The sequence below is a fragment of the Prosopis cineraria genome, unplaced genomic scaffold, assembly GCF_029017545.1.
Source record: "Prosopis cineraria cultivar Desert tree isolate PC_DT_omini unplaced genomic scaffold, ASM2901754v1 PC13, whole genome shotgun sequence".
Classification (NCBI taxonomy): Eukaryota; Viridiplantae; Streptophyta; class Magnoliopsida; order Fabales; family Fabaceae; genus Prosopis; species Prosopis cineraria.
This window is the reverse complement of record NW_026555344.1, coordinates 24,878,790-24,946,555: the sequence shown is the minus strand read 5'-3', so window position 1 is coordinate 24,946,555 and position 67,766 is coordinate 24,878,790. Positions and strand designations below refer to the sequence as shown.

Below are 67,766 nucleotides of genomic sequence, written 5' to 3'. Positions count from 1 at the left end.
TACTAGCAATAATAAAGAGGTATAAAGAGGGAGGATCTCCTTGACGCACACCCCTTTCAAGGACAATACTATCCACAATTCTTCTAGAAATTAGAATATTAAATATAGAGCATTTGACACATTTCATGATCTAGCCCACACAAGTATTGTAAGAACCAGTTTTCCTTAAACAACCACTATGACATCCCATTAAAGTTAATCAAAAGCTTTATTCACGTCTATTTTGAAAGCAAATTCATAATTAGCCCTAATTTTCTTAAGCTTTAAATAGTGAAAAATCTCATGCACTAGGATTATGTTATCATGAGTCAATCTCCCAAGGACAAAAGCATGTTGGTGTGAAGAGACACAATCACTTAATAAAGTGCCCTTAAATCTGCTAGCCAGAATCTTGGAAATAATCTTAAAAGCAAATTTTTAAGCTTAATGGGTCTATATTGACTAACCAATTATGGACAATCAACCTTAGGATTTAAGACCAAATTAGTAGTATCCAGGCTATCCGAAATAGTAATGAAAAGTGTAGGAGTTAGGGAGCCCTGCATCAATAGCATCAACATTAGTCCTCAGCCACAACAGTACCAACCATGTAACCGAGCATAACACACATAATATGTATCATTATGTATATATCAATTATGCACAACGTGGGATTGCAAAACTATCAACTTACGCCCCTAACACATGCCGGACCACAATAATAACAATCATGTTAGAGCTAAATACATGATTAATGCCAACCTTATACCCTCATGTTATCTTTGACTTAAAACCGGTGGCTATTAAGTGGCTACATTCATAACATGGACTAACCTAGCCTTTTACTTGTAAGGAGTTATCGGGATAGGGTTAACTCACTCACTTATGTACTGCAATTTCCCTCAATACTTAATAACCATGGGGTGTTGTAACCCTAATCTAGTCTCCTTATGAATTGGTAAAGGCTAATTAGGTTTGAATCCCTTAGAAAACAAGTGGAACAATCTCGAATCAACCATGGGACAAAGGCTACCTTTCAATTCTAATAGTCGGTGCCAGGGCAAGCTTATGATTCTAATGGTAAGTTGCTAGTATTACATGGATTCACCAATCTTCTTCTTTTCCTAAGTGAACTCCCATCAATAATCATGCTATGCATATCTTGACACTTAATGTCATATTAACACAATTATGGACATATTCTCATTCACATATTCATTACATTCCACGCATCAAATATCACATTTTCCTCCATTTCATAATATCATACCATCAATCACGATTATTGACCACAGATATGCAACATACATAAGGTTCTCCATTTTTAAAACCATTTCACATAAACTCATCACATTATCAAAATTGCATCAATATTTTTCACATATCAAACAAATTTCAATTCATTGATTTCAACAAATAACTAATTAACATACAACTATATAAATTAATTTTTTTCAGTTATCTCAAATCTTTGAGAGGTCAAATGTTTACCCCTCACAATACCGACTTCTAACGCTTCTTTCCAAGCTTAAATGGTGTCAAATTAATAGTATTCAATCATTTCAAAAGGTCATTGGTCAATATTCCTTTATGAGTAAATTTCTTAACATTAACTCCATATTCACATTCCATCAACACTCTAAATTCACTATCTATCACACCCAATGGGTTTACTAGGGTCCCTTAACCCGCATTATCATTAATGAGTCATTAAACTATCATTAATGAGTGTCAAACACTCCTAACAACCTTATTTATTTCAAATTTTAGATACTAATGGATCCCAACTACTAACCACTCATAAGCTCAATAATGTAGGGTTTAAATACTCTAAACCACTCTCACTAGATCCATTTTAACTAATGAGTTCAGACCCATAGCTCATATAGACTAAAAATCACTCTCTTAAATTAAACCCTAACTCAACTCTTCACAAAAACTGAAAGTAAAGGGAAGAGAGAAGCACATTACATTTACCTTAGGAGTTAGAAGGCTTCAAGTTAGCACTAATGAGCTCTAATGTCATGCCCTAGAAGAGTAATGGATGTGCCTTTCAATTCTTTTCTCTCTTCTCTTATGGTCTTGGACACAGACACAAGCTGATTTAATTAGAATTTTGGCCATCCACCATGGTGCATGTAGCCTTCCGCCATAGTGCATGGCACATAGACGCCCTTCCTTATGAATATGCCTCTGTGCACCGATATATGGCATAGAGGACTTTTCTTCATATTTTCCCCTTCTTCCCTTACCCAGATAGCCCAAGTGCACTTTAGACCTACATTTAGGGTGGAAGTCAAAGTCAAATATGCTTATTAGACCCTCTAATCACACACCTAATCAATTCACTAATTACCCTCATTAAGATTAATTAATTAGGTTAGATTTCTTAGATGTTACAGCTAAGCCTTTCACACCCCTCTTGTGTATTTTTCTTCTCCTTTACCTTTTAATCCATAGGTTGATTCACATTAGCTTTAAGTAAAATATGTGCCATACACCACGGTGTATACAGCACTTGCTATGATGCATGACACAATGAGATAATTCTCACTAATGCTCGCACGTTACATTTTGATTTGCAATTCTACCACTTGACCTTGTTATTATATCACTCAAACAATAGAAAACATCAATCTGTTATCCAAAACCACAACCAATTCACTAATTACTAATTTACCCCTATTCAGTAACTAGTTTCCTAGATTGAAATTCAAGATGTCACAGTAATAACCTATAGTTTCATTTTAGAGGTATCAGGAGGATATAAGAATGGAATTGCTCATGCATATCATATCATAGTTGTAAGGTCACCCTTACTAATTCACATCTTTATCACAAGCTCCTAAGTAATAATAGGATTAACCTAAACAAAATACCCAACCATGGTTAACCATTTTCAAAATACTTTTAAAATTGAGTTACATTTTCACAAATTGGGATCCTAAATTTTCAACAATTAAAAGGGAATTATAAATCTAATTAAGTATTTGAAACAAATATGGAAGCATGGAATACTTTTTACACTAAAAGCATTACAAGGAAATTGGAAAAAATGAGACAATAAGAAACAGAGGTAGGCATCGTGGCATGGCATGCACATGCCACAACTTGCTCCTCTCTATGTAACGTGCCATAGTATAAGTGACACAAGCCACAGCTTACTACATAGAACTAATGACAAAGCTATTGTCATTTGATAACAATAAGGGCCAATTTCTCATGTCCCTTATCTCTCCGTTCGATATCTGATTGAGGTGAAATAGGTGTTTATAAAAAGCTCAATTTAAAACCTAACTAATGGCACAAGTTTTACTCTCAAATAAGTTCATGTAACATCCTAAAACTTTAAATCTAGAAAAATAGATTAATTAAGGGATAAATTAGTTAAAAATATGATTAATTTATTTAATTATGTTTTTGGGTAGCTAATTAAATTTTTGGGTCATATTTAGCTCTAAATTGAGATAGGATGAAAGTCGGATCAAGTTGGTAGGCATTGGGGGGAGCAAAATCAAGTTTTTTCTCACTGCGCCGTGAGCCACGGCTTGCGTGGCGTGCACTGCAGCGCATGGCACAACAGGTAACTTAAATTTTGGAAATTAGTAGAAAAAATTAGATTTTGGGGTCGAAAACCTAGAGCACAAAAGGGGAAACTTTGGGCATTGCTAGGGCATCAATTTAGAAGTATTTTGAAGATCATTTAAGCCTTCAAACTCTTAGATAAGTTTCATACCCTTCTCCTCTACCTTTTCATCTCATTTTCCATGGGATTTGGAAGAATAAGAATTTAGTTTGATGGGATTAAGCCATGAGTAAATGTCTTAAAGGTTTCCATTGACTCTAAAGGTTTAATTTAGGTTTATTGATCTTGGATATATGGTAATATGAAGCTACTTTGTTGTCTTGGATCAAGCTTTATCTTGATCATAGGGTGTTGAAGTGTGATAAGTTGAGATATTTAGTTTTATGTTGTGATAGAGTTAGAAGGAGACTTAAAGGGATGATAAGAACAAATTCTAATCTTGACAATTCTATTTGTTAAGAATTTAAGTAAGAAGTAGGAGAATTGGGAGGTTATTATTAGCTAATGGTGCTTGTGTTAGTTGAAAATTAACATATAGTACTTGTTGTTGTAGATTGTGGTGTGGGAAGACTTACCTTGACACAAGAAAAAATTTAGTACCATGGGTAACCCTTTTAGTAACAAAAGGGTTGAGGTAACTAGATAATTTTCATTGTTTATTACCTTGTATAAGTTATTCTCAAGTTATTTTCTATGATTTGTTGAGTATATATGTATAAATTCTTTAAAGGTTAACTATTTTAGAAAATGAGTAGAGTATTAGTTTGTAAAATTCTATATTTTTGAAGTAAATGATAAAATTTGTTATATTTTGTTTGGAAATTTGTTTATGCATGGTCAAGTGGAGATATGTAGTCAAATGTGGCATATTAGAGACCCTACTGGAGATAGTGAAGATTAAGTCCATATGGCATTGCTAGCACCTCGGGATGCTAGGTGTAGCATTTACTCTCCTTAGTGCCCGAAAATGGGTGCGGTGTTGGAGACTTACTCTCCTTAGTACCTAAAAGGATATGGAGTTGACTATGCTCCTTAGCATCCGTAGGATACGGTGTTAGAGTAACAACACCCCAATTACTTGTAATAGGGAAAAACAATAGTCCGAAAGTGATTTAGGACACCTTGGCCGGGTAGTCCTACCATAGATGGTGAGCTTGGAGACCATACATGTGGTTTGGTTCTATGAAATAGCCTACTGGTTCGGTCGAAAGTATTGGAAGATCGGATGGTTAGGGATCATACATGTAAATTTGTGGTGATATTATATGATGTGATTATGTTATTTATTTTAATGCTTGTTTATAACTTGGCTTGTTAATCAATAATGTAGATTATCTTAGTTACTGAGATTTTTATCTCACCCCGTGGATTATCATTTTACAAGTGCTACTAGTGAGACTGAGCCAGGGAGGGAATCAAGCAGGGGCTAGCATATCTGCTACACTCTTTGTAAAGCTCGATTTTGGTTTGAGTGGTGTACATAAACTTGTTATATGATATTATATGTTGCCAACAAGGAATGAATATCATTTTGATTGGTTGCACTTGTTTCATACTATGTTGTTTTGTATTTTAGCCCAATATAGTATGTGATGTGAATATGTGGGAATTTTTATGGTGATGGGCTAAAATACTAATACAAGTACAAGGAATGTTTTATCTAAGTGGTGATAATGTATTGGTAGCGTATTATGTGGCAATAGAGGCCAAATAATGCTTGTAGTGCTAATTGTGCATTTTGGCCATATTGGGCAAAATGGCCATTGAGTGGCCAAATTTTGTGTTTGGTATGTTTTTGTGTGTTTGATTGGTCACTCAAGTGTATTTTTGTCAATTGGACTTGGTTCAAGCATCACAATGGGTTAATGGTATAAGTTATGAGTTTTGGGTACTTGGATAGTTGAAAATTTCTTTGAAAAACTGACTTTTACATCCGAGTGTCTAAAATCTCATATAGTGCCAGATCATAACGAAACTTATACCATTAGTTAGCTTATTGAATAAGCTTCACGTGGGTACTTGAATCACTCCAATTAGACATCGTATGTGAAAATGGCACGTGTTTGAAGTTCGTCCAGAAAAGCTATCATAACAGCATTGCTATCATGGACAGGTGCACCGCGGCGCATTTCGCACAAGTTGTGACGTACGGTACAATGAGGAAACTTGTCTTTCTGTGCCACATGCCATGGTGCACGGACCACGAGCCGTGGCGCATGGACCAAAACACTCAAAAATGACATTTTTGGCCCTGTTTTGAAGTGGTTTGCTTCCTAAAACTTTTCCATGCTTCCAATGCCTATTTAAAACTTTAAGTTTGAGCTCAAACTATCAATTTAAAGAGTTTTTATGGGATCTCAAATATTCCTCAATTATTTTTAAAAGAATATTAATTTTAACCCTTTTATATATAATGTGAGATTATGAACAAATTCTTGCTCCTAATTATGATTGGTTGTTGTGATTGTGTGGTGAATTGTGGTAATGTTAAGGTGGACATTACAGTTCACACAATAGAGATGGACACCTAAACATGTTTTCTCTACTTCTCACACTTTTCACATCTCAAGGGTGTCCAAAACTCAACACATGTGCCAAAAGCTACCACAATCACCTAAATCATACTCAATGGATCTAGGACAACTTGTGCAACACATCATATTCATAAAGTAGCACGTAGATGTCATTTTCAACTTTCAATCCTCATTAACATAAAAACAAAAGGAAGAGATCTAGCTTTGCATTTCATGACTATAAAATCATTTACATGCATTAACTTACTCTATTTGTACCAACATTTTGGCCCTATCAATGTTTTTCTCAATTTCCACCAGACCATATCCGAAGCCCAAAATACACATTGAAATATCAAGTACATGGTGCAATTAAATGCATACTTTTGAAATCACAATCCTCATTGATAATATCATCATAACTTACTCCTTATAATATAAAAGGGGAGGGATTGCAATAGGAACAAGATTTATAAACCTCTAGAGCTTTTTCCTTTTTAGCATCTGAGCTAGAGCCTATAAAATATTATGAGAGAGGGGTAAGTATAACCACTTAGCAACTAAGGTTCCTTTACCCTATGCAATTGCGTATTAATTGACATTTTATAAATAATGCATATATGAGGCATAAAATCACATATTTCACAACTTCATCTAACTCATGTTATATTTGTATAAGTCAACATATTATTATCATATCATCACTTTACACAAGTCATATCACAAGATACATTGTTACAATACTTACAATCATATGACAAAAGGTCCCAACACATACAAAAATGCACATTGCCATAATAATAACAACCATGTGACAATGGCACAATCAAATATCACAACTTGCCACAAATTTAACAACTATATGGTGTGTCAGATAATATGCATGATTAAACCAACCTTATATCCTTCTGATACCTTCTAATTGAAACTATGGGCTATCAAACAAATAGGGCTCTGCTTGTGTGAATGAACTTTCTAAGCTCACTATTGTGAAAAGCAACCTAGCCAAGGTCACTATTCGCAATCTCAAACTATGGCTTTCCCTATTCTCGAATCCTTAGAGTGTCATAAATCCTAAACTAGCCTCCTCAAGGAACAAGTGGAGATAGCTAGGTTTGAGTTCCTTGATAAATAGTGAGATAGTTGTAATGCCCTAACTAACATTACCATTCGACTTTCCACACAATCTACCTATTAATTTAAAATCATTTTCTTTAAGGGTTGGGATCCCAACATAAGGTATTTAAAAACCATTTCTTTAAAATGTTAAGCTATAAAATATTGCACAGGAGAAGCACTTCATTTATGCATGTGAAAGTCATCAATGAAAAGATTATAAATAACTAAATTCAAGCATAATAGGGCACATGCATCGTGGCATGCGACACAGAGACACGGGCTCACATTCTGTGCCTTGTGCCATGGTGCACACTTCAAATTCTGCTGTTAAAATAGTAGTTTCTAATGCAAACTTCAAACTTGTGCCTTTTTCACATCCAATGTCCGATTGGGGTGATTCAAGTGCCTATATGAAACTTGTTTCAAAACCTAACCAATGATTCTAGCTTCATTTTAATCTGATATCTTATTTAAACACTAGTCACCCAAGTACATTTTAACTAATTTAAATTAAAATTCACTACTTGAGCATAACCATTTGAAACCACAAGTCATTAGCCACTTTTTAGGCCTTGTCCAAACAAACTACACTGATTGAATAGTTGCATATACAATATCACACATATACACACATTTGGCCTGTAAATTGACCTTTTCACTCACTCTTAAGCATGACCTTATCATTTCATCCACTTGGCCAAACTTTTACATTTCTTCACACATTTATTTTCCACTTATACATATACTCATTTAGTAGCCCATATTTCCATTTTCACTACACATACACATATATATACTTACATTGGGCTAGAATACCAAAATCATACACACATGCATTCACAGGCCAATGTAGAATATTGATCCTATGGCAACTTATATACAAGTACCCAACTTTTATCATACAAATTCATTATACCATCTTACAGTGGGTGTTGGCGAGAAGTTTCTAGTCTCGACCCAAATCCTTCCTTTAGCACCACTAACATCTGAACTTGAAAAATGTAAACAACCACGATTGAGATTAAAATCTCAGTAACTAAAAAAGCTCATTTAATGTTTATTAACACAAATAACCACATATAAGTAAATAGAATCAAATAATAGCTTATACATATCAATATTAAACTTAGTTTTTCTCTTTCTAAACATTTCCACAAAACACAACCATTAACATGATCATCTATCCACCAATCCTCTAAGATCTCAACTCAAAACTATAGGCTCTACTAGATCAATGACATCTCGATCCAAGCATCCATTCAATGGCAAAAACACCCAACTAAAGATATTTTATCCTACTTCTAGGCTACGCTTTCTCCCTTCATACAAATACTCATGATAGGGGTGTCATTGACACCTAACTGCACCTTATACTGGTGTAAAAATCTTTATCTAAACCAATTAAAATTAGTCATTTAAACTAGTTTTACAACCAGTTTAGATAAGTGATGGATATCTAAACTAATTATACAACTAGTTTAGAAATTGCCCATTTTAAACTGGTTCTAAACTGATTTAGATAAGTGTAAATAAAAATATTTTAAATTTTTTTAGATCTAAAAAATCACTTCCAAACTGGGTATGACAATAACCAGTTTAGATACATTTTTTTATCGAAAAAATCATTCAGTTTTTTCACTTAATCATGATAGGATGCAAACCTACAAATTAAAAGCAATATATATAGCTAGCCAACTAGAATACAATCCAATTCAATTAAATTAATGTAAAAATATTTACAATTTCATTTAATATTCAATATATATATCAGCTCAATAATTTTTTCTAATTCAACTACACATATCCTAAACTCACTCATTCAATGGATTGTTGTTATGAAGCTCTAATATAAATAATCTCTAATGTTTTCTAATTTCTTGGATCTCTAATTGTGGAAATGGAGATGAATCATTGAACATTTGAAAAAATCAAGGACAAGGAATTCAAGTTAGCAATTCCAAGTAAACAAAAGATATATTAGACCTCTAAAATTAGATTTACATCTTTAGTAAACTCTGTTAAGTCAGTCATGATGATGTTGTACACATGTCTCAACACATAAAAGCTACACAAGTTAGTAAGGGGTTGGCGGTGGCTCTATAGAATAACACAACATTGTCAAAATTAAATTCAAAAAAAGCTCTGCCAAAAAAATTATGATGACAGATATTAATTACCTTTAGTGTTATCCATATAGGATCCATAACATCACGTGGGGCCTTGCCCAATTGAACTTGCTGGCCAATTCTCATAGCCCTATCATCAACATCACATAGTTAGTAACTTAATCACATAGAATAATGTATTACAGAAATACACTTACTATTCACAAGACTTCTTCGTTCATGGGTTGAGTTTACAATGTAGAGAACATAAAAAGATAATAGAATTGGTCTTCATTGAAAACACTATTAATTGCCAATGTGTACTGCAAAAAAAAAAAGTGATTTAAGCAAATATTCAATACTATTACAAACAAATTCAAACATGATTACTTATAGATGGAGAAACAAGGAAAAGTAACACTCCTTGCCGCCTTCACTTAGCCTCTAATTCACGTATTCCTCCTTTGTCTCTTTAGTGGTCTCCTTATCATTAGTATAATGTGGGCAAAGAAATCTATATTGTTTGTCTTTGCCCGAGGAAACTAACATTTAATGCAAAAACCTATGATAATGCAAACAAGTTAGTTCCAAGAGCTCAATTTTTTAATTTCATTTAAATTTACACTTAGAATAAGATACTTACATCATTTCAGTTTAAATGTTTGTCATAGTTTAGTCACCATCAATGAGAATTTGGCCTAGATCGTCATTCTCAACAAAAACTTGGTAGTTGTTAATGCTAACAAGATTAGTGTAATATCCACCTTGACATTACCAAAATTCACCATTCAATCACAACAAATAATCATAATTAGGAGTAAGGATTGCTCCTAAGCTCACATTATCCATATAAGGGTTAAAACTAATAATTTTTTAAAAATAATTGTAGAATAATTAGGATCCTATAAAAACACTTTAAATTGATAGTTTGAACTCAAACTTAATGATTTATAAAGGTATGGGAAGTATGGAAAAGTTTTGGGAAGCAAAACACTTCAAAACAGGGCCAAAAATGTCATTTTTGAATGTTTTAGTCCATGTGTCGCAGCTCGTAGTCCATGCGCCACAGCATGTGGCACAGAAAGCCAAGTTCGCTCATTGTACCGTGCGTCGCTGCTTGCGCAAAATGTGCCACGGCACATGTGTCCATGACAACAATCATGACAGCTTCTCTGGTCAAACTTTGAATGCGTGCCATTTTCGCATCCGATGTCCGATTGGAGTAATTAAAGTGCCACGCAAAGCTTATTCAATAAGCTAATTAATAGTACAGTTTTGTTATGATCCAATACCGTATAAGAATTTTAGACACCCAGATGCAAAAGTCAGTTTTTTTAAAGAAATTTTTAACCATCCAAGTATCCAAAACTCATAACTTATATCATTAACCCATTGTGAGGCTTAAACCAAGTCCAATGGACCAAAATACACTTGAGTGACCAATCAAACACACAAAAACATATCAAACACAAAATTTGGCCACACAATGGCCATTTCACCCAATATGGCAAAACACACAATCAACACTACATGTACTATTTGGCCGCTATTACCACATAATACACTAAAAATACGTTGTCACAACATAGATAAAATATTCCTTGCACTTGTAATAGTATTTTAGCCCATCACAACAAAAATTGCCACATATTCACCTCATATACAATATTGAGCTAAAATACAAAATAACATAGCATAAAGCAAATGCAACCAATCAAAATGATATGTATTCCTAGTTGGCAACATATAATATCATATAACAAGTTTATGTACACCACTCAAATCAAAATCGAGCATTACTATTCGTGAAGTAATGAATCTACTAGTCCTTTCCTGATTCCTTTCCCTGCTCAGTCTTAAAGGTAGAACCTTTAAAATGATAATCCACGGGGTGAAATAAAAATCTCAGTAACTAAGATAATCTACATTATTGATTAACAAGCCAAGTTATAAACAAGCATTAAAATAAGGAACATAGTCACATCATATAAGATCACTACAAATTGCATGCATGATCCCTAACCATCCGGTCCTCTAATACTCCCTACCGAACTAGTAGGCTATTTCATAGAACCAAATCACATGTATGGTTACCAAGCTCACCATCCATGATAGGACTACCCCACCAAGGCGTCCTAAACCACTTCTGGACTACTGGTTCCCCAATTACAAGTAATTGGGTGTCGTTACTCTAACATCACATCCTACGTATGCTAGGGAGCATAGTCTCCAACTCCACACCCTTTTGGGTACTAAGGAGAGTAAGTCTCCAACACCACACCCATTTTCGGGCACTAAGGAGAGTAAAGGCTGCACCTGGCGTCCCGAGGTGCTAGCAATGCCATATGGACTTAATTTTCACTATCTTCACTAGCGTGACCTCCCACCCTCTAATATGCCACATTTGACTACATATCTCTACTTGACCATGCATAGACAACTTTCCAAACAAATCTTACCATTTACTTCAAAAATATAGAATTTCACAAACCAATACTCCACTCCTTTTCTAAAATAGTTAACCTTTAAAGAATTTATACATATATACTCAAAAAATCATAGAAAAGCAACTTGAGAATAACTTATACAAGGTAATAAACAATGCAAATTATCTAGTTACCTTAACCTTTTGTTACTAAAAGGGTTACCCGTGGTACTAAATTTCTTTTTGTGTTAAGGTAAGTCTTCTTACACCACAATCTACATCAACAAGTACTATATGTTAATTTTCAATTAACACAAGCACTATTAACTGCCAATAACTCCCAATTCTCCCACTTCTCACTCAAATTCTCAACAAATTAGCTTGTCAAGATTACAATTTGTTCACACAATCCCTTAAAGCCTCCTTCTAATCTATCACAACATAAAACTTAATATCTCAATTTATCACACTTCAGCACCCTATGATCAAGTTAGGGCTTGATCCAAAATTCACCAAACAAGAAAGTAGCTTCCTATTACCACATATCCAAGATTAATAAACCTAAATTAAACCTTTAGAGTCAATATAAACCTTCAAAATATTGACTCATAGCTTAATCTAATCAGACCAAATTCTCCCTCTTCCAAATCCCATGGAAAATGAGATGAAAAGGTAGAGGAGAAAGGTAGGAAACTTACTCAAGAGTTTGAAGGCTCAATTTATTTGCAAAATCCTCCCAAAATGATGCCCTAGTAGTGCCCAAAGTTGCCCCATTCGTGCTCTAGGTTTTTCACCCCAAAATTTGTCAATTTCTGATATTTTCAAACTTTTAAGTTGCCTACTGTGCTGTGCGCCACAGCACACGCCACGCAAGCCATGGCTCATGACGCAGCGAGAAAAATGTTGCTTTTGCTACCCCCAATGCCACCCTACTTGATCTGACTTTCATCCTATCTCAATTTAGAGCCAAATATGACCCAAAAATCCAATTAGCAACCTAAAAACATAATTAAATAAATTAATTAAATTTTTAACTAATTTATCCCTTAATTAATTAACTTTTCCAGATTTGAAGTTTTAAGATGTTACAGTTCTCCCCTCCTTTAAAGGAATTTTGCCTCTAAAATTCAAGAACAACCACAACACATACCTAGGGAAATAGATAAGGATATTACTGCTTCATTTTGTCCTCTATCTCCCAGGTAGCATCACCAAGAGCCATTCCTTTACACACCACCTTAACCAGTCGAATAGTCTTGTTCTGCAATTGCTTATCTTTAACATCTACTATTTGTTTTGGCTCTGCTCGATAAGTCATATTCTCTTACATCTTTACCTCTTCGGGTTCAATCACATGAGATGGATCATATTGATATTTCTTCAGTTAAGAAACATGAAAAACATCATGAATCCCAGATAATTATTGTGGCAAGGCGATTTGGTAGGCAACTGGCCTAACTTTCCTGAGGATCTCAAATGGACCCATGAATTAAGGAGATAATTTCTTTGCTCTGATTGACCTCCTGATTCCCGTCATAGGTGAAACTCTTAGAAAAACATGGTCACCAACCACAAACTCTAACGGCCTTCGCCGTTTATCTAAATAACTCTTCTGCTTACTTTAAGTTGTTAGAAGTTTCTGCCTTATCATTTGAATCCTTTTCATCGTTTGATCCACAATATCAGGACCCATAATGCTTATCTCACTCAGTTCAACCCAACAAAGAGGGGATCAACATTTTCTTCCATACAGTGCCTCATAAGGAGCCATCTCTATACTAGAGTGAAAACTATTATCATAGGCAAACTCAGCCACAGAAAGATGGCTATCCCAATTGCCTCTCAGTTCTAAGGCACAAGCTCTCAACATGTCTTCTAGAGTCTGTATAGTCCTTTCTATCTGTCCATCAGTTTGTGGATGATACTCTGTGCTAAATCTTAATTCAGTACCTATTACTCTCTGCAATGCTTTTTTAAAAATTCAAGGTGAACCTTAGATCACGATTAGAGACAATGTCCTTTGGCACCTCAGGTAATCTCACAACTTCTTGAATGTATATCTCTACTAACTTTTCTAGTGAGTCACTTATTCGCACTGCCAAGAAATGGGCTAACTTTGTCAATCTATCTACAATCACCTAGATAGAATCATGACTGGATTGGGTTCTTGGTAATCCCAAAATGAAATCCATAGATATACTATCCCACTTCCATTTCGGTATCTCTAGTGGTTGTAAGGTTCCTGCTGGTCTCTGATGCTCAATTTTAACCTTTTGACAAATTAAACATCAAGACACAAAATCTATAACATCCCTTTTCATTCAAGGCCATTACCAATACCACTTCATATCCTGGTACATCTTAATTGCTCTAGGGTGAATTGTATATCTACTCTTATGTGCCTCATTAAAAATTTTCTTTCTCAAATCACCCTCATCTAGTACACAAACCCAATCTCGATATATAACATATCCATCATCACTAAAACCAAAGACTGTGGTTCGCCTTTCCTCCACATCTTCTTGAATTTTCAACAGATACTCATCCTTAAGCTGTGTTATCCTTAACTCTCTCCAAAACTCATTGGTAATCTCTGTGGAATGTAGGCTACACAAAGTAAATTTCAATGAGCCATGCTTAATATCCAAGTAAGATTCCAGCAATTTGTGCTCTTGTACCATTAGATAAGCGACATGCAATGACTTTCGACTTAAGGCATCTGCAATCACATTTTCTTTCCCCTAATGGTATTTAAATCCAAAGCTATAGTCCTTCAAAAACTTCATCCACCTTATTTGCCTCATATTAAGTTCCTTTTGATCCACTAAATATTTTAGGCTCTTGCGGTCACTGAAAACACTGAACACTGCTCCATACAAATAATGTCGCCAAGTCTTTAGTGCAAACGCAACTGTAGCAAGCTCTAAGTCATGGGTTGGGTAATTCTCTTCATGCGACCAGAGCTGTCTAGAAGCATAAGCCACTACCAGTTCATCTTGCATCAACACACATCCCAGACCTTTTAGAGATACATCTGTATATACTTCATATGGCAATCGTGGATTAGGAATAATCAACACTGGTGCCGTAGTCAATTTCTCCTTCAATTTTTAAAATGCGATCTCGCACTTGTCTTCCTAAATGAACGGCTGATCTTTTTAGGTCAACCTAGTCAATGATGAAGCTATCTGAGAGAAACCCTGGATAAATCTACGATAATATCTAGCCAATCCTAGAAAACTTTGTATTTCAATCACAGAACTAGGTCTTTCCCATTTCAACACCGCATCTACTATATGCAGATCCATCGCAATCCCTTTCATCGACACAATATGTCCTAGAAATTGGACCTCTTGTAGCCAGAACTCACACTTGCTTAGCTTGGCATAGAGCTTGTTGTCCTTTAAAATTTATAGCACAATCCTCAAATGCTTCACATGCTGCTCCTCATTTTTAGAATATATCAAAATGTCATTAATAAATACCACTGCAAACTGATCTACGTAAGGCCTAAATATGCGGTTCATGTAGTCCATGAAAATTGCAGGTGCATTTGTTAACCCAAATGGCATGATTAGGAACTCATAATGCCCATATCTAGTACGAAAAGCCATATTAGGCACATCCTCTAAGCACACTCTGAATTGATGGTATCCTGACCTTAGGTTAATTTTTTAGAACACCGAAGCTCCTACCAAATGGTCTAACAAATCATCAATCCTTAGTAAAGGATATTTGTTCTTCAACATCACCTTATTTAGCTATCTATAATCAATACAGAGTTATAAGCTACTATCCTTCTTCTTAACAAACAGCATAGGTGATCCCCAAGGTGACACACTATGTCTAATAAATTCCTTTTCAAGTAACTCGTCTATCTGCTTCTTCAACTCAGCTAATTCCATTGGTGACATCTAGTATGGTGCCTTTGAGATTGGTTTAGTTCCTGGTACTAGGTCTATGGTGAATTCCACTTTCCTTTCTGGAGGCAAACCAGACATATCATCCTTGAATCTTCAGGGAATTCATTCACTACCTAAATCTTATCAATATTTCCATCATAAACCCCATGCATTGAGAAGAAAATCATATAAGCTATAAACCCTTGTTGCATCACTTTCTTTGCTTGCACCATTGTTAAGAACTTAGACTCGCTAGGAATATTAGCCAGTATAGTATGTACCAGTAAGAAAACTGTCTTCCTAGCACAGTCCAAGGTGACATTATTTGCCATCAACTGATCCATACTGATAATCACGTCCAAACCCTTCATAGGAATTAGGATCAAATTTAGAGTGGTTGAATGATTTTCAAACCTCATTTCTACATTCAAACATGCTTTACTGGTCATATCAGATGACCCAGATAGCGTAAACACTTTAATCATATAAGGCAATTCATGTAAAGGAAGTCCCAACCTCTCTACACATTCATATGAAATAAACGAATATGTAGCACCAGAATCAAACAATGCTTCAATTTTCAACTCGTAGATAGAAATAATACCTTTTATCAAATTCGGCGACGCTCTTGCCTCCGCCTGAGATAGTGTGTAAACTTGTCCTGGAATGGTAGATCTCTGCTCTGCCATCTCCACTCTTCCCTTGGGGTATTGTCTTGCTAGATGGCTAGGTTTTCCACATTTAAAACATGCCCAGCACCTCCCAGGATGTGACCGCCCACACTTAGCACATGGTGGTGGTCGAGCTGTACTCAAGGTCAGGGCAGGCATATTAGAAGCATGTTGGGATGGTTGTGGAATACCAAAATTCTTAAATCCACCCCTCTAAAATGTTCCTCGAGTCTGTGATCCTCTAACAAAATTCTTCTTACCTAGTGCTGCAGAACTACTTGAGCCATAACCCTTCTTAAAGACTCCTTCAGAAGGGCCTAAGGGGGACGAAAACCTCCCATGACTATCTCATCTCTTTTCTGCTTCTACTTCTTGACCCCTTCTTGCTGTAATTCGGAGCCGATTACACATGTCACCATGTGTGGTTACTCTTAGCAAAGTAATTTGTTGTCTATATTTAGGCCTCATCTTTTCCATAAGCCTCTTGGCCTTCCACTCACTATTATTGGTCTCATTCAGATAAGTAAAAAATTTTAATAGTTGATTAAACTTCTGGATAAATGCTTCCTCATCAAGATCTCCCTACCAAAATGCATGAAACTCGGCCTCTTTCTCATCTTTAAATGCTAGAGGAAAATGATGATCAAAGAACATTTCCTTGAATTGTTCCCATATTAGCTGGCACCCATCTACTGGTCTTGTGAAATTCCACTAGTGTTTAGCATCTTCAATAAGATATACTATGGCTATAATCACCTTCTGTTCCGTAGAGCACAATACCACCTCAAACATGGTCTCAACTCTCTCTATCCATTTCTTCGCCTCTCCTTCCTTCATAGTTCCATTAAAGGTTGGAGGGTTAAACTGAGAGAAAGTCTTCCATGCTTGATCAATAGCCATCCCTTGAACATTTCCATTCGCTCTCGTCCCAGATGATCCAGGTCTACTACCAGAACCATGTGATGGTTCCAATCTGCTCTCATGAGCTTCCTCTTATCTCCTTTGTTCCTCCTCACGACCTCTATTATAGAGCAGAGTGTCATGGTCTTGTATAGTTCTCTAAATATTCCTTATCATATCTCACAATTCTTTTAGAATTGCATCATTACCCTAGGGCCTTTGTTGTTGTTCTACTTGTATCTCTGGTTGTACCTTTGGTATAGGCTCATCATTCTCTGATAAATTACTAACATTTTGGATGCTTCTTCTAACTATTTTTCTCCCCTCCTAAGGAAGAAACTAAATAGAAAAAGGAAAGCAAATGAGACAAAGGAAAAGAGTTGTGTGCATAAAGTTGCTAACTAATGAGAATAAATGCAATAGACACATCACCACAACCAGATCTCATAACCTGAGAAACTGATACCAAACTGTAATGTCCACCTTGACATTACCAAATTCACCACACAGTCACAACAAACAATCATAATTAGGAGTAATGATTGCTTCTAAGCTCACATTATCTATATAAAGGTTAAAACTAATAATCTTTTAAAAATAATTATGGAATAATTGGGATCCCATAGAAAACCCTTTAAATTAATAGTTTGAGCTTAAACTTAATGATTTATAAAGGTATGGGAAGCATGGAAAAGTTTTAGAAAGCAAAACACTTTAAAATAAGGCCAAAAATATCATTTTTGAGTTTTTTGGTCTATGCGCCATGGCTTGTGGTCCATGCACCATGGCATGTGGCACAGAAAGCTAAGTTCTCTCACTGTACCATGCATCACGGCTTGCATAAAATGCGCCGCGGCGCATGTGTCTATGACAGCAATGCTGTCATGACAACTTTTCTGGATGAACTTCGAACGCACGCCATTTTTGCATTTGATGTTTGATTAGAGTGATTCAAGTGCCCACGCGAAACTTATTCAATAAGCTAACTAATGGTATAGGTTTCATTATGATCTGATACCGTATGAGAATTTTAGACACCCAGATGTAAAAATTAGTTTTTTTAAAGAAATTTTCAACCATCCAAGTACCCAAAACTCATAACTAAGTCCAATGGATCAAAATACACTTGAGTGACCAATCGAACATACAAAAACATACCAAACACAAAATTTGGCCACACAATGGCCATTTCACCCAATATGGCAAAACACACAATCAATACTACATATACTATTTGGCCGCTATTACCACATAATACACTAAAAATACGTTGTCACAACATAGATAAAATATTCCTTGCACTTGTAATAGTATTTTAGCCCATCACAACAAAAATTGCCACATATTCACCTCATATACAATATTGAGCTAAAATACAAAATAACATAGCATAAAGCAAATGCAACCAATCAAAATGATATGTATTCCTAGTTGGCAACATATAATATCATATAATAAGTTATTGTACCCCACTCAAATCAAAATCGAGCATTACTATTCGTGAAGTAATGAATCTACTAGTCCTTTCCTAATTCCTTTCCCTGCTCAGTCTTAAAGGTAGAACCTCTAAAATGATAATCCACGGGGTGAAATAAAAATCTCAGTAACTAAGATAATCTACATTATTGATTAACAAGCCAAGTTATAAACAAGCATTAAATTAAGTAACATAGTCACATTATCTAAGTTTACCACAAATTGCATGCATGATCCTTAACCATCCGGCCCTCCAATACTCCCAACCGAACTAGTAGGCTATTTCATAGAACCAAACCACATGTATGGTTACCAAGCTCACCATCCATAGTAGGACTACCCGACCATGGTGTCCTAAACTACTTATGGACTACTAATTCCCCTTATTACAAGTAATTGGGGTGTTGTTACTCCAACATCGCATCCTACGGATTCTAAGGAGCATAGTCTCCAACTCCACACCCTTTTAGGTACTAAAGAGAATAAGTCTCCAACACCGCACCCATTTTCAGGCACTAAGGAGAGTAAGTGCTATACCTGGCATCCCGAGGTGCCAGCAATGCCATATGGACTTAATTTTCACTAAGGTGACCTCCCCCCCTCTAATATGCCACATTTGACTACCTATCTCCACTTGACCATGCATAAATAACTTTCTAAATAAATATAACAAATCTTACCATTTACTTCAAAAATATAGAATTTCACAAACCAATACTCCATTCCTTTTCTAAAATAGTTAACCTTTAAAGAATTTATACATATATACTTAAAAAATCATAGAAAAAGCAACTTGAGAATAACTTATACAAGGTAATAAACAATAAAAATTATCTAGTTACCTCAACCTTTTTGTTACTAAAAGGGTTACCCGTGATACTAAATTTCTTCTTGTGTCAAGGTAAGTCTTCCCACACCACAATCTACATCAACAAGTACTATATGTTAATTTTTAATTAACACAAGCACTATTAACTGCCAATAACTCCCAATTCTCCCACTTCTCACTCAAATTCTCAACAAATAGGCTTGTCAAGATTATAATTTGTTCACGCAATCCCTTAAAGCCTCCTTCTACTCTATCCCAATATAAAACTTAATATCTCAATTTATCACACTTCAGCACCCTATGATCAAGTTAGGGCTTGATCCAAAATTCACCAAACAAGAAAGTAGCTTCCCATTACCACATATCCAAGATCAATAACCCTAAATTAAACCTTTAGAGTCAATAGAAACCTTTAAAACATTGACTCATGGCTTAATCCAATCAGACCAAATTCTCCCTTTTCTAAATCCTATGAAAAATGAGATGAAAAAGTAAAGGAGAAGGGTGGGAAACTTACTCAAGAGTTTGAAGGCTTAATTTGTCTTCAAAATCCTCCCAAAATGTTGCCCTAGTAGTGCCCAAAGTTTCCCCCTTCGTGCTATAGGTTTTCCACCCCAAAATCTGTTAATTTCTAATGATTTTTGAACTTTTAAGTTGCCTATTGTGCCATGCGCTGTAGCGCATGCCACACAAGCCGCAGCTCACGATACAGGGAGTAAAATGTTGATTTTGCTACCCCCAATGCCACCCGACTTGATCCGACTTTCATCCAATCTCAATTTAGAGCTAAATATGACCCAAAAATCCAATTAGCAACCCAAAAACATAATTAAATAAATTAATCATATTTTTAACTAATTTATCCCTTAATTAATCAACTTTTTCAGATTTGAAGTTTTAATATGTTACAATTAGGAGCCACTTTAAAAATTCTGGGAGGAAACAATCTGCCATATACCAATAAGACAAATTGGTCCTATGGACTCAGCTCACGCAACTATGTCTTTCGACTCACTTTATTAAATGATTGGGTCTCCTATTAAATTAAAAAAAAATTAGTAAAACTGGTTTAAATTTAAGGAGTGCATGACAATTAGTTTTATTGTCGAATCTTGAGGCATCCTAATAAGTCTCTTTGGCCACAAGGTAAAGGTACCCTTAGCATCTTTTACTGTTTTGATCTCATCAGTGGGGAATGGGATATGAGCATTGTCAATTTGGACCTCTACAATAGTGACCTTGATAACATCTTCTTTGACTTTCTGGAAGTGGCATTTTGATTCCTCATGTATGCGACCACATGCTACTAAGCATTTCTTTAGATCCTCCACATATAAGAAGCATAGCTTAATGTCAGGAGCTGGGTCATCCTCTGAAGGAAGTAGAATAATGTTACTTCCTTTAGTGCTCAGATGACAAGCAAGAGAGTGGGTATATGGGACACTCAACTCCTACTGTGAGCTCATCATCATTAACATTTCCTCCTTTATCTTTTGTAATTTAGCTTCAAGGGTAATATCAGCCTCTGCTCTTACTTGAGCTAACATCATAGTCATCTCCTCCCTTGTCATAGGTCCTGAAGGATGGCATTAATTAGGTGGTCCAAATACATCTCTTATGCTCACCCCTGATCTGACTCCCCTAATACATCCAGGATGCTCTAGTTTCCCTATAGCAACAGTTATAATGTCATTCCTTCCCTCTAGAATGAATGATCCATCAAATTGTTTTTGTTTAAGCTCATTTTGTAACATAAAAGTAACAAAAAAAATAATTAGTAATGTTTTATGTTTAAAAAAATGCATAGAGGGCAATTGCTATACTACAATTTTGGTAGCAACATCATAAGCATATTTATTTGAAAAGGACCTGTCTTTCTTTTAGTGAATGTGAATCCATCTCTCATTGCGACATATTGGAGATGGTGGAGATAGTAGAATAGAAAGAGTAGATCGAGTTTCTTCTTCTCTCTTTATCCTCTTGGCCTTCATCAAGACTTTATTGGCCAAAGCATAACCCCCATGAGACATTGTTTGGGGACAATTATTCATCCTCCCAATCTCTTGTGCCCTTCTCCTTCTTTCTTGTGAATTAAAATTAACAAAACACATATAAATTAAATAAACCAATAGAAAATAAATTAAAATAAACCTACTAACCAAAGCTTCTAGTGTAGCAGTCCAAAGCCTAAAGAATTCTTCAAGAGTAGCTGCATCCAAAAATGTATACTAGGTACAAGGATTAGGCCAAGGCTATCCTTCTGGCACCTTAACATGTATATATCTATGTGCTAGTGATGTCTTGAAACTCCTCTAATGCTCACAAGCCTAGATCATCAACTTATGTTTAAAGTCTGCATTGGTAGGGACTTCGTAGGTGACCTGCAATACATGCCATGCTAATTGTTAGTAATATAGTAATAATAATTAGTGAAAGAAGTGATGAAAGTGAGCTTTTTATACATTAATGGCCTCCCAAATCTATTCTTTCACACATTTTGGGCATCGTCCCATGTAGGTGCTAATATACTCGGATTGTTGTGGGTTAAAAGGCTACAAAATTGGTATACTTGGTCACGTTAGGCCCAATTGGCTTTCGATTGTTATCAAATTGAATCGAAATATTTTCACCTCTACTCTGACTCAAAGCCACCTCTCTTAATTGTGTTTTACTTCTAGGTCTTCTCATTCATGTAAATTGGTTGCTAGGCACACTCTAGTCTCTCGTTGCAGGGATGCTTTGGTCACCAGTAGTAGATACAATCGAAGTAAAAGGGTTAACTTGGCTTTGATTAATGTTTTGATCTTTCATAATCCTGTTTAGAAAATAAATAAAATTCATGAGCGATATCACTAATAAAAGCATGTTCTAATATGAATCAAACACAAGAAACAACTAATTTAATGAATTATGCATGTTTTAAAATAAACAATACAAGAAATAACTAATTTAATAAATCAAACACAAAAATAAATAAATAACTAACTTTTAAGATAGTTTTAAATAGTGATATTCTCCCATATCCCTTCGCGGTAATCATCTCTTATGCCATATTTATCATCCATGTCATCTTCTACATTCATTATAGGTAGGCCTTTTGAGAAAGAAGGAGTCTCAGAAATATCAAAATTTGAACAATCCTTCTCATCAATATTAACCTCCCTTTTTCCTTCGAGAGCCACTGACCATCTTTTATTTCTCGGATCTGTGACATAAAACAATTATTTTGCTTAGTCTATAATAATAAAATGCTTATCATCAAGACTTAAAGTATTCAGATTGACTAATGTAAATCCCAACCTATTGTGTTGAATACCATTGTTAACATCAACCCACTTGCATTTGAAAATGAGGAGTCTAAATTTAATATAGTCAACCTCTCAGATCTCTTCAATAACCCTATAATAAGGCATGGATGCGATAAAGGATTTTAGTCTTTTGAATTGGAGAAATGCATGCCTAAGGCCATTAGTGTAACACCACTGTTTTGCACATTACTCCTGTTATCTAAAAACTTTATGTAAAACAAATACCCATTAATTTCAAATGCAATCCAGCATATAACATCACATTCAAGACCTTGTGTCAGGCCTTTAACAATATCAGAAACATAATTTTCGTTCTCAATCTTATGTTTGAACTACTTTGCAAAGGTACTATTATGCTCTCTAATCAGTCTTTGTTCATTCATCCGAGATTGACTATTTTGCTTCCTCACAAGTTCTTTATGCTCATTTATGTAGTCTTGAACTTGATCAATATTTTTCACAATGTGTAAATGAGCCTTTTTTTCAATTTATGTGGATCTACACTCTTCACAAAAATGCCGTGTTTATGAACTTTGACATCACGTTGTCTCAATCCAACAGGTCATACATTATTTGGGTAATCTTGGTAAAATTCTACTACTTCTTGAGAGATATATTTTTGAATAATGGATGCTTTAGGATGCCATGGACTCTTCACATACCCTTTTAAGACTTTCATTATTCTTTCAATTGAGTACATCCATCATAAATGAATAAGGGGCCACACAACTTTATCTTTCTCACTAGATGAACAATTAGATGTATCTTGACATCAAAAATGATGGAAGAAAGAGTTTTTCAAGTTGGCACAAGATAAGATATGCTTCCTTCTCCAGTTTATCCAATTCTTCAATCTCATAGACTTTATGGCATATAAAATTGAAGAAAAAGCAAATTCTGGTAATGACATCTCTCAATTCATCTTTCTAAAAGCCTCGATAGCCATTGGGAGTAGTTGTTGCATTAAGACATGGCAATCATGAGACTTGAGGCCTACTAATTTTAAATCCTTCATCGACACAAGCTTCTTAAAATTTGAAGAATATCCTGAGGGAACTTTTATGTCGTGCAAGCAATCACAAAAGCTTCTTTTCTCATTCTCTTCAACGTATGTTCAGTCGAGGGATAATAAGTTCACTTACCATCTAGTCTTATATGTAAGTCCTCTTTAATTTTTATATCTACTAAATCCAATCTTGCCTTCACATCATCCCAGGACTTGATCGGTATGTTGAGAAGTGTTTCAATAATACTATTACACACATTCTTCTTCACATACATGACATTAATATGTGCCCCACATCAAGATAGCACCAATATAGAAGGTTAAAGAAGATAGACCTCTTTTTTCATATATTTTTTCACTATTCTTTATAGTTTTACCAAAGGTAATATTGATTTCTTTTACCAATTCATAAACTTGCTCTCCTGTCAATGGCTTCGAGGCAATTTCATGCTCTTGACCACTATAGAAAGCTTTCCTCATTCTACGATAACAGTGATCTTCTTCAAGAAATCTCCTCTGGCCAAGGTAGACTGTCTTCTTTCCATGATGAAGTTGATGGTAGCATGTACCTTCTTCACAAATTGGACATGCTTTACACCCCTTAATACTATAATTTGAAAAGTTTTCATATACAGGGAAGTCATTTATGGTACAAAAAATCATCGCACGCAACTTGAATACCTCCTTCTGATTCGCATCAAGCACATTAACACCGATATCCCGTATCTTTTTCAAGTCTTCAATCAAGGGTCTTAAGTAAACATCAATGTCATTCTTGATTATTTTGATCCTGAAAGGAACAAAGACAACATGATATACTTGTGTTGCATGCATAACATGAGAGATAAGTTGTAAATCACCAATAGAACAGGCCATGAATTGTGTATGTTACTAAGACTTCCATAAGGATTCATGCCATCTATACTAAGTCCAAGCCTAAGGTTCCTTGAATCACTGCTAAATTGAGAAATAATGTATCAATTTTCTTTCATTGTTTCGAATTAGCCATATGTTAAAGTTTTACATTAAAAATCCTCTCATCTGTATGCCACCTTAAATTCTTTGCATCATTTTCATTAGCAAACAATTGTTTAAATCTTGGTATAATTAGAAGATAACATAGCAACTTTGCAAGAGCTTTGTTCTCTTCGTAGCTTGGAGTCTCACATACCGAAAAATTTTGCTTCTCTTTATGCTTTTTCTTATACAATATGTAGTCCTTAGGGCATGCATGCATTTTTTTAAACTTCATGCCTAGTGGGCATAGAATTTTCTTTGCCTCATAGTAACAAACCAGCAACACTTTCTCTGTCAGAAGCATTAATTTCAACAACTCGAGCATTTTTGTGAAACTCTTGTCGCTCCACCCGGATCTAGCTTTCAAGTTTACCAATTCTAATACTACTTTTAACAAACTATATTCCTCATAACTCAAGTACAAAGGTGTCTCTACAACACTACACATATTATTATACGCCTAGGATTGCTCAAAGGCCTCTTTAACCACATCACGAATCATGTCCTCCAACTGATTAGTCATATTATAATCATCATAATCATCATCAACATCCTGAGATTGAGATGTACTTAGCATTGGCATGTTTAGTCTTTCACCATGTTATATCTATACTCTATAACTTTTAAGAAACCCCTTACAAATTAAGTGTTCATATATCTCATTTGTACTTAGCAATCTCTCATGCAAACAGTTCCTACAAAGACAAGAAAACCCCCCACTATCATCTTCAGCATTGTTTTGAGAATCTAGAAACTCTTTAACCTCGTTAACATATTCTATACTTGTTCATTTGACATATATCTAGCTACGATCCATGTTTGATTTTACCACCTAAAACACAAAGCAATTCATGGATTATTACTAAATCCATTAGAATAAGGCTAAATAACAATTTCTAAAAAAATAGGAAGCAAGCTCTTTAAAGAAAAATATTCTTTATGGTTGGCTAACCTCGTATATAATAGGTAGGAGGGAAGCCAACTATATATTCTTTGGCCCTTTCCATATGGAGAAATGGGCTAAATAATAAGTTTTAAAAAATTTTGGCAGAGTCTCTCCTAAAAATTGGACGTCCTAATAATTTTACAATTAAAAATACACTAGCACAGTTTTAACAAATCATACTCTAGCCAACAACAATGCCTAACCTAAGTTAACAATCCAAATACAAACTTCTACTACTACAAAAAATAATTTTCACAAAGTAGCTTTAACATTTAATCTTGACAAATTAAAATGATTAAGTAACCAAACGCAGACTTTGAATCACCAACAACAATATATTTAAAAAAAAATCTCTAATCTCAACTCATTCATCGTAGGAAACAAATGTCTTTCATAATTATAAACTACTCAACATAAACTTTCAAAATTTCAACCAATCACAAAAAAGCTTTAAAATCAAGTCCCTTGTAATGCTCAAGTTAAAATTTCACTAAATAGCATTCCAATCAATCATGCTTCTCACCATAATTAATAAAATTTCAAAAAAATGCATAATCAAGTAAAACTCTCCTAATGAGCATTTCATCGAACACCTAATGGCCATTAACCATTAAACTAAAATCAACTCCTTCTTTAGCAATTTTATTTCCTAAAATTTTACAATATAACTATTTTTATCAATCAACCTCCAAATATACTCTCTAGTAGGAAAATCAATCTCCAACATAAAAAAAAAAACTCACTTTTTATCTCCACAATAGCAAATAAGGAAAGGGAAAAAAACACACAGCATCTCACAAAAAATTATCTCAACCATTAAACACATATGCATACACATATAGAACCACACGAGGAAGCACACTTGAAACTCCTATCTCAAATCACCATTAATGCAAAAGAAGAGGAGAAAAAGGGCTCACGGCATAGAATATTATAGAGGAAAATTTGAACCATTTGAAGCAAAGATTGACAGGAGACGAAACTGGCAAGGGAAGGAGAGAACTTTGATGTTCTTGGCACCCACAATTAGAGAAGCAAAAGCTTTACAAGAGATGAAACTTTGGCCAAACACAGCACAGCAGAAAAATGAAAGCAACAAAAACAAATCCAATGCACCCACAATCTCTAGTAATAGATGGAAAGAACAACATTGATAGGATCAGTGAAGACACAGAGGTTATGGTTCGAAGCTCTCTCTCGCACTTTCTTTGCTTTGGATTTTTCAAAGCCATTGAATAGAGAAGAAAGGAGAAGGGGGAAAAAACTAATGCCTGCGTGCCTTATGTTTAAAAACAAGTAATGTTTGAAAATTATAAATAAATATCTAAACCGGTTATATGACACAACCAATTTAGATATAACTTATTAAAAAAATTTTAAAATGTAAATTACATATCTAAACCGGTTCTATGTCATAACCGGTTTAGGTATCGAATATTAAAAAAAATAATATGTAAAACACATATCTAAACCGATTCTACGTTATAACCAGTTTAGATATTTATTTCTAAACTAGTTCCTTTCTTAACTAGTTTATAAGTTATCTGAACATCTCTTTTGTTTGTGAGAATGCCACCGCCCTCCATTTCTAAACCGTTAGAGCATTAATCGGTTTAACTATGTGGATTTAAAATTCATATTTTGCTGTAATGTTAATGGGCACTAGGGAGCTGCCAAACTGCTCGAATGTCTCATGGTAACAATCCTAATTTATCGCTACACTTGATGTCCCATGGTGCCAGCCCAATATAATTTGATGCACTAGATGTCCCATAATACTGGCCTGACTATATGAATTTATTCACTTACTTCTTCACACGCACAACATCTAAATATACACTGGGTGAACTCTAACTCCATATGGTCATGCTTTCACACAATTCACCACTCTTCCACATTTAACACACACACACACACTATATATATATATATATCCATCTCGTTTGAAAAACTAGTTTTTATTCATGCAAGCATTTCAACAACCACTTTTCATTCCAAAACATTCATATTGTAAAATCATGCACGAAAAATTCATAAACATAAAAATCACAATTTATATTTACTTCTACACAGTTACAATAGTTAATAAATATAACAAACTATCTGATTATTTCAATCCTTCTATTCTGAAGAAAGGTTACCCATCACACATTCCCTTACTCAAGTTCCTTTAGCTGTTCCCACACATTATGCACTAAATCTACACAATTAAGGCATCCAGGGTCAATTACCTTACTGACTAACAATGCCATTCTTAATAATTAACACTTAAACATTATCATTTACCTTATTCAAGTTTATTTCCGCCTTCTACACTCAATCACCACTAGTCGTAAGAATCTATACACTTATTCTCAAATCTCCACCCACTTTCTCCTTCGAAACTTAATTAATTTGAGCCCACAGCTTCAAAACTTTATCGTTCCAATGTAAACCAATCACAAAATCCTACTTTAACTCTAGAGAACTTTTTTATTACTGTAGGGTACGAAATTAATTTCTTAAAACTTTCAAATTCAATTTCTCAATAGTTTAAACTAAGAAAATGGGGTAAAATCAAAAGTTAAGACAATACAAAACTTACCTGATAAGCAATAGGTTAGAAATGTCGTCATTGCTCTTGAAAATGGTTGCCCTAATAGAGGTCCCTCTTTTATCCACGCTTGAGCTTCTTTTTCCTCTTTTCTTCCCTATTTTCACGAGCTGAATCATGAACTTAAATCTAAAATTCTGTGTCATGCACTGCGATTCATCTAGCACTAACCGTATTTGAATTTATTTCATTTCCTATCAAGTGTTTTATAATCCTCTTGCAACTGACGTATTTGAAATTTATTACACTATTGATAAACTTCAAGTTGCACCTTCAATTGAGCAAAGTTTTGTGAAAGATTTAGTCTTAGTCAAAAATTTGCTAAACAACCAATTTACTCCACCTTTTAGATGTAATTGCTTGATCTAACAGCTAAATCCTTAAATGAATTTTATAGATGTTACATAAGAAGGCTAAGCTTCAAGGATAACTACAATCACAATGTAAATGAGGCATGAAATCCTAAAGCGCATTCACTTTATGACATGCCGTATGCTGTACGACAACTCTTGTGGGAAGGTTGTAATGATTGGTCTAAACTTTCAATTATTATACGCTTGTTTACAATGAAATTTCATGGTTTTGTGATGGCTGCAAATCTTAAAAGGCGCTCATATGCCACCTGAATAAGATCAAACAAATTCTAGCCAAGCTTGAACATAAACAAGCTTGGCCGAAATACTCAAACTTTTTATTAACAAAATGAAATTGGCCTTCATTTTAGCCTTAACTTTGCAATAATAAACCTTTTTCCAAATTCCTAGTTCACACACTTCATACTTCTAATTGAAGTTTCAATGTTATAGTAGCGGTTTGCTTTGATTTTTTTTTTTTGGAAAATGTTAAGGAAGAATTAAGACAAAAAAGTTACTCCATATATTTTCATTTTTACTCTTTCAATATTTGGTCTCACATTGATAAGGGTAACAAATGGTGTGTTGCAATATTATGTTACTTGAAACATCTTAATTTTTTAAGGTAAAAAATGAAATTAGCTAAAAAAGGAAAATTCAAAAAAATTATAACAATTCAAGTATTTGAATTGGCCCAAATGAGTATGAAAGGCTGAGGTGCTAGGGTTGGATAAGGTTATATGAACTTTTTTATATGTTCGTGTATTTAAGCTCAACCCAAATAAATTCATTTGAAATTGAGCTTGATCCAATGTCCAAATTACCAACTCTAATCATAACAATATGTTACTGCTATCATTCTTCTCTCTCTTCCTAGCATTGTTAATTGAGCAAATGATATTTTAGTATTTAAAATTTTTAATATAGAAGGATGATTACTCTAAAGGTCATAACTTTTTTTTAATTATCGATTTAATCTTTAAATTTTAACTCAAAATATCTCAATTTTAATGGTTTTTTTGACTTGAAACAACTAACTCCTTGTAATTTTATAACTCGAAATAATTCAATTACTCTAATTTTTTAACTTAATAAACTACAAGGATTGGCTTTTGAGTCAAAATTCAAAAACTAAATTAATAATAGAGACATTTAAGAATTAAGTTATATTATCTCTTATTTTATAAATTGAAAATCTTTAAAAGTGAATAAATTACAACTGACATAAATAATAATACCACTCATTTTACTGATACTCATACTTAAGCATACGTGAGAGGGGTCATTTTGTGTGGAAGAAAACTTTCCCCTCCCACCAAAACTTTCAGAATGTGACTGAGTACCATAAAAAAGCTTTTTGTTAATTTCTATTTTCTTCAAATTTTATTACATACGATTGAAAGGACTAATTTCATGTTCATATTTTTGTTTTATCCTCGTTCTGATAATTGCTTTTATTATCTTTTATGTCCTAATTACGGTATGGTTTATATTTTTATAGTAATTTACATCTTCAGTTAAGTTAAACTTTACAATGCTTCTATTTTCACTACTTATTTTTTGATATTTCGTTGAACTAGCTTTAACCACATGGATGTGCTTGGAAATAGTGATAGACTTGGGGGGGCATCAGATAGAATGGTGGTGATTTGTACTTTAAATGCATATTAATATTTGGGACAATTGCCATAAAATCCTTCATTGGAAAGGAAATTGTCTTGAGAACCAAGAGTAATTTAAAGACCAAATGCACCTCAAGCTTTTCACCTCGCAACTCAAACATATCACCTTGCACCTTCTACGTCAAACATATCACTTTGCACATCATACCTATCACTTTGCACATCATAAAGGTATAAATTTCATGAAAATACAATTTATTACCTTGAAAGTGACAATCTATAAGAAAATAATAACATACACAATAGATTGTTTCGACCACCATGTAAATTACATAACATTTTTTAAGGCCAACATGTAACTTTGTTGGGCAAGATCATAGGCATAGTGTGCAAGTTGATAGACCTGATATACATTTAATCTTTAAATTAGTCTTCATCCCTCTAAACAATTTCCCTCCCAATGAGGGATATTATAACAATTTTCTCATAATATTTTAAAAATACTTTTAAATTTTTATTAGATTAAATTAAAAGTGAAATTTATTAAAATTACATTTTTAAAAAATTGAAACTTGCCCAAAAATAATATTAACAGAACCACATTAATTTAAATTCTCTAGAGATCGAGAGTAACAAACTAGAAGGATGACAAATATGATAATTAAAAGATTATCTTCATTTTAAATTCTATATCCATTAAAAAATTATTTTTTTAAAAAAATACAAAAGTAAAAAAAAATTTGAACCAACTAAATGTACTTATCACCACAAATGAGCACCAAAACAAATTTTCACTTCATCACTGTTATCATGGTGCTCAATTATCTTTATTTTAAATTCTATATCCATTAAAAAATTTCTTTTTAAAAAAATACAAAAGTGAAAAAAAAAAATTGGACCAACTAAATGTACTTATCAACACAAATGAGCACCAAAACAAATTTTCACTTCATCACTGTTATCGTGGTGCTCACACTTCATGAGCACTGAAACCACACTTGGAACTGAGAAGAGGAAAAAAGAAATATTACCCGACGCGCGCGCACACCCATTGATATATCAGGCAGCTCGCTCATTGAACTCTAATTCATCAATGTGCGCATCCACAAGTTAACCAAAAATACTGTTCTATTCAATACAAAAAGAATCTTCAGATAAATGTATAAGCTCATTACTAGCATCTTCGACAAAATGTTTTTTCTACTAATTTAAGCTTTAAAAAAAAAAAAACTTAGGCTCTCCATATAAAATTTTCTCGACCAATCCTAGCACTATCTCAATAATCAATTCTATTCATAATCCAAAACATGCAAAGACAATTTCATTGCAATAATGCTCCTTAAATGACTCTGTAGTGACATCTACATGCATATTTTTAGATCATAGGACCTTACTAACATAATTAACATCAACCAATATATGATGCCAAATATTCATTCTTAGTAGAAATTCAACGTTCTCAATCTGATGGTGGCACATACAATCCTTAGGTGGGCCTAAGGCAATGATATCTATATTAACATGAACATTGGTTTCATCCAAGTCTTGACAATTTGAAGTACATGACGAAAATATAGTCCAAGATAACAGAATCATAATACATAGAATAAAATACAAATGTCAATACAAACAAAACAATATGAAGCGTACTAGTATATTTAAACAAGGGCTAATCTAAAACAAAGTATCAATAGTAAATCCAATTAAAAATTCAAGAGAGACTCATAACAAAATTCAGCACTGCCGCAATTGAATTCCAACAATTGTGAGAGAAAGTGCCCATATCCCAATGGTCATGAAATCTGAAGTTCCTACCCCACTTTCAGAAGGTACACACGAAATTTCTTTTTACCCTTGGAGCCCAGGCCAAACTTTTGCTTCAAAAGCTAAACATTTACACCCATGCCAAAATTATTAGCTGTCAAAAGAAACTACTAAATGTAAACTACCAAAGGTACAATTGCTAGTCGGTCTCATGCTTTTCTGGCACAGAAACCGAATGAAAACAAGCAATTTTATTCTTTTCAAGTCTGAGCTCCTTACACAACCAAAGGGCCCTATTTATAGCTCTGGTGAAAACTGAAGCTTACAAGTTAAAAGGAAAGTTATAAAAATTAAGGGGAGGTTACAAAGAGTTTATTATGCTCCATTATGCGTCTCCCGTTTCTGCTCTTTCCGTTTCATCTCCATTATGCGTCTTTCGTTTCTGCTCTCTCCGTTTCATTTTCATTTTCCAAATTTATATGGTTCTTTTCATGTTAAGAAAATTGGATTAATAATTGAACTGGTAGTAGAGACATTGGTTGCATGGTTCAATACAACAACAACAACAACAACAAGCCTTTATCCCACTAGGTGGGGTCGGCTACATGGATTGCAAGACGCCATTGTGCTCTATCATTTATTAAGCTTGCATGGTTCAATAATTGGACCATAATCAAACTAACCATAAATCAATTAATATATTTTAGACAATATGTGCTTAAAAATAAGAAGAAATAATCATCCATAATATTAAAAAAGAATATTTAAATTCAAAAGAATAATAAATAGTTAAAAAGGTAATGTCCATCAATATTTTATCATAGTCATACAAAATGTTCATGCTTATTTCATAATTTATAATTTGAGTACATGCATAAGTATTTCCTTTATATTTGCTCATTTTTCTTCCTTCCCCTTGCTTGTATGATATATAACAACAAGCCTTGCCTTGCTACATGGGCTCAATTATATAAATTGCACGATGTCATTGTGCTATATAACAAGCCTTGTCTTATATAGACATAAATTGTAACTACTTCTCTTAACGTCTATCAATTAGGTTAAAAGATCCTACAATTTAAGTCATGACTTGCAAATTATAGCCATGACAACGATGATGAATGACAAGCCTTATCCCACTAGGTAGGGTTGGCTACATAGATTGCAGAACATCATTATACTCTATCATCAACCAAACTTTTTAAGAAGAAATTCAAATGAAAGAAATTTCTTTGTTAAGGGCCCATATATAAAATAATCTATTTTACTAACAACATGTAGAATTTGCCCTTTAATAGGGGAAAAATCTCAGGAAAGTTAAATGAGGAAAAATTCCATGCTCTAGAATTTTGAAAAACATTGTTGATATAAAAGACTTACTCGCCATTTGCTTGGGGGCCAAAGATCTAGGGGGATTTTGAGTTTCTAGCCCCATCCGACTTCATTCCAATGATCCCTTGGTCAATTCCTAATTGAGAATAGGATAATAATCAGCTCCACGATCAATGAAATTGATTCTCTATACAAGAGTTTGTCATAAAAATGAATTTCACTTGGCTAAATTAGGGAGAATGACAAAATATATATATTGACATACCCCTACATTATGCAAGTGATAAATAAGTACTGCAAAATGTGATGTAATCCTTAAGAACTTGTTTGACAATTTCATTTTTTACAAAATGATATATTTGCCCCCAACTAAAAATTTAAAACGAAAAATAACTATTAAAAAAATCAGTGACTACGTTTGTTTTGGTGGTTGACTAAAACGAAATAGAAAATGATAAATTCCTTTATGCCAATTTTGTCAATCAGTCAAATGCAAAAAATAATTACTAGTTACAATTGGAAAATGACTACTTTGTTTGGAGAAATGACATCATTTGAGTAGCTAATGACAATTGTTTTTCTGTAAATTCCTTGTTTATAAATCAAGTCCAAGAGCTAAAAGTCAATGACATGTTACAATCAGGAAATGACTACCTCGTTTGGAAAAGTGACAACAGCTAAATAGCAAATGACAAGTGCCTCAGTAAAAGTTTTTTTATCAATCAAGTCCAACATAAAAAAAAAAAATCAGTGACTATTTTGTTTGGACTATTAACTAAAACAAAATAGAAAATGACAAGTTCCTTTCTGTCATTTTTGTCTATCAGTCAACTCCAACTACTAAAATGCAATTACTACTTAAGATTGGAAAATGACTACTTTGTATGAAAAGGTCACTAAGCAAAGGACAAATGCCTCTTAGAAAATTTTAAATTCAGAGTAAATATGTCATTTGGCAAAAAACCAAAATGTCAGACAAGTCTCTAGGGACTACACAATAACTAACATATTTCACGGTGCTTATTGTCATTTGAATGTTTAAGGTGTATTTTTTGTCATTTTGTTTAAGGTGTATTTTTTGTCATTTTCCCTTATTTTTATTGTCATATTTTTTAATAAAACACAAAGTATATAACATTCAACCAGTATGTAACATTCAACCAATCATCGAAGAAACTTGGTCTACTATAAATGCAGTAGTAACAGCAGCAGCAGAATTCATACCCTGGCCATATTTGTTTTCTCCCAATTTCAGTGTCACAGGGCCCTTTTCAACTTTAACTTTACCAGTATTACTTAACTCTTGATACTTGATTCTGACCTATAATTGAACAATATATACATTACATTCAATTGAAAATTGAACAGAATAACATTAGCAGAACCACATATTAATTTAAATCCATAGAGATCACGAGTAGCAAACTAGAAGGACGACAATGAAGCATCTGAGAAAAGGGGAAAAAGAAAGAAGGAAAAATTGGCCACAAGGACCAAAAGGCTTAAATATTTGGGCATAAGTCCCAAATTTTGAAACAAAGCCTACAAGGGACCGTGGACCATGCCAATTTTTCCAAGAAAGAATACTACCATATCCCCTAGTTTGGCAGCTTGCTTGCCGAGGCCTGGTTGAAAATCACTGAATTCGACCTCTGATTGATCAATGTCTGCATCCACAAGTTAATCTTAGATACTTTGTTTATCTAATTCAAAATGAATCTTCAGCTAAATGCATAATCTCATTACTAACATCTTCACCAAAATGTTTTTCTATTAATTAATTCTTTTCACAAAACTTAGGCTCTCCATATAAATTTTTCTAGCCCAATTCTAGCTCTATCTCAATAATCATTTTTTTTCACAATCCATAGCATATGAAAAGACATCTCCTTGCAATAAACGCTCCTTAGATGATTCCGTAGTGACATCAACTGATCTACATGCATATTTTTAGATCATAGGATCTTACTAACATAATTAACATCAACCTATATGACACCAAATATTTATTCTTAATACAACGACAACAACAACAACAACAACAAGCCTTTATCCCACTAGGTGGGGTCGGCTACATGGATTGCAAGACGCCATTGTGCTCTTATAACGTCTATTGTCCATGTTCATGATAGATTCAACAAAGTTTTACATTGGCTGTTGATGGCCTAACACAACCCTCCTCCTTTACCCGGGCTTGGGACTGGCTATAAACATAGGCGGAGTTACCAAATATTTATTCTTAATAAAATTAAAAATTCCGAATCTGATGATGGCACATACAATCTTTAGGTGGGCCTAAGGCAATCGCCTAAAATCACAATGCCATGTTATTTTAGGATCCTAAAACCATACATCAAAGTTGTAGCACTAAACATAACATGAAAAAACAGTAATAATTATTACTTATTAAATTGGGAAGTAATGGAATAATTACCTTGTTGATTCACATTGGAATCCTCTGGTGCCACTGTCGATCTCATAGAATGTGCCCTATGCAAAGAATGTTTTATTCTCAATTAAAAAAAAAAAAGGGTTGTATCCTAGAAGAGAACAACTGACGCATATGTATCTTGATTCTTATTCCATTTTTACATGATAAGGATATTAATTATTTCCTCAAAAAATGTATAGACAAATTGTACTTCAATGGGTAATCTAATCTTCTTAATATATTACATGATCTAATAAGAAAGGTTTGCAATATATATAAAATGATCACAAGTTCAAATGAAATTTTCAAACTGAAAACGTTAGCAGATCTAATCTCACCAAACTTGCAGGATCTCCAGCTATTGACAATTTGTGTCCTTTAACCTTGTACTTTGCACAAGGTTCGTTGCAACAGCATGTGCAAAAAGGTTAAGGGACGCAAATTGTCAAAAGCTAGAGATCAGATCTCTGAAGTAAAAGAAAGCAGCACATAGAGACCATGTACAAATAATTAAGGATGCAATCTGCTTCATTTCAGAGAATAACTGAACATAAGTAAAACTCTATCGATATATGAATAATGATATCTATATTTGACTCCAACCTCTTCACCTCTTACTCTTACTCATAAATCTAATATAGTATGTTGATATGCTGGGATCAGGATGAAGCAATCATCATTTGTAAAATGCTCTCGGTTAGTAGATTTCTAAAACTGTAATACTGATATCTGATATGTGCAGACTCCAAAAGTAAGAATGAACGTACCTGATTAGACCACCTTCTGATGCCATGGATTACAGTCTAGGCAGGACTGATGGGAAAAGCAAAACCGCTGCAAAATTGCAAAACCCAACAAATAGACTTGAGTGGAATTAGATATGTGGTGGAACTAGACATGAGCTAAACAGAAATCACTCATATTGTAATGGCATATTATCCCAGACCAGGAACGGATCCAAGAGCTAATCCATGTGGCCACATTGAAAATAAAATGTTAAGTTGGAGGACAAAATCAATTTTAAATTTTTTTACAAATAAAAATTCAAATATTTTTCAAAGGATGATAATAGAACCCTCGACTCTTATTAGCTTATATCAAACAAAAATCAGAAATAGACTAGTAATGTGGGATGGATGAGTTCATTATTGAATAATAAAGTTGGATTACGAGGGAAATAACAATTCAAGCTAACCACATCACCCTCATACAGCCATACACTAAACTAAATCAAATACAGTTACAGACTACAAGGACAATAGAACAGAAAGAGAAAATAATGATGAAAAATGCTCTTCTTCCACCCAATCTAGCGTTTGACAGGCCAAAACTCATCTCACTACTCTCAATTTTGAAAAGACTGAACTTCCTCCTCCCTAGATGAAAGGAAAGATTTATATAGCAAAAAAGTAGTCATTACCCCTACAACACTACCATTACCTCTGGCTACGTCTAACCTGATTTGTCTTTTACCATTTTAATCTTACAGCTATAAATCTTGGGATAAATCTCTTGACTACTAATGTTAGTCTTCTCTAAATCACTTTTCTTCCTAGATTTTCTACCATAGATCTTAGGAAATGATGTTCAAATATTTTGGGAATTACTAGCTCTATTAGATGATTGAAATGTGGGGGGCAAGCACCTCTCCTTGCCCCCACTTGGACCTGTCCCTGTCCCTGACCAGGGAAGGATTCAGAAAATAATGAATGGGGGCTAAATGAAAAATAAAATGTGAAGTGGGGGCCAAAATCTATAGTAAATTTTTTTACAAATAAAATTCCCAACTTTTTCCAAAGGAAGATTGAAGTGTGGGGGACAAGCACCCTTCCATGCCACCCTTGGATGAGCCCTATCCCTAAAGACTAAATCAATAACTAAGACAAACTTGAAAGACTAAAAGTTAAATTATCCCTAAAATTTTTAAATACCTTAAATGTGTTTTATTTTAACTAAATACTATAATTAAGCAGTCCTCTCATTTGTGTTTTTGCTTCACTAGTGACTACTGAGTTTAAATGTGTGCACTCATTTTCAAAAATGTAAAATTAAATAAATATTTTTGTTCAGAAAATATAACAATGGAAAATATAATAAATAATATATGAGATTTTTACAGCCTGGAAAATAAAAGTTTGGACATTTTTAATAGAAAGAAATTAAAAATTGTAATACAATTATTTTTCCCAAAAATCAAAATAAGAAAAAGAAAACAACTCTAACATAATAAAAATATAATAGTTAACTTATTAGTTACTCCTTCCTCCTGTCCTCAACGAAACATATCATTAAAATCATTCTCCTACATCCCCTCCTGTCAATTTAAACACGATCACTGAAACCCATCTCCAATTTTTTTTGTTCTTCTCTACCTTCCAATTTTCCCATTAACCAAACACACCCTAAATTTACATTGGATAAATAATAAAACCAGTAGAAAGAAAATTTAAAAAAGAATAAATGGAAAAGGCATTTTCTTATTATTATTATTATTATTATTTTTTACTAATTTTGACTTGGATTGAGGGAAATCTAAAAGAAAATGAGAAAGATTAGAGTAAATATTTATTTGCCTCTGATTTTCCTCTGTCCATACACTCCCACTCCAAGGTATTTATAGTTACACATTTCATACTACTTACACAAACAAAATCTCCAACACTATTAAACTTAATAAAAGGACAATGTCACATACTATTCAGATTAATCAAAGTACTTATACAAACAAAATCTCCAACACCTTGATCATGAAATACTATAAACACCAAGGTCAACTTGTTAATACATCATAAGCATCATGACAAAAGATTTATATTCCCTATACAAAAAAGACCAACATGTCACTACATTAGAAACAACAACAACAACAACAACAAGTCTTTATCCCATTAGGTGGGGTCGGCTACATGGATTGCAAGACGCCATTGTGCTCTATCATTTATTAAGCTTTTAGAAATATTATTAATTAAGAAATCACGTTCAACAACTTCCAAGAGTGTTCTCTTAGGCCTTCCTTTACCTCTCTTAGTCGGACTCAAAGTTATATGTTCCACTCTTCTCACTGGTGCCTCCCTTGGTCTTCTTTGTACATGCCCAAACCATCTCAACCGATTTTCTACCATTTTTTCCTCAATAGGTGCCACCCTCACTTTTTCACGTATGTGCTCATTTCGAATTTTATCTTTACGTGTATGTCCGCACATCCATCGTAACATTCTCATCTCTGCTACTCCAACTTTATGCTCTTGCTATCCCGTTAGAGCCCAGCATTCACTACTATATAACATTGCCGGTCTGATAGCAGTACGATAAAACTTTCCTTTAAGTTTATTAGGCACCTTACGGTCACAAATAACTCCTTTAGCTTTTCTCCAATTAAACCACCCAGCTTGAATTCTATGTGAAATATCTCCACTGATTTCGCCATCATTTTGAATAATGGCTCCCAAATATCTAAACTTTTCCACTTGAGGTATAATTTGATCTCCCAATTTCACTTCCAAATTATTTTCGAATAGTCCTTTACCAAATTTACAATGTCTATTGTCCATGTTCATGATAGATTCAACAAATTTTTACATTGGCTGTTGATGGCCTAACACAACCCTCCTCCTTTACCCGGGCTTGGGACCGGCTATAAACATAGACGGAGTTCACTGCATTAGAAACATCATGACAAAAAGTATATGTTCTCCAAACAAAAAAGGCCAACATGTCACCACAAACTAAAAAAAACTATGATCCTTCAACAAATAAATTACCATCACTTATAGGTTTATTAATTAGTCTTGACATCTCTTCCAACAAATAAATTGCATGTAGTCATGTACAATGAAACAAACAAGTTGTACAATAGTATACATACACTACGGCATTCTCAATCTTGTAACACATGGTTCAAGGTTCTAGGACTTACATTTGCCACTTTAAAATTAATCAACTCTTTAACTTCATACTCAAAATCCATATTTTCTGCCTCAATATCCTTGATTGATCCTTCACTATCATAGTTGTTCATCTATGTAACAATCCAAAACCAAGGACGAAGCCAGGATTTAACAATAAGGAGGGTTGAGATTAAAAAACATATATGCTATAAAACTTTTATAAGTTTTGGGAGGACCAAAAATATGTAATATCTATATAATACTAAGAAAAATTTAAAAACTTAGGGAAGCCATGGCCCCTACTCAGACCCCCAACCTCCGCTGGGCCTGTCCAAAACCACACAACTATACATTGATATAAAATTGCAATAGATCAGTAAAAAGTAATTTAGCATTGGGAATCATAGCAAATATCTATATGAAGCAAAATTCCCTACCAAAGTTTCTAGCAATCAGGGACATAGAGTTGCATCAAGAAAAGAGACGAAAGAATACTAAAGATAATATAACATTAGGCCTAATATTATTTATAAACTGAACTTCTTCCTAGCCGAGATAATATACACTAATAGGTTGCACTAAATTCAAGAGAAAAATTAATATCAATATATATTATTCTATACTACTTCTTAATATATACTCCCTCCATTTTTATTTATAAGAGAAACTATTGCTTTTACTTTATATATATATATATATATATAAGTAAAATCACATTTTCCAATGGACATTTATTACAAACTTCCTAAATTACCCCTCATAATTTTATCATTCATAATCACAAGAAACAATTAATAAAGGTTTGATTAACACAATTAATAAAGGATATTGTAATTTAATTTTTTTATTTTCAGACACATTTAATGTAGTTAACCGATTTTCTTAAACTAGTTTATTTTTCAACAAATAGAAACGGAGGGAGTACTAATAATAACAGGGATGGATCTAGAAGTTAATACATTGGGGGCCAAAAATGACAGATTACAAGAAAGTGGGGGGCCAAAATTAATTTTTCACATGCGCTACAAATGAAAATAAACACATTTTGCGAAGAAAAGTTATATCGGGGGAAGCAATCCGTCTCTGCTAATATATACTCCAAGATTCAGATACAGAGTATACTATATATACTCCATCCTATCAGACCATACATTCGGAATCAAAATCGAAGAGCAAAATCTACGAAGGTAATTGAAGATTACACTAATGCCCAGTAAATTCTGAGGCAATCAAAATCGAAAATTACTCTAGCCAATAAAAATCGACGATTACACTTCAAAATCAAGGATAGAAATATTTGCCAAATCCTCGTCGTTCCAGGAATGAGTGAAATATTTTCCGATTCTGAGGAAATCAAAACCGCAGGTTTGAATCAAGGCTATAACAACAGAAAAACAAGGCTAAAAATATTTTCGAAAATTCTGAAAACTTCAAAATCATTCACCGCTCAAATCATCGTTCCATTCCTGATATTTTACAAAATCAAACACGGCAGTTCAGCAATCATAGCAGAACAGCAGAAAATCGAATAGAAAAACGTTGAAGAAGATAAAGAAGAAGAAGAACTGACCTGAGTTGAAGAAGAATAGCACAATGAAGAACACGCCGCCTGAGTAGAGGCTTGAGCGAAAGATGGCGTGTGTAAAAGCGAAAACGAAAATAACGAAGTTGCTGAGTGGAAGAATATTTTATTCTCATCAAATCCTTTATTTATATATTTTTAAAAAATTTGATGGGAGCACGAGAGTTCCATGACGAAGGGTCTCTTCATTTCTTCTTCCTCCTTTTTATTTCCTTTATTTATTTATTTTATTAAATAAATTTATTTTAATAATAAATTTAATGAATAGTTATAATTAAAAAAAAGATAAAAAAAGAAAAAAGGAATGGAGAGACACAGATGACATATTAAAAAAAATATAACCTGAGTTTTTAAGGTGCATTTAAGGAGATTTTTTTTAAAAAAAAATATTTTTAATTAAAAAATATAATTAATAAAAAATTTTAATTAAGTCACTATTAAATAATGATAAACATGGAGAAAGTGTATAATTTTAAAAGAATTAATTAATTCATCGAAATGTGAAATAAGAGAGTAACAAATAATTTTTCTTAAAAATTAAAAAAAAAAGACTAATCTTTTAATTCTTATAGTTTTGCATAATTGCAATTTGATCCTTGCTATTTTAATTTTTGTAAATCACTCCTTATATTTTCTGTCATTAAAAAAGCATTACTCCCTATGTCTTGATGAGGTCCCAGCGTGACATAACAATGTTAAATTTTAAAAAGAATGACAAAAAGATCTTAAAAAAATTAATTAATTTAATTTTAATTTTAATTTTTAATTTTTAAAAATTTATAAGTTTGATTTTTAATTTTATAATTTTATTGTGATAAATTTATAATTCTTTAAACTTATAAATTTTTAAAAATTAAAATTTAAAATCTAAATTAAATTAATTAATTCTTTTGAGTCTTTGTTCTCGTTTTTCCTAAACTATACATGACATGTACACCCAGAGTCATAAATTAAAAGCTGCTGAGTCATTTTTCAGAGAAAGCCCAGTAGAAAAAGAGAGATGGCACCGACAGAGCCATGGCAGTAGTCGTGCAAGACACAGAACAGAGAAGAGTAAGTTTCAAGGGTTATCTTGTCCTGTGCATTAGTTTGGCAATTGAAGTTGGTCCGATATTGGACGAAGAGGAAGATTTGTTGAATCGTGCGCTGAAGATCAAAATCGTGGGTAGAGGAAGAAATATTTAGAACTACCGGGAAGTCGTTGAAGAAGAGGAGTGAAAATTGTGGTAGAGGCTTAAATAGTGACAATGGAACCCTCTTATTTTGTTTCTTTGGCTTTATTTCTGGCGCATTATCCTTGAGTAGAGAGCATGTGAGAGCTTTACTTCAATTTTAATTGAAAATTGGAGTTGAAATTGTGTTGGGACTGGGGGTTAATAAATTCTAGAGGAAGAAGACATACTTGTAGTGTGGTGCTGGATGGAATACCAAATGTGAGAATAAAGTCACGAGGTTGGACTCTGTTCGTAAACTCACAGCAAATGCACAAGAAGAAAGCAAAGAAAAGAGAGGGGATTTTGGTTACGCACACACTGTATGATTTGCCCATAGTCTATCTTCCATAAAACCACCTACTTGATACTTAATACAAAGAACATGTCTCTTGCATAGAGGAACCAATATTGAAAATGGCTATGAAAATATTATAATTTTAACCTTAATTTTATTAGGCGCAAGACCTAGACTACTTTAACATTCTTATAAAACCTCACTATAACTGGGCTTATATTGAGCTTTAGTTCACTAAGGGTGGACAATTCAACAAGAACCAAGATGAAAATCTTGCTTTACTGAAAAATCTATTAGCCTTGTTGAAATGAGGGGTTTCAATGCATTTGAACTCTTGCCACCAAGCCATGTACACAAAAAGAAAAAAAAAAACAAAGAAAGAAAGAAAGAAAAATCTTGAAGAGCATTCAAGAAGAGGGAAGAGCAGAATACCGAAAGACAATCATTAGGGACCAAATAAGAAAGTAGACAACCAAACACCTTCAATACGATGTGTGAATCACCAAAGAAATGAGAGGAGGATCACTGCAAAGATGTCGGAGGTCGAAAAGAATGTTAAAGAAAGAAGAGAATGTGGAACCCTAGCTTTAGAAGAGAGGAGAGAAGTGATCTGTTGGAAGCAAATCTAATCTGTTATATTAACTAGGATCTTGTTAGAACACATCATCTTAAGTTTAACACTGTTATGTCATGATTGAACCTGATTAACATATGAGAAGTAATGCTGTTAACAACCGAAAGTAGAAGGAGTGATTTAAACAAAATTAAAACTATAAAGGGTTAATATGCAATTACCTTAAACTATTAGGTCGAGAGGCGATTTGAACCTTAAAATTTTAAAAAGTATATTATAAACTCTAAACAATTAAAATTGGGATAATTTTGTCTCACCATTAATTTAAACAAATGTTTGTAAGTTTTTTAAAAATTAAAACCTAATGTATGATTTTTATCAAATTTTACTATCACTCTCTCTTTCTACCCTCATTTGATAAAAATCACATATTATGCCTTATTTTGATGAAAGTTTGTTTAAACTTAAAAGTGATACTGAAATTGTCTCAATTTTAATTGTTCACATTTTAAAAGTTTAGGGTTCAAATCACTCTTAGACCTATAATTCAGAGTTTAAATTGCATATTAATCTAACTATAAGAACTAAATTGATAATCATATAAAACCATAAGAACTAGAAGATTATTTTTTTTTCCAAGAGAAAACAATTCAAATCTAGCAAAAGCAAGTTAACTTGTTAACAATTCCTCTTTTCCTACCCTAAAACAAACATATCATTGAAATCTTCTTTCAACCAAAAAAAAAAAAATCCTTCTCTCACCTCTTTTCTCTATATGATTCAAGTCTTCTCTTTAACTAAGCACTCTCTAAACTTGCATCAGATAAATATTAATAAAACAAGAAGAAAGACAATTTTTAAAAAATGGATGGCAAAAGCATTTTTCCTCTATGTTTTTTACCTCTAATTTTTTTCTTCTCCCTTGATTTTCCTCTCTGTCCAAACACTTCCACTCCATCCAGTATCTAGAATAAACCTTTGCCTACGTCTTGATTTGGATAGAAAGAAAAATTAAAACAAGAAATCTCTAAAAAATAGTAAATTTTTTTTTATTTTTAAAATTCTCTCTCCTAATTTTACCAGAATAGCAATGGACGAGGTGGATTTATCCGTTCCAAGCTGGGCCTCCGTTTTCATCAATGCTTCAGTCGTCTCTTTATAAATGCATCATAACTTTGCTGCATCGTGACCATCCATTTGTGCTGAAACAATAATCCTCCCATTTTCCCTCTTCCTCTATGGCATAACTGACACACAGAGCAGCTCCCATCCCTTTCTCTGTATTTTACAGGTTAGTCACTAAACCAGAGGGAGGATCATAAAGATTACAAAAATTACAATGGATGAAGAAGATATGAGAGTGAAGAGAAGTCAAAAAGAAAATGGCTCCAACTAAACCCTGCAAAATAGCCATTGAGATTGAGGAAGGGGCCAAGGGAAGTTTTGAATCACAGAACTTTGCATAGTGCATACAATATTCAGAATAAAGGAAACGACATGGGTTTCTTGCATTAAGAAAACTATAAACTATTGTCTTGAGATTTGAATTGGGCAAAAAATATTATTTTTACACATGCCGGCAAGACTTCAAGGTGGTTTTGTCCCAACTTTTGTACTAACCTCACAAAGCTAATCCCTTAGATTCCGCCTTTGGTCGGCACTTGTCAATACTCTCAGCTCTTAGCTATTAAAGTTGCACAAAGGACTGAATGAGATTGAATTTCGACGTAACTTAAAGTCTGTTCTCTTTCATAAACAGGATCGAGTTAGACAATTCATAGTCCAATCTGGTCCAGTGATAATTCAAAAATTAACAGGACCAAATTTGAAATATAGAATTGGAAAATTGGTCCTATTAGTCAAGTACTCACTTCCTTTTTCTTTTATGAGAGGCAATAATTCATTTCAATCTAATAAACTTAATTAAGATAATAAAAACACTTATGATTATAATAAATCTATAATAATTTCCAACAACAAGTAAAAAATATTTCACTTATTAAATGGTCCAAATTATTAAATTATTAATCTGAGTGTATGACTGTGCGAGGAACCATACTTATTAAATTATTAATAATCTTAACTTATTATTATAAATAATTAGTAAATTAATTATAATCATATTAAATAAATTTAATAGAACCAGATTCGATCAAGTGATTCAGATACCCAGTCTCCAGTCTAGTCCAACTTAAAGAAATAGTATGATCTTTTTAGTCTTTTCAATCCTACAAAATCAATTTTTAACAGGATCGTATCTTCTCAGGTCAGACTAGATCAAACAAATTTGAAGGATTTTTACACAATCCTACTAGCTATTCCGGCCACACTGTCACTGTTGCGCATGGGTGTACATGCACTAAGTAATTTTGGGGACAATTGCTGGTAATGACCATGAGAAGAATCATAAATAGTCCTTCCCGTTTAAAATCTTGGGAAATTTTCGCATGATCCTGACACTACATTATTCTTGCTTTTTCTAATAAAATTATATTAGTTTAATCAAATACAATTTTATGTATCATTAGAAGTGGAGATAGGGGGACCATAGGGAGTCACAACTGCCCCTAACTTTTTTATTTTTTTAATAAAATATAAGAATTATATATTTTTAACTTTTAAGTTGACACATTACAAAAATTTTAAGACACTAAAGGAAATTCTAATTTCAATTTTACATGTAGTCTTTTACATATGTTTAGTGTCACTATTTTAGTTCTCTACGATATGGTTGTTGTAACATCCTCAATTTCAAATCAGGTTAATTAAACTCAAATAGACTAATTAAGTGGATTAATGAGGTGTATGGTTTAACATCCTAAATTTCTTAATCCTAAGTTTAGAGGTTAATCGAGAGTGAAGTGGAAATTAAAATGAGATTAGAGATTTGGATGACTAATTGATATTTTGACTTGTTTATGTGTTGTATGAACAGATATGGGTGATAAGAGTGCATTTCGGGTTGAAGTAAGTGCGCGTGGTGAGAATAAATCTCACTATGCCACGCGCCGCAACTTGTGCTACATGCGCTGTGACATATGGACTAGAATTTGCCTTCATAAGTTGTGAAATTTCAGAAATTTCACAGGAGACAAATTGAGAAACACAAAGATAGAGAGAGGAGAAGGGCTGAGGAGCTAGATTAAGTCATTTTGGAGCGGTGGAAGGTGATTTGGATCGGTAACATGCCAGGTAAGCTACGTATAACTCTTACCTTCCATTCTACACAAATTTTTTCAAAAATAAATTATAAGGAAATTGAATTGGTAAAATTTGAGGGGTTTAATTCTTGCCTAATAGTAATAAAAAGGTTTTCAAAGGTTAAATTAGAGCTTTATTACTGGTTTAGAGCTAAACAGTAGAGTTTTGAACCCGTAGGCTCAATTTTAGCCTTTAGAGAAAGAAAGTTAGGGAAAAAATAAGATCTAAGAGAAATAAGAACGATTGAGGTGATGTAAAGTAGTAATTGGGTAGTCATGGACTTAGAATGGATACATGAAAAAGAGTTTACGAATGAATATAGCTTTAAGTAATAAAAATGAGTTTTTAGTCAAAATAGACCAGATGACTAAAATGTGCCAAATGTTCAAATTGGCATATTGGGCACGTGAGTAGAGGAAGGAAGCTTGAGAAAAGATTGTATGATAGTTGAAATCCATAGGTAACCTTTCTAGTGACAGAAAGGTTGAGGTAACAAATTAACTTTCTTTGTTTGACTGTTTATTATAACTGTATGTTAGCATGCTATGTAATGCATGAAATGGTTTCGAACTAAGCATGTTTTATAGCATTGAGTGATTGTTGTGTGTGAAAAGACTTTTAGTTTAAATGAGCATTGAAATGTTTGTTTTGAAATAAAAAATATTATTTGTATATAATATGCAAGGAAGTGTGATATGATAAATGAAAAATATAATTAGGGAAAGCATGATCATAGGGGGGAGTTCACCCAAGTGTAGGAGATGATAAAGACCATATGACAAGGTTTTCTTAATACCCTGTTAGGGTGCGGTGTTGAAAACAATTCTCCTTAGTACCTTGAAGGGTGCAATGTTGGAGAAGATCTCCTTAGTGTCTATTAAGGTATGGTATTGGAGATGAGAGACTTTTTAGTGTCCTTGTGATACAGTGTTAGAGTCAACGATGCCCCATTGTGTGTATTGGGGGAAAACCATAGTCCGTATTCTGCATTAGAACATCTTTAGCCAAGTGATTATACTACTGCAGGTGAGCTCAAGACTAAATGAGAGTATATATTGGTCTGAGATGAGCCTATGTTTCGTGTCGAGGTGATTTGGAGGTTTGGTTAGTAGAGATCATGCTAGTATATTATACGATATGATGAAATATCTTGAGATAACATGAAATTCTTTAGGATTGATGAAAAATTGAAAATGAAATGAGATATGAGGTGTAAATACTACTTTATGAGGTTTTAATGATATACTATGTTTACTTTTATATTGTTGCATGTGATAGTCAATAGGTGTGAATTATTCTGTTACTGAGATTTATCTTACCCCTATGGTTACGTGTTTACAGGATCAAGAAATGATCAGGCTAAAGGAAGAGAGCTTGGACTGGCTTGAGCTAAGAAGCTGTGTACTCTGAGGTTTTGTAATGAACTAAATTGAGATTGTATATGTATAAGTGTATATGAGTTGCCATAGGGTTGCATGCATGTATTAAATTGAGTTTTTATGAAATCAAGCCCGATTATGTGTATACGTGTTGTTTGAAACAAAGGGGCTATGATTTGAATATGGTTGTGTTAAAATGGTTGTTTATGTTGGTGAATCTTAAATCAAGAGACAAATTAGGAAAAAAGAGTACTTTGGAGGCTAAGATTGTATTATGAATATGATTGTATACATATGAGTTGAGAAATAGCTAAATAGGCTATGTTATACCAAGAAATAGCATAATATGTAAAATTAGTAAATTGTGAAAATTGGTCGTAGAGGGGTCAAGTTTTGATATATGAGTATGATTATGATTAATTGAGGCCAATCAAGTGTATTAGATCTTTTAGACTTAGTTCAAGGCCTGGTGTGGTTTAATAAGAGAAAAGGATCGAATTGAGCACTTGGGTGCGTAAAATTTTTAGAAAAAAGTGACTTTTGCACCCAGGAGTCTAAATTTTGATCGTATCATTAGATCATGTCTAAACCTATCTCATTAGTTAGTATACAAGCTAAGCTTCGTGTTTAAAATATTATTTGCACCCAGGAGTCTAAAATTTTTAGTAAAATTACACATGTTTTATATTAGGGATGCAATATAATTTAAAGTCAAAATTATATAATTATAGAAGAGGATTGAAATATTTTTTAAGATAAATATACAATAGAATAAGAATAAGTAAAATAAAAGAAAGTACAAAAAATATAATAAGCGATTAAAAAATAAAGAAAGGAACGGGAAAAGTAAGTGCAGGCTTAATTTATTTATTTATTTTGACAAAAAGTGCAGGCTTAATAAAAAAGGCTTTTTGCACATATAGTTTTTCGAATATAATCAAACAAAGATAACAGCCTAACATTTTAAATATTTTGTAATGTAGTTAGATTAATATTTAAGTTAAGTTAAAATAACAAAAACACCCATTTTCTTGAAATATTAAATATAAAATCTCATTCTCGTTTTCAAATTTGATATATATTATGTTCTAACGATGAAATATTCAAAATTGTTTAAATATTATAGTAATATATAGTTATAAATGAGCTACAATTATAATCATTTAGTTACATGAGTTTTGCTATCACATTACACAATTTTTTTTTTTGGGATGAAAAGAAAAAATTTGCACCCTAAATGAACTACAATCTAGAATTTTAGAAAATTTCTTTCATAGATTTTGGTTAATATATTTTTCAAAGTGTTAAGTCAATTTACTCTAATTAAAAAAAGATAAATGGAGAAAGGAAGTGGGACCCACAATTATTCTAATATATCCCCACACGCACACATGACATGAGCTTGACACTCTCAGTGACTCAATTCGCAAACAAAATGCTCCATCGGCTGTGTTCTCCGTTTCGACGCCGCGGGCACTGTCCGCTATTGTGGGGTAAATAAAAACTTTACTTTTAAATTTATTTAGTTACTTAAAATCACTCCTATTTATAAAAATCTTTTCATGAATATATTTCCTAAACAGCAAGGATTTTCTAATGATAGGATTATCTTTTAGAGTAGAGTAAATTCAAAGGTTAAGGTTTGAATCAAGTATTGAGCTGTGATAAATAAAGACTATAAGATTGTAAAGATAAATTAGCACCTCAGTTCTTCTGATTTAGATTTACTCTATTGTTGATTTGATAATTTATAATTAGAATTTTAATTAGAAAATTTATAATTAGGATTTGTGATAAATATCATATTTATACCAATTAAATTTGAATTAAATGATTGAGATTTGGGTTTATTTGAGGTTTTATTGAGGTTCTAATGCTTTAGTTTTGAGATTTAGGATCCGTTTATTTAAGATTAAAAATAAGTGATTTTTCAATATATCCAATTCAATACATGTTTGAACCAAAATAACCTCACGCTTGAAATAGACTGAAGTGAACTAGACCATTAAGTATATAGCTAATCCACGCATGAGTCTCTTAAAATTCACATGAGTTGCCCTCTGACAAGCATTCAATGCACTTTACAGAAAAATGTTTTTTCTAGTAAACTTCATTTACACACATCTGCAATGGCTATGTTAATTTCCTTGAGTGTTCCTAACATCTCTTTTAGCACTAAACTATAAATAGGACCTCATTTAAGTGAGTGGGTAACATATTCATTGAACATTAAGTTATTTGCATTGAATTGTTATCAACTTTTATTTATTTATGTGAAAAAGCTCTCAAAAGTTTATAAGCTTTCATTGTTATTATATCTCTTTTAGAGAGTTTTTGCGTTGAAAATCTTTTTCATTAGCTTATTTAAAATCTTAGAAAGAGTTTTTTCCTTAAAGATTGTAACAACTTACAGGTGTTGAAAATATTGTTAAGAAATCGAGATTGATGTATTCTTATAGTTGTATTGTTATGGCAAGCACTCAATTAAGCTTGTGTTTTAGTGACAAATATTATGCGTGATATTGAGAATTGGATGTAGGCTAAGTGGTTGGGCTAAACTAGGATAAATATCTTGTATCTAGCCTTTTCTACTCTTAAAATCTTCATTTGTTAAAAGCTATCTACATTAAACTGATTTTAAAGTTCTTTATCATCTTGGGTTGGGAAAAGTCTTTGTGAATATTTAAGAATACTCAATTCAACATAGGCTCCTTGTAAAAATGCACTAGTGGGTGGTGGGACCTAGCATAAAGGGAAGTTGACATTTATATAGCTCAAAGTAGGCAAAAGAGCTATGCCAATTGAAGAAGAAGACTGTTGGAGTTTTTAGTCGATGATCATGTATTTCTGAAAGTTACACTAATGATGGGAATGGGAGATCAATTAGAGCCAAGAAATTGACTCCTAGATTCATTGGTTTGTTTGAAGTCTTAGACAAGATCGGGCCAGTTGCTTACCGAATTGCCTTACCTCCACAATTGTTAGGAATTCATAATGTGTTCCACGCATCTCAACTCAAGAAGTGCCAATTGAATCCTTATCATGTGATTGATCTTGAAGAGATAGAGTTGCGAGAGAATATGACCTACCGAGCAGAACCAGAGTGAATAGTAGATGTGAAGGATAAGCAACTAAGGAATAAGACTATTTGACTGGTGAAAGTGTTCTAGAAGGGTATGACTCTTGGTGACACAATCTAGAAGACAGAAGCTAAGATGAGGTAGCTATACCCTCAGTTGTTCCCTTAGGTACTTGTGTATTAGTAGTTATTTTAATTTTGGTGACAGAATTCTAAAAGGAGGAGAGAATTGTAACATCTCGAATTTCTAATTTTGTGTTAATGATTGATTATGATTGAATTAGTGATTTAACATGGGATTAAGGCTCTAAGTAGTGAAGTGTTTTATTAACTCATTGGAATATTATGTGAGCAGATATGAGCGAAATCTCAAAGTAGAGCATGTAAGCATGGTGAGGATTTCCCTCATTGTGCCACGTGCCACAGTAGAGGATAAGTGTGCCACGACACAGTGCAGAAATCAGATTAATAAGACGTGTCCAGCTCGTAAAAATAAAAAGGGAGTGCATGAGAGGAGAGGTCTGGCATGGAGAAGAGTAAAGGATATGCTAGGGCAACTAAAATCAGGAGTAAGGATGGTGTTTCTGACCTATTACTTATCGGGTAAGTCACATACTGCCTTAACCTTTGATTCTACCTTATTTTCTCTTAGTTTTAACTAGTGTGAAATTGAATTTAGGAGTTTTAAGGAGTTAATTTCTTACCTTATAGTAATAAAAAGGTTCTTTAGAACTAAACTAGTGCTTTGTGACTAGTTGGAGTCAAAACAATAAACTTTGAAGCTATAGGCAAGAATTGCCCTAATTTAGATAAAGAGTAGTAAGAGAAATTGGCTAGAGATGTTAAAGCTTGTAATGAGGGGTTATTAGTGGTAATGTATGTAATCAAGTGTGAAATGTATATTTGATAGCGATTAGGTGCTTATTGTGATAATTGACACTTTTTGTCAATAGTTAAATTGACTTGGGTTGCCAATTTTTTTTGTAGATTCTAGTGTGTGACGAGTAGAAAAGTGAAGAGAGATTCACGTAAGGAAGTTACATGGATAATCCTTTCTATCGAATAGAAGGGTTGAGGTAACCATATAGTTTATTGTGTTTATTAACTATTATAACTATATAGAAGTAAATACAAATTAATGAATTTGTTATTTTAAGAGTTTTGTGCATGATTTGATATTGAAAGTGGTTTTAGCATGAACATTGGTTTGTGAAATGAAAATTGAAAAGTTATTGATTTCAATAAATATATATTTATGATATGAAAGTATATGTTGTGGAAATGTGCATAAGTAGTGATAATTGTGAAAGAGCATGATTATAGAGGTGGGAGTTCACCCAGGATCTGTAGGGATGTGTGTGTGTGGAGATATGTGAGTGAAAAATTTATATAGTCGAGCTGGTACCATGGGACATCTAGTGAGCAATATATGGGCTGTTACTATGGGTAATTCGGATACAGTATACTATGGGACTATTACCATGAGACATTCGGGTAGTTTGGCAACTCCCTAGTGCCTATTAGGGTGCAATTAGGAGTCAACGATACCTCTATCACAAATGAGTGAGGAGGGAAACTATAATATGTAGGTAGGTTAGATTAACTTTGGCCAGGTCTTTCTACCACTGAAAGTGTTCTCGGGTTAACAAGTGGTTGATTTAGGAGAGCTTATGCTTTCATGTCAGGGAGCATTAGAGGTTCGATGGTTAGATGATCATGCTAGTGTGTATTTTTGTGGAGATACTCTTGAAAAGATGATATTTCTTCATATTTTGATATATATGTGATATTACTTTATTTTTGTTACTTCAATATGGTTATTTGTGGTAATAGACATTAATTGAGCTATATTGGTTACTGAGATTTTTATCTCACTCGTGATTATTTACATTTTTAAGCTCTAGTGCTAGTAATTTGAAGGGGAAAGATATTAGCTGAGTAGAGATCTCTCACTAAGCCTTTGTAAGGTTTTGGATGTAATGAAGTTGTTGTTAGTAGTCTTAAATATGTATAAGTTGCCATAGGATTTATACATGTACATAAAGATGTGATTGTGATATGTTTGATGATTTTGAGTCTTCTAGCCTTTGTATATGTGTGAATAATGAAATGATTGAATGGGCTAGTAGAAGAATGTATATGTGTGTGAATATGTGACGCTTGAAGTGGATAGATAGTGAATTGGCCTTATATGAGATTAAAGAAAAGAAAATGTGATTTCAGCTCAAAAATGCAAAGTGGGCTGTTTACAAGCCAAAATGTTTGCATGAGTGATATATTGTGCAAGTGTATGGTCAATCAAGTGTGTATTGTCCATTTAGACATGGTCGAGGCCCAAGTGGCTAATGACATTTGGTTTCAAATTTAGACACTTAAGTGATAAAATTTTGGCAAAAATTAGTCAAAATGCACTTGGGTGTCTAATTTTTGATAGGAATATCGAATTGAAATGAAACTAATGTCATTATTTAGATTTCAAAACAAGCTTCATGTGAGTGCTTGAAACATTCCAATTGGACATCATATGTGAAAAAGGCGCGCATTTGAATTTTGTATCAAAAATTACCATTTAACAGCAAATTCAGGTGTGTGAACCACGGCGCATGTACTTGCATGCTGCGGCGTATGGCATGAGTGAGTAGCTGTGGTCTCTATGCCACATGTCGAGGCACATGTGGCACGAGCTATAGCACATGGTGCTAAATTTTACTTTGTTTTAAGATTCACACATGTTTTTCTTAGCTTGTGATGCATGTATATATATATATATATATATGCTTTCGTTGTGTGTGGGGTTTTATAACCTAAGTGATTTATAAAATGATTTCTGAAAATATTTTTTTGGGATCCCAAGGCTTTTAATGTGTTCAGACTAAATAAGTTCAAAATGATTAGATTGATTGTAGTAGAACATATGATAATGTCAGTGAGGGCATTACAGTTATCAACATAGCCATGACATCGATCTAACATCTAACTTCAAACACCCATTTTTATTCACTCAAACCTCTAATTGGGGTGGTCCAAGTGTCTACACATATAAAGTTTAGCAATGTAAAAATTGGCACCATTTTAATCTTAATCTAGTACCAGATGAGGATCTTGGAACAATATATGCCAAATTGAGTCTTTTAGACTCTTTGTATAACACAAGTGTCTCCCTTCTCAACTCAACACCAACTTATAGGTATTGTCATGCAAGAATATTCCATTCAACACCATAAAGTTCCCTCACAAGTACCACAAGTTAAATTATAATATGTACATATTTACATGGTTGGCCTCTCGCTCAAAAACAAGAGGTCAACAACTAACAAAATTTCCCAAGTTAGTATTCGGGCTCAAATGCAAATGACATATAATTCTCACATATACAAAACTATGCATTTGTCCTAGAATTAGAAAATTAGTAGTCAATTACACAAGAGTCAACTAGAGACTTTACAAATAAAACTCTAGTTCTTGGGCATCAATGCCTCTCCCTTTCCCTTCGCCTTCTCGTCCTTAAGAAAAACATTAAGTAACAGGAGTGCGATTAATTAATCTCAATAACTAAAAAAGTTAAAGAAAGCATGTCAAACTATGGCAATTGCTTACAAGGATAAACATTAGCACATACAATCACATCAACTTGTAAATTACAATTTCTTATATGTTAATGCTTATGATTAATGCTACTACCTTGTATTCCTCCTTATATTATTTAACTGAACCCATAGGCTATTAAATCATATAGGCCTAGTTCATAAAACTGAGACTAGACCTAGTCTTTGATTGTAAGGGGTTACCAGCCAAAGGCTCTCACACTCACTCTTGAACTGATGGATTTTTCTTACTCAAATTTTAAGGTGTCATACTTTTCTTAACCCACACTGTCCAGTCTAAGATCAGTGATGCTGAGCATCGTGCCTGACCCATGCCATACCCATAAGTTAATGGCAATACTAACACATTAGTAATCAAAGATACCAACTACTGTGCACAAACTCAATGAAGGCTATACCATGTGAATTTTTACTAAAACTAACCTTCGGCTAAATTAAAGTGAACTCCTACTCACCATGCTTATGCCAATTCAACATGCATATGCAACATACTCATGCATATTCCATTAATCAGCATACTTCCAGTGACGAAAACTCTCATAACCTCAGTTCATGCCATTGTGAAAAGATCAAGTTTGTTGCCACATTATATAGACATGTATGTATTGAACATGCTTTCCAGTACCATAACATCAACAAGCAATCATAGCCAATCCAAGTCTATTACTCATAGTATAATATCCACTTGTACAATATAAAAACATTTATTAGTCCAACCTCACAATCAAGCATTCCATCAAAGGAATAACACTTTTAGTATCACAATAACATATTAAATCCATGCCAATCATCCCATATTGTTAATTACATATTAAGCTAATTAAAATTGCAAACACAATTATAAGCAATTATAAGATCTCAAGTTACCTCAACTCTTAGTTTTACTACCCTAAGAGTATGACTTTGGTTTTCAAAGGAAGCTTTCCACCAATGATAGATCTGAAACACTATTCTCCGTAAGCAAAGTCATAAAACAGCATTAATGACTAATCATCATTAATTAATCCTTAATCGTGATTAAGGTCTAATCTTCCACTAAGCATAATTAAGCCTATCTAAACCCAAAACTAACTTCCATTACCTTATTTAACCTTCATTAAGTCTAATAAACACTTTCAATATCCCCTATTAATTTAAACTTAATTTCTTAACATAAGGGTTAACTCTTAGCCCTTCATTAATGACAATAAATATTGCCAACTACTCAAACTTAATTGTATTAAATAAAAATTATAACCTCCATTAATACCTTACCTTAAGTTTAGATTCTCACCCTTATAGGAGCAAAAATGCCAAAAACATCAAGAAGAGGAAGAAGAAGAATATCTAGGGCATACGCAAAGTCCTGTATGCTCCAAAATGCCTCTGCATATAACCCTACCCATATATCAATGTGATATAAGCAGAGAGTTAGAATAATTACCACCCGTATCCCCACTGTAATCAAACAATTTTTTTAAAGAGCTTGAGCCCAAGACTCGATTTCTGAAAATCATCAAAAACCTTAATATATCAGAGTAATAAACAATGAAAATCAAACATATGCATTCATCACATTCCAAGCATGCCTTAAAAGCAAAGAAATAAAATCTAAAAATAGGGCATGCGTCGTGGCATGTGGTACAGAGTCATGAGCTCTCACCCCCTATATCATGCATCGCAGCATAAGCACACCATGTGCCGCTGTACACATGACAGTTATTGCTATTGTAAAAAACCAATTCACAGGGCAAACTTTCGATGTGCATCATTTTCACTTACACTGTTTGATCAAAGTGATTTAAGTTCTCACATGAAGCTTATTTTACAAGCTAACTAATGAGACAAGTTTGGATATGATTTAATGGTCTGATAAAATTTTGACACCTAGGTGCCAAAAGTTACTTTTTAAAAAAATTTTGCACACTCAAGCTCTCAAATCACTCATATTGTCTCATTAGACCATTTTAGGCCTTGAACCTAGTCCAAAAGGACCCTATACACCTAATTGACAACAATTCATACCAAATATACACATAGATCAAAACTTGGTCATTTAACAGCCCATTTCCACAAATATAAATCTTTCACCACCAAGTGTAATAATGTACAATGGGCTATAATCACCACAATTTCACTACTAACTCACATATTTTCACATTCACAACATATTCAGAAATCAGTTTTAACCCATGTTACTAATTTCACCACATATTAAATCACTATTTAACACATAAGGGCTAAGATTCATAAAATCACTATTTATCTCACAAATCACAACTCAAAACATATATGTAAATCCTATGACAACTTATATACATAATATATATAAGAGTCATATTTATTACACAAAATTTAGAGATTTCATAGCACTGGCACACTATGCTGATCTTGACTTTCTTCCCTTACCTTGATGACTACTCTAACTTATAAAAATGTAACTATGAGTTGAGATAATAATTTCAGTAATAGAATAACTTCCTACTACTGACTACCATATGTAACCATAAGCAAGTATTACATAATATACAATTTGAACATAGATAATACAATGAAAATTTTTTCGCAAATCGTAACAATATATCATTTCACTACTAATCACTACTTTCACAACATTTCACCATTATTTAGCATATAGCATGATCACTTCCATCTAAACATCCAAATCATCCTGACTCGAAACTGTAGGCTCGCCTTAGACCAACACACACACAGACTCTCATTGGCTTTGAGCTCATCTTCAATAGTAGAACTACTCGGCCAAAGGTGTTCTAACACACTTTCAGACTATGGTTTCTCCCATTACACACAATGGGTTGTCATTGACTTTAACATTGCATCACATTGATACTAAGGAGTTTGAATCTCCAACACTATACCTTAATAAGCATTAAGGAGATAATCTCTAATACCGTACCTTAATAGGTACTAAGGAGATATAATTCTCCAACATCGCACCCCTTTGGGTACTAAGAAGAATAATGCCATATGGTCTCTTACTCTATCTCCATATAGGTGAAATCCTACCTTAATGATCATGCTTTTACTTTCACCACGTATATTTCATAATGAATCATATATAAGTATGTAAATTCTCATAACCACACATTTTCATGAAATCATGCCTTTACAAATCCATTTCATGCAAAAACACTCATTCGACAAATATTCTTATTTTAAATCATTTTCATGCATTAATATTCATACTTTTTAAATAGTTACACTAGATAATCAAATTGAAAAATTTATTTAGTTATCTCAACCCTTTTGTCACAAGAAAGGTTACCTATAGACTTTAATTACTACTAATGATTCGCTACAAGCTTCCTTTCTCACTTCTATACGTAGAATAAGAAAATATATAGACAATTGGCATAATTAGTCAACTTACCCAATTGACTAAAACACTTAATTGTTACCTAAAGATACATTCAACTATTCACTTCTCTCCACTTAGACAATCTAAGTCTATTACCATTCAATTACCACTTTTTATAACTCAAGTGACTTCATTTTATTTCTACTTCATTTCCCAGCCCTAACCTTGGCTCTTTTAGGATTAATTGAAGCCTACAGCTTCAAAGCTTCTTCATTTAACTTACAGTTAGTCATAAAACCTTAGTTTGCTTCTGGTGAACCTTTTCATTACAAAAGAGTAAGAAATAAACCCCTTAAATTTCCTCAATTCAATTTCTCTATAACTTATCTTAAGAGAAATTATAGTAGAATCAAAGCTAAGAGCTATACGAAACTTATTCAATAAGTCACTGATCGAAAACTTCTTTCTTAGCCTCAAGAAACATTGCCCTAGCTAAGGTTTTCCCTCTTCTAAGATAAATTATAGTAGAATCAAAGCTAAGAGCTATACAAAACTTACCTAATAAGTCACTGATCGAAAACTTCCTTAGCCTCAAGAAACCTTGCCCTAGCTAAGGTTTTCCTTCTTCTCTCCTCTTCCTCATGTTTTTGTGCCTCTTTCCTCTAAAATCACGAGTTGACCTTGCCCAAGTCAGGTCATTTTCTAGTCCATGCACTGTGGCATGTGGCAAAGTGAGAAAAATCCTCATCATGTGGACACGCCTCATTTCAAAGCATAATCCTTGCACACATGTCTATTCATTCAACATCCTAATAAGTCCAAATGTCAAATTGTCATCCAAAATCTTAAATACAAACACACTAATTACTAATTTACCTTTAATTAGCAATTAGTTCTAGGTTAAGAAAATTAGGATGTTACATTACACACTATTATAGGATAGGCTCTTAACAATAGATAAAAAATACTTTTAACAATGATTAAAGAATTACTATTGTTATAGGGAATCTTAAAAGTCTAGACTTTCAACAGCGATTATCCAACCGATATTGAAAAAGACTTTTAATAGTGGTTTCAAGTCCACTTACCAATTGTTTGACATTTTGAAAAAATGGAACTTTTAATAGCAGTTATTATAATAACAGCTGTTAAAAGTATGGTTTTTAATAGTGGTTATGGAGTCAACTTTCAACAATGGTTATAGTAACAACCACTACTGAAAGTAGACTTTTAATAATGGTTATATCCATAACACTGTTAAAAGTTTGTTTTCTTTAAATAATATGTTTCTACTTATTCCCCCAATTCCTACAAATAAAAATGTTTTATGCAATTTATCACTAGGCTAGTTCTAGTAATCCAAATTTTAATACAAAATTTTATAGAAATTATATAAAACTCAAATGGTCTATATAATTTGCTAAAAAACTACCTAAACCTCACATACCATCTGCAAAATATTGTGCATGGTGTATGAGGATGTTGTCAGCCTCTTCCTTGGAGAAAGGATCCTTAATGTCAAACATCTAAATTAAAGTATAAAATTATAATTAAAAAATTAACTAACTAACTCAAATAATAATAAAATTAGCTTTTCAAAAATATATTTATTTCATTAGTAAATTCAGTCATTCTTAATGTAATGATGTTGAGCATGTGCTTTATTATATATACACCGTACAAACAAGTCTTCTATGATTGCTTACGACTTTGTATAAAAACATACACACCCCCCTCAAACTCACTCCTTGAATATGCCGATTCCCTTGGAGTCACTATAAATATGCTTAGTAAATCTAATGTACCAAATTTATAAGTAAACTAAGGTCATCTAAAAAATAGAAATAGAATTGTGTGTACTTCTTTTATTAACATTTTATATCTCTTTCCCATTTAGCTTTATTTACCTATAAGTTTACTTATCTCTATGCTTGGTTATCAACCACAACAAAATATTATAACCTTAGTTTTTTGCAAAGAAGCTAAAATCAAATTCTATTATATGCTATTCCTACACAATACAACCCAAGCAAAGAATGACGTGCTAATTCACTGTAGTAAATTGAAAAATATCTTCACAATTGAGTATAATCTTGAGTTATTAGTCGTTTCTTATTAGAATAACATCATAATATGGTATAAACAACAAAAATAAGTAAAAGTTAGAACATAGTACAAAGCAAATACTTGTTAGGAATTAGGGTTAACAATCTAGTCAAAAGACATAGTAAAAATGAGACTTACAAGCTTTGAGTCATGCATGTACCAACTGTCCTCAAGGAAAGATTTATCCCCTATGAATGATAGTGCATTAACAAAATTAAACCAGAAAGGAATCTAAAACCGTGAAACAATAGACTTGGCAAATAGTAAATCCCTCTGTTTCTAGATTGTTAGTTTTAGTTAAAATAATATGAGGGATTAAAAAGCTTGCTCATATTTTTTAAACTAGCAATTTACATAAGGGTAATAAAACCTCCTACTATTGTCAACAACATTTTATTAGCAAATTTCAAAAACTCCATCACCCCATTATCATACTTATCATTTGTTCATCTAGCATACATCCAACTATGATCCATATGTCACCACTTAAAGGAGAATAAAACTAGTATGCATGTTATCATCTTGAAACTATTTCAGAAATGTAAATTCCTAAATAATCTAAGATTTTAAGTAATTTAGGAAAAATAATAAATTAAAAAAAATTGATAGAGTCTCCTTTAAAATTGGACCTCCTAAAACTTTGAAAAATTTTTACAAGAGAAAATTAATAATTTTATGCCAAATAAATATCAATATCAACCTACGGTCTTATGAAGTCACTAACAATACTCCTAGCAATAATTTATATTAATAACAACTAAATTTGAAGCAATTTAAGGAAAAGAATGAAATTCACAAAATTTTGGTATATTTTCCCCTAAAAACTAGACATTCAAAAAATGTTGCAAGAAAAAAATAACAATTTTATGCCTAAACAATCCAAACAACAACAATTTAATCACACATACAACAATCTAGGGCATTAAGCAACTATTAATAGTACTACCAATAAGCAATTATACATAAAAATAATTAAAATTAATTAACTAAAATATATAGTAGAAATTAAAATAAATTAAACTAAAATTAAAAATAAAACTAAAATTAAATAATAATTAATATATATAAATTACAAATAAAAAAGAAAAGAAAAGAAAGGAATCATACCTGATTGGACAAGGGAGAGGGAAGGAGGAGGCAGGGAAGAGGGAGGCCGATGATGCCAATATGAGGAGGCCAAGGGAAGAAAGGGTAGGCTTAGGGAAGAGAAGAGGCTGGAGTAAGAGGGAGAAGGGGGAGGCAAAAGGGAGGAGGAGTAGGGGGAAGCTGAGATGGGGTGAGGGAAATAGGGGAAGGGGGTGATGTCTAGATAGAGCGGGGACATTAAGGGAAGTAGGGGAGAAGGAGTGAAAGGTTGGCGGAGAAGGAGTTGAAGATTGATCGAAGAGAGAAGGAAGAAGAAGATGAAGAGAGGGACCTTTTTTTATTAATTTTGAATGCTTTCAACAATAGGTGCCAGCTCACCCACTATTGAAAGTTAACTTATGTTCAACAACGGGTGAGTTGGCACCCACTAACTTTCAATAGTGGGTGAGCTGGCACCCATTATTGAAAGTAATTTATTTTAATTTTTAAAACTTTCAATATCGAGTTAAATGACACTAGATGTTAAAAGTATTTTCTACAATGGTTAAATTTGCACTTGATGTTGAAAGTCTTACAGTAGTAGCAAAATGCCACCGCCTCTACTTTTAATAGCGTTTGCCTTTTAATCGATGTAAAAAGTCCTTGTAAAAGACAAATTATGTACTAGCGACAAAATCTCTTAAGAAAACCCTAGCAGAGCCATGCTGCTACTCTCTTGGATTCTCTCCAAAATTCAATCACTAAAACCCTATTTTAAACCTTCTTAACAGCCTAATAGGCCTAAATGGCCTTTCTAGCCCAATTATTAACCCTTAATTGACTCAATTAATTAATTAAACTATAAAGTTTAGATCTCACAAATAGCTTTACCATTCTACACCACACAATTAGCAAATCAAAATCACAATAATATTAGAGTAATAGCCCTTTATTTGTTTTCAGATTACAAGATCCCGACTTCTTAAAATATATATTCAAATAAGAATGCTAACAGAAGGATAAATGTAGCTAAAATGACTCAACAACATAACATCTTAACCTTAAAAATGGGCCATGCGCCACAACGGCACATTATAGGCTGCAGTGTGCCTGTCTGAATTTTTGCTGTCAATTTGACAATGAAAATAATCAACTTTCAGTGTACGCTATTTTCACACTCAACGTTCGATTGGAGTGATTCAAGCATCCACACGAAGCTTACAAGTATACTAGCTAATGGAAAAGTTTAGACCTAATTTGATGATTCGATCTCAAATTAGACACCTGGGGTATAAAAAGTCACTTTTTCTTTCAAAAATTTATACCCTAAGTGCTTAATTCTCATTCCTTATCCCATTAGACCACTTCAGGCTTTGAACTAAGTCCAAAAGGACCATATACATCTGATTAATATCACAATACACATATATCACATCAATAGCCCATTTTGGCCTCTCGAAGCCACATTACGCAATTGTGGTCTTATATAAGGAAAACACAAATACAATACATAATTACAATATAACTAGACTTATTCCACTTCCAACCCTTCAACTTTTACATATCGAGCTCCGCCTTACCATATGGTCAGGAATCATAAATGTACTTAACTCTTCCAAATGGGGCTCCGCCTTACCATTTGTGTCAAGTTTTTACCATTTGTGTTAAGTTCTCATTTCACAACACAATACACATTCCAATGACAATCAATCACAATCAACACATATATACACCAGTAGAACAAGTTACAACATCATATACTTGCTTGATTTGCATTTAAATCTACCCACATACCTTCCACTAGGGCACCCTTAGTACAATGCAACATCATATATATATATATACAAGCAAGCTTTACAACACAACTCACTTTATCATATTCACATACACTTATGCATCTTAATTGGCAACTCAACTCTTTCAATACATTATACATTCATTTCTACTTAAAGGTAGTCATACCATTGCCAATTGAGGTTACTCTTTTCTCATTTCCTTTCCCAGCCTTCTCACTCTCTTCACCTGTATTCAAAAGTAACGAAGTGAGACATATGTCCCAGTAACTTGAAGGTAACCTCAATTACCGGTTAGTAAGCAAAATTATAAACAAGCGATAAAGTAGCATGTGAATTAAATAAAACAATATCATATGCATATACAAAAATTCACTCTCATCAATCTCATTATGCTCATGCAATAGTTCCCCAGGACAGAGTAAACTTTATACCCGGACTAGAACTTCCAATTATAAGGAACAAGGCCCACCATGCTATTGCTCAAACCAGGTCATTTCTTTTTGTATGGGTGGTCTCCTAGGGCCGTTATGGTAGAGTCAAGCTTTATGCTTAAATCACTAGGACTTCTTAGCCTTCTACAAAGTAGGACCACAACCCCCTACCCTAGTTTGGGGTAACCTTGTGGATCATTCAATATCCTAGGTCCACCATAGTAGAGTCAAGCTCTATGCTCTGGATCATTAGGATTCTTATCCTAGGACCGTCCTGGTAGAGTCAAGCCCTACATTCTAGATCATTAGGACTTCCTGAACCTCCTCACGGGAGGACCAAATTTCCCCCTTCCATAATCTAGGGCATATCTCACGGATGCAATGCATGTCAGTACACTTACCATTTTAAATTCATTTTAATCAATACTAATACACCTGCATGCATATACTTTCACAATATTGCTACTCTATCAGTTCACAATACAATACATGTAGATATATTAAAATACTTGCAAACAATTTCACAAACAAACAAGTAAAAGGGTTAATCTAATTACCTTTAACTATTGCTACTAAAAGTTAACAATCACATTAAACTTTTAGGGGTGCAGATTCTCACAAGCAACTTGACAAGTGCTCAAACTCTATAACACAGTGCTCCTCAATAAATTTCCAACATATTTCATAGGCATTGATTCGACTAAACTGAATCCCTTAACACATAAAATAGTTCAATTGAACTCTTTTGAATTCACTGATCCATTATTCATGGTCACTAGCCCTATAGGCTATTTAAGTAGCCACAACAACTTTCTAATCTACTCATTCACCCTAATTCCACCATTCAACCTAACTTTTAAGCCAATTTGAGCTTAAATGCTCAAAGCTCAACCATTCAACTCCATATTAGTCACAAAACCTTAGTTTTGTATTCGATATCCTATTTTAACCCTTTCTTTTAGATTATAACACCTTAGAATCTCATAATTCAATTTCTCAATCAATGACATTCAATGAAAAAGGGGTAGAATTGAAGCTTAGGATTACACAATGCTTACCTAGTAAGTTGTCAATTGAAGCAAACTCCGAACCTCAAGTTATGGCTTCCCTAGCAGATTCATAGTTCCTCACCTCTCATGCATATCTCCCCTTCTTTCTCTTTCTATTTTCATGATTTGACTTAGGCTTTAAGTAAAAATTCTACATAATACACCATAGCGCATGCAGTTTCTATTGCGGTGCGTGGCACAATGAGTTCAATCTCACTTGTGCTCGTGCATTATGCTTCGAATTGTCTTCCTACCCTTCAATCCTATCACTACAGCATCCAATCGACAAAAATTATTAACTCAACATCCAAATCACAATCAATTCCCTAATTACTAATTTATCCTTGATTAGTAACTAGTTCCAGAGATTGAAATTCAGCATGTTACATAAACCCTATAATTAATAAGTTTAATTCTTAATTAAATTTTAAGATGTTACATGAAACATGCTCACTCCACTAAACACAATTAATAAATAAAACTCATAGTAATCAAAGGATTAGCTCAAAGAGTGATTATGAAGGTTTAATTCAAAAGTAAGGGATCCTAACTTTTCTAAATAAAAATGAGTTAAGATCAATCAAAATATTTCATATCAGAGTAAAAATAAGTTATGGAAGTATGAGATACCTCAGAGGAGTGAAAGAAGTCAAAAATGGTGGAAAAGTAAGATATGTGCTATGAAACAGGGCAATGCATCGCAGCTCGTGCACGCTACATCATGGTGTGTTGCTCTCTATGCCACACGCCACAGCTCAGGTGCCATATGCCACGGTGTATTGCACAAAATTTCAACTGATTCTACTGTCATTTGACAGCAGAATCGGGGGAACTTCTGACGCACCTTGATTCTCTGTTTGACGTCCGAATGACATGATCTAGGTGTCTATGAAAAGATCTTTACATGAACTAGCTAATAGCATGGGTTTCACTTCTAAAACAATTCACAATAGGAAGTTGGATACCCAAACACATTTAGACCACTTTTTAATACTTTTATACAAAATGGGTATCCAAAACCCTCAACAATTGCCAAAAGCTTTTTCTAACACCTGGACCATGTCCCATAGACCTAGGACTATTGGTAAAACCATCACAAGCACCAAAACATTAGTATAACAAAAATTACTCCTTAACCCTATTTTACCAAAATAGAGGAGGAGGTAATTTGTTATTGCATCTTGCCCAAATCATTTACAACATGTTCAAATCATTATTTCTACACTTTCACTAGTATTTTGGCCTATAAACATATATATATATATATATATATATCAACATACATAAAGACTAAGGGCTCAAAATACAAATTTAACATTTCCAACAACAAAATAGTGCAAGTGTGGTTACATGCATTCTAGAATTGAAAATTCATATGCTATTACACAATTAAATCTAAACTAGAGGCGTATAATAGGAATATGCTAATTCCCCACCTCTTTAGCCTTGTCCCTCTTAACACCAGAGCTAGAGCTTAAAAAATGTTAAATGAAAGGGGTGAGTTTAGCACTTAATAATCAAGGTTAAACCTACCTTATATAGTTATATATTAATTATACACCAAATACATGCACAAGGAAATTAAATATATAAAACATGCTGGCATATATCATATCTTGTCATTTATCATTAAATAATTTTTTTAACTCTCATAACTAGGTGCATTGTCACCAAATTCTCATATATATGACATGACCCATACTTTGTGACTTGCTACTACTTAACACGTGTGACATTCATATATTTACTTAGGCAATGATCAACTAACCTTATATCCTCCTTATTTTCTCAAACTAAAACCATGGGCTATAACATTGATTAGGGCTCCATCCGTATGACTGGACTACCTAAGCTCACCAATCGTGAGGTGTGACCCAGCCAAAGATCACAGGACTCACTCTAGGACCACAGCTTCCCTCATTCTCGAATCCTTAGGGTGTCTCATACCCTAGGCTATTCTCCTCATTGAACTGGTAGAGATAGCTAAGTTCTAGTCCCTCAACTAATTGTGGGACAAGGCTATACCTCCGTGTACCAGAGGGCAACCTAAATACCATATGAATTTCTCTACTCCCAATCCCTAGGTGAACTCCTACCACTGATCATGCCATAATCAATACTCACTCATTTTCACTTTTTGCTTTCATATACTCACTATTACAACAGTCATATTAGGCTCACGACCATGCGCTACCAAAGTATGTATTCTCATCATTTTCTCAAAATTCATTTCTTATTAACACACATCTATCTTACATAATCATCACATTCATTTTCTAAAGACATATGTATATTTATATTCAAAAACATCTTAATTAGGCATTTGCATTTCAAGTCAAAATAACTTTAGCACATTCAATTTCCATATGCTTAATGAAATTAGCACATGCTTTCACGTTAAAAATTAACCCATGCACGCCACACTCACAATAAAATTCCATTTACAATAATTAATATGTAACTACCCAAAGTAGAGTTTCCCCCAGTTACCTAAAACCTTTAAAGGTCAAAGGTTTACCCCTCAATCAACTAACTTTCAAGCTTGAATTTCTAATCCAATAGGTGACCAAGAGCCAAAATTGCAATCAACCAAGTTGAATTCATCAACATTACCAACTCAAGCATTTGAACCCTCAATCTCTAATTCTAAATTACCCAACATTTACTCTACATGAGTTGGAGCCTATTCATTGGGTTTAATAATTACCTTTAGCTCCTAATAACATTAATGAGCCATTAAAATCCCCATTAATGGCATCACAAAATTCTAGCTACCCATAATAAATGGGATTTTTAGATATTAAGGGTGCCCAATAACCCAAGACACCAAAACTCATTATATCTAGGTTTAGATATTCTAATATACTCCTATTAACTTCATTTGAGTCAATAAATTTAAACCCATAACCTATATGGATTGAAATTCTACTTTCACTATCAAAGCCTAACCATCAACTCATAAATGTGGAAGAAATGGGGAGATTAATGAGTGTAATACTTACCTTAGGTGTTTGTAGCCTTCAAAATACTTCCAATGTCATCCATAAGTAAACCTTAGCAAGAGCTCAGCATCTTTTTTCATTTTCTCTTTTCTTTCTCTCTATTTCTGTCTCATTTCACATCTGATAAACTGCAAAAAATAGCCATGCACCATGGCAGATGCTTAATGTACAGTGGCACATGGTACAGAGAGGTCTTTCCTCACTTAAAAATGTCTGTGCACCATGGTGAACGATCTCCACGCAGTGGCGTATGGCACAGCAGCATCAACTCTTCTTTTTCTTCTCCTTTTAAGCCCAGGTAGCTTACCTTAATACCAGACCCACAA

General features: G+C 33.3%; 1 protein-coding gene across 15 annotated transcripts; it reads right to left on the bottom strand.

Annotated features, from left to right (window-relative positions):
* Positions 1–30,399: 30,399 nt before the first annotated feature.
* On the bottom strand, positions 30,400–41,656 carry LOC129290838 (uncharacterized). 15 transcript variants are annotated; one of them, XR_008588576.1, is made up of 10 exons: positions 41,335–41,656; positions 41,209–41,230; positions 41,011–41,108; positions 39,794–39,895; positions 36,645–36,711; positions 35,881–35,936; positions 35,037–35,113; positions 34,671–34,767; positions 33,495–33,582; positions 31,589–32,236 (listed from the first exon to the last, which is right to left on the bottom strand). XR_008588576.1 is itself a non-coding variant. In XM_054927867.1 (9 exons), exons 4-8 carry the CDS (start codon positions 36,668–36,670, stop codon positions 33,521–33,523), a joined length of 318 nt encoding a protein of 105 aa, XP_054783842.1. In that variant the 5' UTR covers positions 36,671–36,711; positions 39,794–39,895; positions 41,011–41,108; positions 41,335–41,643; the 3' UTR covers positions 31,599–32,236; positions 33,495–33,520. The 15 variants fall into 15 exon arrangements, 9 of the variants coding, with proteins under 9 accessions (XP_054783843.1, XP_054783846.1, XP_054783845.1 ...); XM_054927867.1 differs by lacking the exon at positions 41,209–41,230 and having other exon boundaries at positions 31,599–32,236; positions 41,335–41,643; XR_008588571.1 differs by lacking the exons at positions 31,589–32,236; positions 39,794–39,895; positions 41,011–41,108; positions 41,209–41,230 and adding exons at positions 30,400–30,564; positions 31,382–31,478 and having other exon boundaries at positions 41,335–41,645.
* Positions 41,657–67,766: the final 26,110 nt, after the last annotated feature.

Bases quoted from the DNA above. Each gene is read 5' to 3' on its own strand.
- LOC129290838 (XM_054927868.1), bottom strand. From the start codon at position 36,670: ATGGCATCAGAAGGTGGTCTAATCAG. The intron at 34,768-35,036 runs GTAGTATTCTTT...GTTCAATTATAG, and splicing joins CTGCCAAACTAGGGGATATG to GTCAGAATCAAGTATCAAGA. The intron at 33,583-34,670 runs GTATGAATTCTG...ATTCTCAATTAG, and splicing joins AGAAAACAAATATGGCCAGG to GAATTGACCAAGGGATCATT.